Here is a 72,089-nt window from a genome sequence, read left to right as displayed (position 1 = left end):
GCTCTTGTGTCACCCCCTCATCCTCATAGACTGTAAGCTCTTGTGTCACTCCCTCATCCTCATAGACTGTAAGCTCTTGTGTCACCCCCTCATCCTCATAGACTATAAGCTCTTGTGTCACCCCCTCCTCCCCATAGACTGTAAGCTCTTGTGTCACTCCCTTCATCCTCATAGACTGTAAGCTCTTGTGTCACCCCCTCATCCTCATAGACTGTAAGCTCTTGTGTCACTCCCTTCATCCTCATAGACTGTAAGCTCTTGTGTCACTCCCTTCATCCTCATAGACTGTAAGCTCTTGTGTCACCCCCTCATCCTCATAGACTGTAAGCTCTTGTGTCACTCCCTTCATCCTCATGACTATATGATGGCGCTATAGAAATAAAGTTTATTATTATTATTGCGGCAGTTCGCATGCCTCTCCTAAATGGCAGCACCACTAGCATGCCAATGCCAAGTGGCAGGGGGATGAGCTGAACCCGGACTTTCAAATTTCGATACAAACCCAAACCGTTTCAGGTCGCTCAGCACTAGCTCCTATACCTGTCGGTACTAGAAATGTGACCTTGTAGTCTATCTGCAGATTTCTTCCAAAAAAAATGATATATCATGTGGGGACAGGTGGGATCGACAATTCCTCGCTCTCCTCTCCCTTTAGATAAAGGTGATTGCAGCTAAATTTTTTGGCACAGATGGATGTTAAAAAGAATCCATGTTTGTGGCTATTTTTTTGTATATGAATAATAAAGTAACCTCAATGGTTGCATAAAGTAGAGTAAACTCTGGAAATGTTCCTACTACAGTAAACCTCAGATATGTTCAGAAATATGCTGAATTCTGGTTATGTTACTAACACATGTATATAATGGCGTAAACTTCTGCTATTTAGTCATAGAAGAAATGGCAAACCATAGATCCCAACCGTCCTGAATTTGGCGGGATAGTCACATTTTTTTTGGGTGCTGTCCTGCCGTCCTAAGCAGTAGGGAAAATGTCCCGTGCTGTCCTGCAATGTCCCGCAGAGGTGCAGAGCCAAGACCAGGAGGCGGGACCAGCTCCTGCTGCCTCCAGTTCATTTACTCACAATTCCATCGTTCCACAGATTTACACTCACATTCACAGTAATTTATATATGCTACAGGATAATAAAACTAGGGTCCTCATATGAAGCAGTACACAATGTCATGCAACAGTTGCAAAACCAAACTTTATTTATAGTAACAAACAAAAACACATCAAGGCAGGCATGGGGATGCTGGCTGTGCAATGCAGGGTACATGGGGCGCTCACAGGACAGGACCTGGGGATGCAAGAACAAGGGACATGTTTCATATTGATAGCATAGACCAGTGATGGCAAACCTTTTAGAGACCGAGTGCCCAAACTGCAACCCCAAACCCTCATTTATCATGAGGTGCCAACCAAAAATTAAAGCAGTAACTTATTGCTGCCTGTTCTCAATCATCCTCAATCATACTGGCCTCCTGTGGACACCAACAGAGTAGAAAGAAGGAAGGAAATCATTGTAGCTTCTTCCCAGTGTCCCTCTGTACACAGAGAATCATGGGGCCAGCAGGAGGCCCTCCAAAGATAATTCGGCCCATTCTCCCTCTTCCTACATTACCAAGTAGCCAAGTAAGTCACTTTAAAATATGACGGAAGCATCTTTGCTTCCAAGTTGCTTGGAACTGCAGGAAAATTCTTTGAGTCCTGTCTGGTGTGCTAGGGCACTTGCCCAGGTGCCCACAGAAAGGGATCGGAGTGCCACCTCCGGCACCCATGCCATAGATTCGCCACCACTGGCATAGAGAAATGCTGAACTTGAGAAACCTAAGTTTACTGAATGTGTCCTCGCACTTAAGACATAATCTCCAACGACCTTGAGTCCATGGGGAGTAAGTACATCTAAATGTACACACTTAGACAACAGAGGCCTCATTAAAAATTCTCTATAGATTCCCACAGTATATAAAGACTTAAGGGAAGGAGCTGTGACCGAGACCTAGAAGATTAAAGGAAGATCTTCTCTGCTTCATCTCCAGTAGGTTACCCGTCGTAATTAGAAGCAGCTCGTAGATATTGGGGCAGATTTACTTACCCGGTCCGTTCGCGATCCAGCGGCGCGTTCTCTGCGCTGGATTTGGGTCCGGCCGGGATTCACTAAGGTAGTTCCTCCGCCGTCCACCAGGTGGCGCTGCTGCGCTGAAGTTCCCCGGAGGCGCCCTGGAATGCCCTGAAATTCACCGGCCTATACCTGGTGAAGGTAAGTGTAATTTTCGCAACACATTTTTTGTCTTAAATGCGGCGGTTTTTCCGAATCCGTCGGGTTTTCGTTCGGCCACGCCCCCCCCGATTTCCGTCGCGTGCATGCCAGCGTCGATGCGCCACAATCCAATCGCGTGCGCCAAATTCCCGGGGCAATTCAGGTACAATCGGCGCAAATCGGAAATATTCGGGTAACACGTCGGGAAAACGCGAATCGGGCCCTTAGTAAATGACCCCCAATGTATCTGATAGTGAGTATTTAGAAGAATCTTCATTGGCTTCACTGTAGTCTAGTTCTGGCTGAAATATTTTTATAGATTTTTTAAAGGAACACATTTTAATAACTATTCAAAAAGATATTAGATTATTACTTTGATTTTCTGGGGAGTTCTGGAATGGGGATACCCTTTACAAAATAACATCTTTGTGAAAGATTCTCTCTTCCTGAAGCATCCTGTATCTTTCAACAAACTTTGCATAATTTGATCTAGTGTTTGCTCATAGAAGTGACAATGTTTATAGTTGTTATTTGACTGGTAAATTTCACTTTCTAGCAGCTCTCAGGCTAGACCCCCAACAAGGTCTAGCCTTGTCATGGGGCCTGGAGGCAGCCGCCCAGAATCCTGGAGTGGCTGGCTAGTGCGGCCTGGGGTGCGCTGATGTCTCTGTGCTTGGTATGGGGCCCGAAGGGCTGTCCTATAGCCATGCAGGTCTCCAGCAGGTGGTGTGTGCATGAAAGGAGGGAGAGGCTGATGTACTGGTTCTCCCTGGGGCAACCCCTGAGTGTCTGTAAGATAGGTCTCTAGGTAATGGATGGGGAGCCCGTGGTGGTAACAGCTGTATCTAGGGATCAGATGGAGGCAACGTTGTGCAAATCAACTCACAGTTCTTTATTGAACAACAGGTAGCAGGCAACGGGCCTAGACGGTCAGATTCTGGTACTGGAGTGGTCATGGAGAGTGGTCCTCAGGAATAGTGCACCAGCCTGGTAGTAGATGCAGGCTGGGATAATTGAGATGGAGCTGGGTCCCAACTGTGGAAGCAGCAGCTCTGGATTAGTGTCTCCTGACTCTGGTCCTGGGATTGGGGTAAGTGTCAGCACTGAAGATGTACTGAACACTGTCTCTCTGTAGACTCTCAGACTCCTGTAGTCTGGAATGGACCATGTGCTCCCACTGCACATGAGTTTTATACTCCCCCTGGTCAGGTGGTTGCACCTCTCCAATCACACTCCAGCTTACAATACAGCCACATAATTGGATAAAATCTTACACCCACTTAACTATCGTCTGTTCAGCCAGGATCAACAGCTGCTATTAAATAATGACCAGGCTCTAGAACCTTCATAGAGGGTTCGCGACTCTCCCTAACAGCTCCTGACCTGGAGAGGGCACTATTCACAACTACCAGCCTGCCTATGTATTGGCAGGGGTGTTGCATCTGTTTTTTCCTTTTCAACTTTGTAATCCTTTATGTACTGGTGATTATAGACTGAGCTGTTGTGACCTCTTCATAGACGTCTATGTAATCAGTGAACTTCTGTTTTGTCGCTAGCAAGAGGGAATTCAGCAGGTAAGAAAATCTGATTATGAGAGAAGGAGTGAGAATTATGAAAGTCAGTTTAGGTAAAGAATTTATGCAAAGTTCTTCAAAAAGCAGAAATTTTTATTATTACAATACCCGGTTCTGCTTAGTTTTTTTTTTGTGGAACATAACTTTACTATTGTAAAAAGAATCAGATTTCTTAGGAAAATTATTTAGGAAAATTGACTGAAAATTCTTTTTTTTTTTTGGATTCCTTTTTAATTTATAAATTCGCCTGACATGTTCATCACTCTTCTGCTTGGTGATGATGGGCTTCCAACAGAAGAGATTGCTTAGGTTTAATAATCAAAAATGGAAAAATCGCCCTGACAATATTAGTTATCTGCAGAGCTGGTGATGCTCGGTTTTTATCTTTTTAGCATTATTAGTTTATTCAGATTTTACAGTAACCTAAATTCCCTGGTCTAGGTGCCACTGCTGAAGCTTAAAGTTAACCTACCATTTGATTTGATGCATTATGAAGCAAACATACCTTGAGAATGCTGTAGCTACACTGATGCAGGATCATATTTTGGTTAATCCCTGAGTTGAGTGGTTTTGCTGAAAAAACTATTATAAAATTCTGGACCTTGGGAAAGCTGAATTGCACAAGTTACATGGAGCTTGTGTTACAACTTGTATTACATGCTGGCTTAGACCAGACAGGACTAATCAACCTGAGCTGGAACACTCATACACAGCAGCTGGGAATGGTGCAGCAATTGATTATTCTGCCTTCAGGCACATCCCAGGGATTACATCATCCTTTGGTTCAGTGAATAACTATTGTGCTAGGAGAAGCATTGGGGCAGCCACAGAAGTGACAGAGCTTCATTATCATAATTGTAAAATTGTTTTATCAGCAAAACCACTCAGCTCATGGGCGAACCAAGATATGATCCTGCATCAGTGTAGCTACAGCATTCTCAAGGTATATTTGCTTCATAACGCATCAAATCAAATGGTAGGTTTTCTTTAAACCATAGGGATGGTATTTGGGTCTAAAGGACATGTACTATCAGTTGTACTCATGCTAGAAGAGTCCTACTAAGAAGTTCCTGAAGAACCACGTTCCTCCTTTTATTATATTGCTATACTCTAAAATTATGCTAATTAGCCTGGTGTGTTCCGGCCAAATCACCCAAACGCCTCAGGGAACCTAGTATTTTGATTTATTCACTCCCCCCTTTCTAAAACAGGTCCTGCCCGGTCTTCTTGTAGCTTCTTAGAAATAAAGGTTTTAAAAATTATGCCCATTTACATAAGAGGGCACACACCAGTATGTAAGTGTGACTGGTGTTCAATCATTTATCCTGGTGGTAGATGTCCTCAAAGGGGTTTTCCCACTAAACAAGTTACGGCCTAGGGCCTACCTTGCTGATCGTTGTGGGTCTCAGATCACAAAAACGGGGGGTCCGAGGTACCTTCATCGGACCCGTCATTGACCCCCAACATGAGTGGGCAGATGGCTGTGTATGTCCGTTCTGTTCTATTCATCTCTATGGAGCTGACGGAGATTGGCGAGCACCTCTGCATTCACCTAAAGTCAAGGACCGAAAAAGACTTTCTCTTAATGATTTATACTCTACAAAAATTATTTCGCTATTAGTTTTTTCAACCATTGTACCTTTGCTGACTTGTTGGTTTAATCACATTCTGTCCAGAACTCTGACACTTGTGTCTCTTGTGACCATTGCTTCACTGAAGATAACAATAAAGAATAAAGAAGACATTTAGACGGTTCTTCCCAAGGTAGGAATGATCAAGAATGATGACTTGCGCACATTTTGTCCTAGTCACTCGATAAAGTCTTGTTTGTTTTCTATTACCAGCAAAATCACGAGCTTCAGATGGCGAACCAGACTTATTTCCATCCTCCATATCTAACCTTGAACTACGGAGATTTATCTTCAGGAAGATATTTGTATACCTCCATTGCTGTGTTTGGATATCTTATGATCATTACGCTCAATGTTGCTGTGATATCTACCATAGCTTCACACAAGAGCCTCCATGAGCCAATGTACATTTTCATCGCTGCCCTCTGTGTTAATGGCTTGTATGGAAGCACTGCTCTCTTCCCACCGCTGCTCTACCAACTTCATCAGGAGTATCATACTATCTCCTATGCTGCCTGCCTGGTTCAGGTCTTCTGTATTCATACCAACGCAGCATTTGAGATGACTATTTTATTTGTCATGGCCTACGACCGCTATGTAAGTATTTGCAACCCTTTGAGATATAACTCCATAATGACCTTATCTACAGTCTCCAAGTTGATAGCTGGGGCTTGGGTCTATCCAAATATAGTGTTTGGGGTCCACCTCATATTGACAATCAGACTTCCATTATGTCAAATTGAAATCCTGAAGATCTACTGTGACAACTGGTCGGTGGTGAGGCTCTCCTGCATAGACACAACGGTTAACAATATCTTTGGATTTTTTGTGACTTCCTTATTACTTTTTGTGCCTTTAGCCCCTATTATTTACTCTTATATTAACATTATAAGGATCTGCATGAAATCATCCAAGGAGGTCAGAGAGAAAGCCCTTCAGACCTGCTCTCCGCACCTCATCACATTGTTAAACTTTCAAATTGACTGCCTCTATGAGATACTTTTACACCGTTTTGTTCCACCTAAGTTGCCGTATGAGTTCATGGTCATCATGTCACTGCAGTTCCTTGTGATACCCCCAATCCTAAACCCTTTCATCTATGGACTGAAGATGAAGGAAATAAAAGCCATACTCTTGAAGCCTTTTAGGAGAAATAGGGAAATAGTTGGTTAAAAATGTGACTGCGATATGAGAATTTTGGCTTTCACCTAAAGATCCGATCATCTTGTTCAAGTTTTTCACTACAGGGATGAGTGAGACACCTTTCGAAAAGTTTAACAGGGTAATAGGGTCATCCATATTATATTAACCCTTTGTGAAGCTGCTGGGAGGCTTTGGGAGTAGCGTGTCACATAATACCGCCCCGGTAAGAAGAGTAGGGATTTCCTGAGAAGTCTAACGGTCTGTGAACTCATTACTATATGTATGCCCCTCCATTTTGAGGAGAGGCATTTTAGACCTGTTACATACCTTTCATCCAGCATTGAAATCAGAAACATCATGTGACCCCTGGGCCACCAGTAAGACGTAGTCATAAGACATTTGGTCTCAGCATTACCAGGGTGTTGCGCTAAGCCAGAACAATGAATTTTCTTCAGGTCACGGAGGCGAAGATTGAAGGGTACAAACAATCTGTCAGGAAGAGTGTTTATTGCTGCTAGATCTTGAGTATTAGTGCTGAAAGTAGTGAGGTCATGATCAATGGTAGCTTGCACATTACCGGAGGACAAGAATTTTTCAGGGCTTTCCTTAGAGCGTGAACATGTCTGCTGTATCTAAGATGGCGGACAGTAGTCAAGATGGCGTCCGAAACCAGTGCGATCTCCTTAACACCGGAGGACAAGAATTTTTCAGGGCTTTCCTTAGAGGTTTTGGCTTGAGCATTTTCTGTCATAGCCTCAAACATTCGATGAGATAAACTAAAGACTCCGGGGCAATAATATTTCACCGTTGAAAGGCCTACGCTGGGGTCATGACTGTGCTAACACTTTGTCCGAAAAGTTTGTACAATCAGAAATATCCTCATGCAACTAATTTTCCTATATCTGACAGTTAGAACCAAGCAATAATGTACAATGAGAGGAAAAAATTGGCCCCCAGCTCCCAAGAAAGTCAATCAAAGACAAGGTTCTGTAATACTAACCAGGGGAGACCCAATATTATAATTTTTAAATTATAAATTATTCAACACACAAAATTCAATCTGCTCAGTATGAACGGAGTCAATTCGCACTTGAAACAAAATGTACCACCTTAAAGGGGCAGAAATGATTCTGGTGACCCAGGAGGGCAGGTCCAGTTTAACCAAGTTCAGGCATAAAGACAAGACAAATGTCATATGAACAAAAATGGCGACAGACCCAGAATCTACCAGGGCCTGTGCAGACACAGATTTATTTTTAGCATTTAAAGGAAACCTACCACTTGAAGTGGCAGGTTTCAGAAGAAAATACCGAGCACCAGCTCAGGGTGAGCTGGTGCCGGAGCTTATTTTTGTTAGTGTTTTAAACCGCTGTATCGCGGTTTAAAACACTTTTTAAACTTTATAGCCGGCACAGGGAGGTACGCGCTCGTCGCTTACCATGCGCGCGGCTCTCCTTCACTTCCTATGTAGCTGCGCGCAAGGTCGCGCGCATGGTAAGCGCCGAGCACGTACCTCCCTGCACCGGCTATAAAGTTTAAAAAGTGTTTTAAACCGCGATACTGCGGTTTAAAACACTAACAAAAATAAGCTCCGGCACCAGCTCACCCTGAGCTGGTGCTCGGTATTTCCATCTGAAACCTGCCACTTCAAGTGGTAGGTTTCCTTCAAGCAATCTAGCAACTGAGCCTTAAGAACATACACGGTGGGTCCCTTGGTGGTTAAGTGGCCTCCACTATTACAACTCATGCACTGAAGATTTTCTGGCAGTTACCTGGATCTGGTGGGAAATGTCCAGATTTTCAACAATTTTTTGAAGCTATGTTCCCTTCTGGTTTTAGCATCCATATTCCCCAATTGCGTAGGCTCAGGTTGAGAGACAGTAAATGGAGGAATAGGTTATTTATGAGATCATGAGATCAGAGTCTGGTCTATCCATAGACATCTCTAAGGAACTGGGATCAGGGTGACTAACCGAGCCATCTCCAATAGGTTTAGAAAGTCTCATTTAAGAGGAGGGCTCAAAGAGGGCTCACACCAGTTCAAAGTTGCACAGTCCTCGCGGGACTACATACACTACCCCTCAGTAAAGCGTTACCTTGTTCCAAGGAGAGGAGTTGAGATTCCACCAGCACAACATATTCTGGCTCAGCATAAATTGATCCAAAGATGTCCAAAATGTGGGATTTCTCTGCAATAGAGAGCCACCTACTGCTGTAATCTGGGCTTGGCAAGTTAGATGATTAAATCTAAAATGCAGAAGGTTTCAAATTTTTTCACATTTACCTGCAAAACAATCCAGTGTAACAGGTCAGAGTATACCCCTAGCCCAGACCAGAGTATACCCCCAGTCCAGACTATACTCGGGGTATAAAGTGGTCTAGGCCAGAGTATGACCGCCAGGCTAGAGTACAACCCCCCCCCCCCCCCCGAGGCCACAGTATACCCCTAACCTAGACTATATCCGGGGTATAAAATGGCCCAGGCCAAAGTATGATCCCAAGGCTAAAGTACACCTCCCCAGGCCAGAGTATACCCCTAGCCAAGACTATATCTGGGGTATAAAGTAGCCTAGGGCAGAGCATACCCCCAGGCTAGAGTATACCCCCCCAGGCAAGAGTATACCCCCCCAGGCCAGAGTATACCACCAGCCCAGACTATACCCGGGGTATAAAGTGGCCTAGGCCAGAGTATACCCCCCAGGCTAGAGTTTACCACCCATGGCCAGAGTATACCCCTAGCCAAGACTATATCTGGGGTCTAAAGTGGCCTAGTCCAGAGTATTCCCCCAGCCCAGACTATACCCGGGGTATAAAATGGCCTAAGCCAGAGTACACCCAACCTAGGCCAGAGTATACCCCACCAGGAGAGAGTATTCCCCCAGCCCAGACTATACCCGGGGTATAAAATGGCCTAGGCCAGAGTACACCCAACCAAGGATTCAGCTCTGGTACGTTAAGTGAGAAACCAAAGTGTTTCCGCACAAATAACATCACTGTTCAGCTTCATTCCCACATTGAGGTTTTCTGATACAGTTTTGTAGCAGGTACGGATTCTAATGGGTGAGAACATATAATAAAAATGTGGCTCCTACTCTGATTTCTACTCCATTCCTAGTTTGGACATCAAAAACTTCTTTCTATCAAACCCCCCCCCCCCCCCCATTCTTATTTGGGCAGTCACATTGTCATATATAGATATTTCAAAAAAATATCCCTGTGTGGAGATAATTTCTCACAAATGTCGCCATTTTGACATGTGGTGCACTCATTGCTTTTACAGAAACGTGGTTGAGTTCAACGCAATGTTAATGCAATGTAAACGCGATGTGTGAACGCAACCTAACATTGAATTCACATTGCTTTTACTTAAACACAAAAAAAAATATCTGTTCACACGACCAGAGGAAGTTTCTAGCGAGTTGGAGATGGAAAGGGACGAAAGCTGCCACCTCCCTCCTAACATCATAAAGAGACGTGGCATCATGGCTCGGTGTGGTGAGACGTGGCCATGCATAATGCTATTCAGTGGCGGCCGTGAGCAGTTTGTGTGTCCAAGTCACTGCCTCACTACGGTCGTGTGCAGGAGTTGGAAACTGGTGAAGTGATAACATTGGGGCACATTTACTAAGGTTCTTCGGAACGCATTTTCGTTGGGTTTCCGGAATTTTTCCGTTTTGCGCCGCATTTAACAGGGGTTTTTTTCGCACGCGATCGGATTTCGGTGCATCGGCGCCAGCTTTCACGGGACACAAATCGGGGGGCAGGCCTTCGAACAATCCGACGGATTCGGACAATGCGCATGATTTAACATCTCAAATTGTGCCGCAAGCCAAGCACTTACATGCACCGGGAAGAAGAAGGTGAACTCAGGCGGACCTCAGCAGGGAAGCGACACATGCAGGATCTCGGGCGCGTGATGTTGGTGAATCGCGCTGGACCGTCCGGATCGGGGATCGCGACAGGACCGGCTAAATAAATGTGCCCCACTATGTACTGGAGGGATTTAATCTGGTCTGGACCATTTATCATTAGGCGGCTCCTTGGGACAGTTCTGTGTCTATTTTTGGAGCTCCGCTGCCATTTAGATTCCGTAAAGAGAACCCGTCATGCAAAATAACCCCCCCTAAACTAAATATATTTTCATAAACTGACATTAGAGAGCATTGTCTCTATCCCTTCATTGTCCCTCTATATGCCTGTAAACCCAAGCAATGAGGTCCTAAAGATGTACGCAAATGACCTGTGAAATATCCAAGGAGTCATTAGCATATTCAAGCTGTCCAGCTTATTCAAGAGAGGGAGGTACAGACACACCCACAGTGCTTGACTGACAGCCTGTATAATGGTGTGAGGCTGTATAATGATATGCTTCCTGGTGCTGGCGCCCCCTGCAGCCTGTGTGTGTGTATAGGAGAGATACAACAGCTCCAGGCTGCAGCCATATTATAGCAGAACATGTCAGGTACTTGTGTAGCTGATGTCTGTGTCTCTGTGTATTAGGAGGATGCAGCATGTCAGCAGATACCAAGCAAGAGTGACCTAGCACAGCCCAATCAAATATAATAATAGCCGACACACCATAAACAATAATGCAATTTCCAAGAACAAAATCGGTGTGTCATAAGGCCAGGTACAGAATGTAGAAAAAAATCTTTATTGGGTTAACACATAAAGTATACAAGAAACACTCATGATTAAAATCAAATAAAAAGTACAAAGTACATATAAGAAATACAGAGTTGGCTACACATGCAAGTATAGCCAACAACACCCCCTCACACACTGAATATAGTATCTCAAAAGTAACCAGTAATCACCTGACTATGTAAGCTAACTAGTTCCATATCTGGACAAATCGCATAATTGCAGTCACAGTAAAAAACATAGAGAGATAACTAAATCCTGCAAGAAGTCAGAATACGTTACACTACGCTCGGAACCGTGTTGTTCCAGTCGGTGGAAAAAAGGTCAGAAACGTAAGGTTAAGGAATGAGGTTTAATCATGAGTGTTTCTTGTATACTTTATGTGTTAACCCAATAAAGATTTTTTTCTACATTCTGTACCTGGCCTTATGACACACCGATTTTGTTCTTGGAAATTGCATGTCAGCAGATACAGCACACACACTAGCAATGCTTTACTATACATTACACACAGACATGAGCAGGGGGAGGAGAGGGGAGGGGTAACAGGGGTGACATCACTGCCTCTGACCATGTGACCAGCCTCATTTACATAATAAAGATAAGATGATTTTATAATGATTAATGTATGAAATAACTAGATAAAGGCTGGGATGGGATCCTTGTGAGCTGCTCCAACAGGTAGTAGTGACAGGACTAGTGACAGAGACCTGATGACAGGTGTCCTTTAAAGTGGCTTTGGCCTTAGCAAAGAGTGTATCCGGGTATATCCTGGGTTGGGGGGTATACTCCAGCCTAGCCCAGAGTATACCGGGGTATAATCTGTGATGGTGTTATTTTGGCCTGCTACAACGGAGCACAACAGACATAGAAACGAGGTACAAATTCACAAAAGCAGAAGAACAGTCTGAACAGGAGCCAAGGTCGGAATACCATAAATACTGAACTAGAGTTGCTCTCACAAAGAACAGAATACGTAAAGAATATAACCAGCACTGAACTAAATGGGGGTCATTTACTAAGTGCCCGATTCGCGTTTTCCCGACGTGATACCCGAATATTTCCGATTTGCACAGATTTTTCCTGAGATTTTCCTGGGATTTTGGCGCACGCGATCGGATTGTGGCGCATCAGCGCCGGCATGCACGCGACAGAAATTGGGGGGCGTGGCCGAACAAAAACTCAACGGATTCGGAAAAAACGCCGCATTTTTTTTAAAAAAGTGTTGCTGGACACGCACTTACCTTCACCAAGCAATGGATCGTGGACTCCGGCGGACCTCGGCGGACTTCAGCGCAGCAGCGACAGCAGGTGGACGTCGGAGGAACTGCCTTAGTGAATCGCCGGAAGACCCGAATCCACCGCAGAGAACGCGCCGCTGGATCGCAAATGTAAGTAAATCTGCCCCAATGTGAGCAGGATATTTATGAGAGGGTCAAGAGCCTCTGTCCCAGATGACTGGAGCAGAGCTCTGTCAGTCACATCAGGTTAACTATTGCTGAACCAGAGCAAAGCTGCAGAGGGGATGGGTGTGGTGCAATGAAATCACTCCCATCAGCTAAACCGGTGTTCACACACAGTGATACAATAACATGTGAAGATCAGCACCTCCTCATCCGCATTGCACAAACTAAGACTCTGACACAGATGTTACAGTCATATGTGCACCATAATGGTAACAGCTTATCATACATAAAACAAGCCCTCGCCACTCTTTCTTAATAAAAAGTTTTTTTTAGAAATCTTAGAATTTTCATACATTGTTCATTTTTTGGGGGGGGAGGGGTAGATTTTGCACCAAACTTTATAGTTTTCATTACTAGTGATGTAAAATTGGCAAATTCAAGTTTGGCCAAGTCGCGAACAAAATTTTGTTTTGGGTATCTGAAACCGACCACCCGCCAGTAACACCTGCCAGTCCGCTTGTGTGCCACCATTTTTGGTAGCTACTCCTCCTGTGCCAGCCGAAAGTATTGTTGATGCAGCTAGCACATGAACAATTGTACATACGTAGAGCGACATAGAAGCAGACGGCCTGGAGACAGCTTGTGCACACATGATGGTTAGATGAGTAGTTCTACACGAACAAGCAAAGAGACAGCACTGCTAAGACTACTGGGACGTGGAGGAGCCTTAGGCTGCGGTCACACGTTCCGCTAGCCGTCCGTTCATAACGGGACGCTAGCGCACGGGGGGCGGTCCTTGGCCCCAATGCACAAGAGTTTCCAGGGAAACGCATGCCCTCGATAGGCAGATCGCATGAGCTTCTCCCAAGTGGGAGAATAGAATGGCAAGCCCAAAAATTATGAGGTACATCTGCAACTTCCCCCCGAAGCTGACGGTGAATGGAAAAGCTGTATACCAGGAACTTAGTGGCAAGCTTGGTTATGGCCTAGCATGGATGTCACATTAACATAGTCATCATATTTACAGGTACCAGTGATAGCAGCTCCTACAGGGCCTGGAGTGGCGGTGTGTCTATACTTTATGTGTGTGAATTTGCTACCTGTTTTGGGCTGCACTCCTAGACAAGCCGACTCCACGGAGTATGGGTCAGAGACCACTAAGACCACTAATCAGGGCACATATCTTCCACAGTGTCATGTGTGCCCCTGCGATCTCTGTCTTGGATCGCGGGCTCACCCGTGTCTCTGCATGTGCCCCCGGATCCTGGCAGAAGTTACCTGCCCTGGCTCCAGTGGCGGCGTCTCTGGCTCCCATGGCTCGGTGTGCGCGTCCCCGTCTCCTAGGGCGCGCACGCTCACCGGCTCACGGGGATCTAAAGGGCCAGCACGCCGATAATTGGCGCTGGCCTGCCATAAGTTCCTGCCCCTTCCTGTGACCCTTGTCTGGACCCGACCACGAGGTCTTCCGATTAAGGTACCTCGACCTTGGCTGCCACCCCGGGCTAGTCGCACCTGTGGAACAATCTGGTGGTACCCTGCCGCAGCAAGTCCAACCCACTTTGCGGCAGTCTCTGGTGAAGACCAGGTCCCACTTACACTCCGGTCCCAGGTGTCGGTTAATATCACCTCCCGGGGTGGTCCAGTGGATTCACACATCCCAAATCCTGACACACAGGGATACACAAAACCAGCTCCTGGTCCAGAAGTGGTCTCCACAGAGGTGGTACCTTAGTGAAAACCAGTCACCATGCATCTGCAATTTATGGTCAATGAAATATTGGTCAAATATTTCTCAATAAATGAGTTGATTATCTTTTCTTACCCAAGGGAGATTCTGTGCTTCCTAGAGATATTCCTCCGAGGGATGAGACTATTAGTGTAAAATCCTCCTTGAGCTCCAGGAGTTTCCCTCTGGAGATGTGACTGCTCATTTATAGATGCTGAGATACCTAATGTAAGTATTACACTCTACAGCTTCAGATTCTCTGTGGACTATACAAACACTAGACACAAGATTTTTATAATTTTAGCAACAATTAAAATTCCAGTAATTACAGTGATTTAGTTGGTCCAGGATAACAGGGCACCATATATAAACCCTCCCAGATCAGACGCCAAGGAGAGGCGCAGTGTGCATTACGAGAGATGGAGAGGCAACTGAGGAGATCACTGCTGGTTCCTGGATGGTGGTGAACGCTCTGGACTTCATATAACATATAAAAGAGAAGAGAGGAATTGGACTCTGCAAAGAAAGTATTGAGACTTGTTTACCAGTAGATATATAGACATGTATGATGTATAGATGTAGACAGAGATAAGCAGATAATCCATAGGTTGGAGAGTACAAATTAGAGAGTGAACTGTTAGACTTGTCTCCTCTCATAATGCAGACAGACAGAGACAGATCAGATTAATGAGAGGAAATTTGTAGAATTCACATCTGATAGGGAAGTGTCTTTGAGAATCCTGTTGTGCAGTTTTTGACATTGCCATAAAACCTCTAACCACAATGCATCCTTTTTGGGTCTGCCATAGAAAAAGTGTTCCATTACTTGGAAACGGTCCTATGTCTTCTCAAAAGGGTTTTTGACCACTTAAAGAGATTGGCTTTTCAGAAATGAATATAGCAGGTGATTAAACTTTGTGATTATACTTCATTAAGTAAAGCTTCTTGTTTCTGCTGTTTCTCCTGCAGTGAGCAGTGTATTTGAAAACATGCAGACGTCCTGTTTACTTTAGAGAGATTAACAGGCTAATGATTACGTCTTTTCATACTTATTATATGGTATATTTCTCTCAAGAGTATGCTTCTCTCAAGAATTCAGTGGTGCACCATAGTGACTGTTATGGGGCACCAGTTATGATATAGGGTCAATTAGTCATGGGGGCCCAACCTTGCATACATGGTCACCGAACCAACCCAACCATGCATACATGGTGACCGCTGATGTTTCAAACTCAATTCCAGCCTCTAGATGTACAGAAAATACATTGATTGCAGGAAGCGATTTGAAAAATAGAGGGGATTATTATTTCGGTTATTTTATTAATTTTCTCTCCATAGATTTTAGGAAGAGATGCTCCAAGGAACATCAACACTCAATGTGACCCACACCAACCCCTCTGAGATGAGCCTGGGATTCGGGGACCTCTCAGATATAAGTTACCTGTACAGTGTGATAACGATTCTGGGCTTCCTGGTGATTGTTGCGTGTAACTGTACGGTGAACTCCACCATCCTGCTCCACCAGAGCCTACAGGAGCCAATGTACATCTTCATATGTGCCTTGTGTGCCAATGACCTGTATGGCAGCAGCGCCTTCTACCCGGGTCTGTTTATTAGTCTTATACGGAAGACTCGGAGCATCTCCTATGTGGCTTGTATAGTCCAGGACTTTTGCATAAACACCTACGCAGTATGTGAGTGCACCATATTGGCCATAATGGCTTTTGACCGCTATATGTGTATCTGCAACCCCTTGAGATACCTCACTATCATGACCCTAAGCACAGCATATAAGCTGCTGGCTGCTGCATGGTTGTATTGCTTGGCCTTGGTTACGGCCCTTGTTATACTTACTGTTCGGCTTCCTCTTTGTGACAATGCCATCGCCAAAATTTACTGTGACAACTGGACGGTGGTGAGACTCTCCTGCGTGGACACTGCGGTGAACAACATCTTTGGGCTTTTCATTACGGTCAATGTTGTTGTAGGGATGCCGCTGCTCACCCTTATATCTTATATTGAAATTCTGAAGGTCTGTGTCAGATCCAAGATGGCTCAAGCCAAGGCCATGCAGACCTGCGCCCCTCAGATCATATCCCTCCTCATCTTCTTCACCGGCTGCATCTTTGAGGTGATGCTTTACCGCTTCATACCCAACATGGTGCCCTATGCTCTAAGGGTGATCATGTCCATCCAGGTCTTCATAGTGCCACCCATCGTCAATCCCATACTTTATGGGTTAAAAATGAAGGCAATAAAACAGAAAATCCAGCAAGCTTTTCACACAAGTAAACTTTGTGCACTAACCATTGATTAATCAATATTTTGTACATCCTGATTTAAAGGGTACGAATGATTGAAAGAAAGTATATTGTCATGTTCTGTAATAAAACTTGGACATTTCTGAATGATATCCTTGTTACCCTATAGGTTACACTGATGAGCAGCGCATTGTGTAGTTCAATGATGCTAATGAATGGCCTGTATGGAGGCCATAGATAAGGCTATGCCGAGTTCTATGATAGGCCTTAGTAGGGCGGTTTCTACACATTTTGGGCAGGCCCATTGGTCAAATAGTAAATCATATATACAGGATATCTAAGGGTCTGTTCACTTATCTTTTTTTTTTTCTACTGATGTGTAGATAGTGAGAAAGAGTCATAGCATGCACTATTTTTTCTCACATGCAGACCATGGATCTCCATAGAAGTCAATGGATCAGATGGATGATCCATTTTTTTCCCCAATGTTGCAAGGCAAACAACTGGGAAGGGTAAAAAGTAGATTAGAAAATCTTCAGTGTTTCTTTTTGCCGATTAAAAAAAAAAAAACGGATGACATCGGATGGGAAAATACAATAGATACAAAACGGACTAAACAGGGACATCCCACATGTTTTTTTTGGGACTGAATGTCTGAATGAGCCTTAGGACTAGTAATACTTTACCGTGTTAGAAATGGAAAGCAGAAGAGGGAAGAAATCAGGCGATACCTTTTTGGGGCTCATGATTATATGTGATGGGGAGCTTTCCAGAATACTAGTCCTCCTCGTCAGACATGATGTTATATGTGGAACAGAAAATTCACAGCACTAGGCAGTGATCATGAAAGGATATTAAAAAAAAAACTTTAATACAACAGATTGATAAATACAGGGACATCTTATTTACGACAGGATGGCAATAAACACACTAAAAACCTGTGAGGCGAGACAAGAGAGCCCTGACTCTTATCTGCTTGTGGCCTCCAGGTCAGAGGTAGGAGGTCATGAAGCTGGCATGAATGTTAAGAACACTTTGCAAGGTGTTGAATCTCCTCATTAATTTATACTCCCATTCTTTCCTTTCCCTCTGTGTCCTGAAATGTCCCATTAAAATAGTAATCTACAAATCTTCCATAGTGTGGTCCTCACTGGAGAAACTTGCAGCTACTGGAAGATCTTTCCTTTCATTTTTAACCGGGCCCATTTTCTGTTTTTTCATTTTCATTTTTCACTCCCCACCTGTGTGATGGCTTGTTTTCTGCGTAACAAATTGCAATTCATAATGGTGGCATTGAATATTCCATGCCGTGTACTGGAAAGCGGGAAAGCTGTGGTTGGTGTCATTCTTTGCGACTTTTGATGATGTTTTCAATTATATTCTTTTTAGGACTTTACGAACTTTTGATCAATTTTTATAGAATTTTTTATTTATTTTTTAATGGCAAAAAAGTGCGCGATTTTACGTTACGGGGTTAAACACAGTGAAAAAACGTTATTATATTTTGATAGATACCTAATGTGTTTAGGATTTTTACTGTTTATTTAGATTTATATAAGTTCTAGGGAAAGGTGGGTGATTTGAATTTTTAGGTTTTTTTATTATAATTTTTTTTTTTACTTTTTTTTTTAATTTTTACTATTTTTCATACTCCCTGGGTTCCTGTTGGGTCTCCTTATATGTGAGTAAATCATCTCTGTTGATGGCTGCTGCTTTGCTTATTTGGTCCTCAGTCACTTTTTGTTGGTACCCCAACTGGAGGAATTCAGACCTGAGCTCCAGGAGGTTTTTTTCTAGGTCTGTTTTGTCAAGACATATATGGTTGTAGCTTATGGCCTGGCTGTATATATTAGATTGTCTGGTATGTTTGGGGTGGAAGCTGTTATTTCTCAATTAGGCCGTTCTGTCTGTTGGTTTATGGAATATTGTTGTGGTTAATAGGCTGTCTTCAATTTATATTGTGGTATCCAGAAAGTGTATCTGAATAGCTTAGTTTCAGATTGATGGTGGGGTAAAAAATTGTTGTAGCCCTCATGGAATTGATGCAAGGCCTCCTCACCTGCAGTCTAGATGATCAGAATGTCATAAACGGAGGTAGATCAGTGGTATTAACATTCATGCAGCTTCATGACCCCAAAACCTCTGACCCGGAGGCCACAAGCAGATAAGAGCCAGGGCTCTCTTGTCTCGCCTCACAGGTTTTTAGTGTATTTACTGTCGTAAATAAGATGTCCTAGTATTTATCAATCTGTTGTGTTAAAGTTTTTTTTAATATCCTTTGTTTCATGCATAACATCCTGTTTGACGTAGAGAACAAGTATTCTTGAAAGCTCACCATCACATATAGTCATGAGCACCTAAAAGGCATCGCCTGAATTCTTCACTCTTCTTCTGCTCTCCTTGACTAACACTGTGCAAGTCTACACTAACAGAAACTTCACAGCATTTTATACTTACCCCGCAGTGATCACCAAAGGATACTAAAAAACCCACTTTAAAACAACAGATTGATATATATAGAGACTAGAGATGAGCAAACATACTCGTCCGAGCTTGATGCTCGTTCGAGCATTAGCGTACTCGAAACTGCTCGTTGCTCGGACGAATACTTCGCCCGCTCGAGAAAATGGCAGCTCCCGCCGTTTTGCTTTTTGGCGGCCAGAAATAGAGCCAATCACAAGCCAGGAGACTCTGCACTCCACCCAGCATGACGTGGTACCCTTACACGTCGATAGCAGTGGTTGGCTGGCCAGATCAGGTGACCCTGGGATAGACTAGCCGCTGCCCGCGCTGCTCGGATCATTCTGTGTCTGGATGCCGCTAGGGAGAGAGCTGCTGCTGGTCAGGGACAGCGTTAGGGTGTTCTATTAGCTTACTGTTAGGCAGGAGTGATTCTCAAAGAACCCAACAGCCCTTCTTAGGGCTACAATAACGTTCTACTTTTTTTTTTTTATTTGCAGCTAGTACCATATTGTGAGGAATTTGCAGGGGGACTTGCGACCGCTGTGTTTTGCGCTTAGTGACACACATATCCACCTCAAACACCAAAGTGGGAAAATTTATTAGGGGTTTGATTTCAATTAGGCACAGTCTGCCATTTACTTTTTATTTTACGTTTATTTTTTTAATAACTCAGTGTCATCTCATCTGGCATAGTAGTGTGCTTTCATACTTGGCTAGAAAATAGCCATAGGAGAATCCAAACAGCTTACTTACGCCTACAGTAGCGTTATATATATTTGATTTCTGGTTGATCTGCTGGTGGCTGTACTTGCTGCAGTGCATCTACTAGCAAATTGTGAGCAATTTGTAGTGAGACTTGCGACCGGTGTGTTTTGCGCTTAGTGACGCACATATCCATTGCAAAGACCGAAGTGGGAAAATTTAGTAGGGGTTGGATTTCAATTAGGCACAGTCTGCCATTTTGCCTTTTTTATTTTACGTTTATTTTGTTTCATAACTCTGCGTCATCTCATCTGGCATAGTAGTGTGCTTTCATACTTGGCTAGAAAATAGCCATAGGAGAATCTAAACGGCTTACTTACGCCTACAGTAGCGTTATATATATTTGATTTCTGGTTGATCTGCTGGTGGCTGTACTTGCTGCAGTGCATCTACTAGCCAATTGTGAGCAATTTGTAGTGAGACTTGCGACCAGTGTGTTTTGCGCTTAGTGACGCACATATCCATTGCAAAGACCGAAGTGGGAAAATTTAGTAGGGGTTGGATTTCAATTAGGCACAGTCTGCCATTTTTCCTTTTTTATTTTACGTTTATTTTGTTTCATAACTCTGCGTCATCTCATCTGGCATAGTAGTGTGCTTTCATACTTGGCTAGAAAATAGCCATAGCAATAGGATAGCATCGTTTGGTTTTAAAAACTCAAAAACACAAAAAAAAACAAAAAACACAAAAAAAAGTTAAAAAAAAATTAAAGTTATAACTCTCATTTTAAAAATGTTTAACCCGAGGGCTAGGGGTAGAGGACGAGGGCGGGGACGTGGGCGTCCAACTACTGCAGGGGTCAGAGGCCGTGGTCCTGGCCGGGGTGAGACACCACCTGCTTATTAGGGAGCAGGGGAACGCAGCAGAGCTACACTCCCTAGGTTCATGTCTGAAGTTACTGGGACTCGTGGTAGAGCACTGTTGAGGCCAGAACAGTGCGAACAGGTGATGTCGTGGATTGCCGACAATGCTTTGAGCAATTTGTCCACCAGTCAGTCTTCCACGCAGTCCACCCATGTCACCGAAATCGCCACTCCTCCAGCTCCTGCACCTCAGCCTCCTCCCCCCCAGTCTGCCCCCTCCCAGGAAAATTTGGCATTTGAACCGGCATACTCTGAGGAACTGTTTTCTGGACCCTTCCCACAGTCACAAACCACTTGTCCGGTTGCTGCTGAGCAATTTTCCGATGCCCAGGTTTTCCACCAGTCACAGTCTGTGGGTGATGATGACCTTCTTGACGTAGTGGAAGTGTGTAAAGAGGTGTCCGACGATGAGGAGACACGGTTGTCAGACAGTGGGGAAGTTGTTGTCAGGGCAGGAAGTCCGAGGGGGGAGCAGACTGAGGGATCGGAGGATGATGAGGTGACAGACCCAAGCTGGGTTGAGAGGCCGGGTGAACACAGTGCTTCTGAGACGGAGGAGAGTCCTCGACCAGAACAGGTTGGAAGAGGCAGTGGTGGGGCCAGACGGAGAGGCAGGGCCAGAGCTGGTGCATCAGCGCCAAATGTGTCAACTAGTGAAGCTCCCGTGGCGAGGGCTCTTGCGGCGAGGGCTAGATTTTCAGAAGTCTGGAGGTTCTTTAAGGAAACACCGGATGACCGACAGACTGTGGTGTGCAACATTTGCCAAACCAGGATCAGCAGGGGTTCCACCACTACTAGCTTAACTACCACCAGTATGCGCTGGCATATGAATGCTAAACACCCCACTCAGTGGCAACAAGCCCGTTCACCTCCGGCCGTGCACACCACTGCTCCTTCCCCTGTGTCAGCTGATAGTCAGCCCCCTGCCCAGGACCCTGCCACAAAAACCCCATCGTCGCCTCCACGATCCTCCACAGCATCCACCAGCGTTCAGCTCTCCATACCCCAGACGCTGGAGCGGAAACGCAAATATAGTGCAACCCACCCGCACGCCCAAGCCCTTAATGTCCACATCTCCAGATTGCTTAGCCTGGAGATGCTGCCTTACAGGCTAGTAGAGACCGAGGCCTTTCGCAACCTCATGGCGGCGGCTGCCCCTCGGTATTCGGTCCCCAGCCGCCACTACTTTTCCCGGTGTGCCGTCCCAGCCCTGCACCAGCACGTGTCAGACAACATCACCCGTGCCCTGACCAACGCCGTTTCTGACAACATCACCCGTACCTGACCACGGACACGTGGACGAGTGCTGCCGGGCAGGGCCACTATATATCGCTGACGGCACATTGGGTTAACTTGGTGGAGGCTGGGACCGAGTCTGACCCTGGGGCTGGTCATATACTGCCGACGCCGAGGATTGCGGGGCCTACCTCGGTCCAGGTGTTTCAGGCCTACTATGCCTCCTCCTCCTCCCACCCCTCCTCCTCCTCCGAACTACCATCCGTGGGCACGGCGCCATCAGTCGGTAGCTCTAGGCACAGCAGCAGTGCCGTCGCTAAGCGACAGCAGGCGGTGCTCAAACTGCTGAGCCTAGGCGATAAAAGGCACACCGCCCAAGAGCTATTACAGGGCATCACGGCGCAGACTGATCTGTGGCTGGCACCGCTGAACCTGAAGCCAGGCATGGTTGTGTGTGACAACGGCCGTAACCTGGTGGCGGCTCTGCAACTCGGCAGACTGACACATGTGCCATGCCTGGCCCATGTGTTAAATCTGATAGTTCAGCGTTTCCTCAAGACATACCCCAATCTGTCAGATTTGCTCATGAAGGTGCGCCGCATCTGTGCGCATTTCAGGAAGTCCAGCACAGATGCTGCCACTCTCAGGGCAGCGCAGCGCCGCCTCCAACTGCCCGCTCACCGACTGTTGTGCGACGTGCCCACGAGGTGGAATTCAACACTGACCATGTTATCCAGAGTTTACCAGCAGCGCCGAGCGATTGTAGACTGCCAGATGTCAACTTCCACCAGAACTGGTAGTCAGGTCAGTCAGCTTCCTCAAGTCTACAATGAGGAGTGGACGTGGATGTCTGATATCTGTCAGGTGCTGAGTAACTTTGAGGAGTCAACACAGATGGTCAGTGGCGATGCCGCCATCATCAGCCTCACCATCCCGCTGCTTGGCCTGTTGAAAAACTCTCTGATCAGCATGAAGTCGGAAGCTTTGCGCTCGTCACAAGAGACGGGGGAAGAAGATTCCCTTGTTGATAGCCAAAGCACCCTCAGGTCTGTTTCTCAGCGCATATCGGAGGAGGTGGAGGAGGATGAGGAGGAAGAGGAGGAGAATGTTGGCGAGACACAAGAGGGGACCATTGTTGAGTCCTTCACTGTTCAGCGTGTATGGGCAGAAGAAGAGGAGTTGGAGGAGGAGGAAATGGACAGTCAGGCCAGTGAGGGGAGTGAATTCTTGCGCGTTGGGACTCTGGCGCATATGGCAGATTTCATGCTAGGCTGCCTATCCCGTGAACCTCGCGTTCAAAGAATTTATTCCAGCACCGATTACTGGGTATTCACTCTCCTGGACCCACGGTACAAGCAAAATCTTTCCACTCTCATCCCTGGAGAGGAAAGGAGTGTGAGAATGCATGAATACCAGCAGGCCCTGGTGCACAAGCTGAAACAGTATTTCCCTTCTGACAGCGCTAGCGGCAGAGTGCGTAGTTCTGCGGGACAAGTAGCGAGGGAGAGTAGGCGAGCAGCAACTTGTCCAGCACTGGCAACATTAGCTAATGTTTGGAAAATTTTAATCAGCAGTGTGGTAGAATCTTAGGCAGGCAGTGGCAATAATTATAATACCATCAGTTGCAATAGGGATAGATAGTGTCAGACCTAGATCACACCTAGACCGTTCAGTCCACTATATCTCTAACGATAGGACTAGGATCTCCATACAGTATTTATAACAATACAGCCTGCTACTACAGCGGCCCCTGCTGGGGCAGTACAGGCAACACTGTTATTCATGGTCTAGGTCAGTGATGGCGAACCTTTTAGAGACCGGGTGCCAAAACTACAGCCAAAACTACAACCAAAACACACTTATTTATTGCAAAGTGCTAGCACGGCAATTTAAGTAGTTATTTATTGCTACCTGTTCTACCACAACTTTCAATCATATTGGCTTCTTGAGGACAACAAAACTGTTGAAAGAAGAAAGGCAAATTTTGACTAATGTTTGACTAATGTTAGTCGCTATGGTCCGAAGAAATGTGAGGCATAGAGGAGCTCTAAAGATAATCCTCCATTTTCCACATGTTCTACCTCTGCCTGTAGTCCCAAGCAATCAAGAATGTGTTGCTTTAAAATAGCACTAAGAGCAGCATTTCTCAAGTCTCCTGGGACTGCAGGATGATTCTTTGAGTTCTATGTCGAGTGCTATATTGATGGCTTGGGTGCCCAAAAAGAGGGCTCCGAGTGCCACCTCTGGCACCCGTGCCATAGGTTCGCCACCACTGGTCTAGGTGGTCATTTTAGGGTTCTAATCCATACAATAAGATACATTACTGTAGCAGACAATACTGCTTAGGACAGTCCTCTTTATCTGGCCAATAGTGGACTTATAGCAAGTATTATAGGTGGATATGGACCCCGTATTGTGCCCACTATCTCACGTTTCATACCACTGACCACCTGCAAACTGCCTATGACTCAGTTCACACTGTGCTTTTAATCCATTGTTTGTCCTGTGCATCTAGTGGTTTGTGCCACAATAGCTTGTAATATAGTGCAATCTTTTTTAAGAATCCCTAATAAAAGTGATGTTTTACTTTATTATTTTTTCAATTGTCCGGATATGGGTTAATCTTGACTGCCCAAAGGCAGTTTTGTAAAATATTGCCACATACAGGCACTCAATCTATTCAATTTTTCTGGAGGGCCACCTACCTGCTCCTCTGGTTTGAAAACTTTTTTGGACTGCCACATACAGGCACTCAATCTATTCCATTTTTCTGGAGGGCCACCTACCTGCTCCTGTGGTTTGAAAACTTTTTTGGACTGCCACATACAGGCACTCAATCTATTCCATTTTTCTGGAGGGCCACCTACCTGCTCCTCTGGTTTGAAAACTTTTTTGGACTACCACATACAGGCACTATCCAAATTAAATTGTCTCCATAGCAGCCTCCACACGTTGTCTCCATTGCTACCTCCAAAAGTCGTCCATATAGCTGCCTCCATACATCGTCCCCTTATCAAACGAGGTGTGTCAGGCACAAATTTGGGTTGTTTTCATGGATTCCACATCAAAGTTGTTAACTTTGTCGCCACCCTGCTGTGTTATCCACAAAATATACTGGCAAACTTTTACCATTTAGGGATATTATTTCAGCGCTTCTTGCGCATCTGTTAACATTCCCCTCACCCGCCATATCCCAAACTTATAAGAACGCTACTACACTTGATCTTATACAAAAGGTTCTTAGAAGTGCTGTTTGGGGAGTAGCCTAGAGACAGGGGCTTGGATTGGCGAAAGCTCGCCTGGCAGCGGAGCGCTAGCTCCATGCCAAGATCCAACTAACATAGTTTTAACTGCAGCACCTTTAATCTACTACTAGTTCACTGCCTCCATACATGGTCCCCTTATCAAACGAGCTGTGTCAGGCAGAATTTTGGGTTGTTTTCATGGCTTCCACATCAAACTTGTTAACTTTGTCGCCACCCTGCTGTGTAATCCACAAAATATACTGGCAAACTTTTATCATTTACCGATATTATTTCAGCGCTTCTTGCGCATCTGTTTACATTCCCCTCACCCGCCATATCCCAAACTTATAAGAACGCTACTACACTTGATCTTATACAAAAGGTTCTTAGAAGTGCTGTTTGGGGAGTAGCCTAGAGACAGGGGCTTGGATTGGCGAAAGCTCGCCTGGCTGCGGAGCGCCAGCTCCATCCCAAGATCCAACTAACATAGTTTTAACTGCAGCACCTCCTAGTTACGCCCCTGCTACTACACTTGATCTTATACAAAAGGTTCTTAGAAGTGCTGTTTGGGGAGGAGCCGAGAGACAGGGGCTTGGATTGGCGAAAGCTCGCCTGGCAGCGGAGCGCCAGCTTCATGCCAAGATCCAACTAACATAGTTTTAACTGCAGCACCTTTAATCTACTACTAGTTCACTGCCTCCATACATGGTCCCCTTATCAAACGAGCTGTGTCAGGCAGAATTTTGGGTTGTTTTCATGGCTTCCATGTTAACTTTGTCGCCACCCTGCTGTGTAATCCACAAAATATACTGGCAAACTTTTATCATGTACCGATATTATTTGAGCGCTTCTTGCTCACCTCCTTTGGTTCCTCTCTCCCACCCATTGGTTTGAAGCCTGAGTCCATTTAGGGTATGTCGCCATGACACTCTCTAGCCTGCTGCCGCTGCCTCTGCATGCCGTCCCCTATAGTGTCAGGGTCAATTATTGAATGTTTTAGATGTTATCTAGCTACATTCTGTCACTCTGTCATGGCCATGCTGTTGCCCATAATTTTGGCATAATGGTGCGATTATGCAGCCTCAGAGGCATCCATGCATGCTGCCCCTGCTGTTTCCTGTCCATTTCCGTGGTGTTTCCATCCTTTTCTGAGGTTCCCAGGTGTTTGGCCAAGCTTCCCTGTGCAGAGCCTTGGTCCCCTTGAAAAATGCTCGAGTCTCCCATTGACTTCAATGGGGCTCGTTATTCGAGACGAGCACTCGAGCATCGGGAAAAGTTTGTCTCGAATAACGAGTACCCGAGCATTTTAGTGCTCGCTCATCTCTAGTACACGCCTATCGACTGACAGCGCTGACATTCTCCTCCTTCTCCTCCTCTTTGGACACTTAAGCAGAGGCAACTGGCTATTTTTTGCCAGGGACAACTGGCTCTAGCTATAGTACTCTATGTATTTAATTTTTCTGGAAGGCCACCTACCCGGTCCTCTGTTTTAAAAATTTTTTGGGAGTGCCACATACAGGTACTCTATGTATTTAATTTTTCTGGAGGGCCACCTACCTGGTCCTCTGTTTTAAAAAAAATTTGGGAGTGCCACATACAGGTACTCTATCTATTTAATTTTTCTGGAGGGCCACCTACCCGGTCCTCTGTTTTGAAAACTTTTGGACTGCCACATACAGGCACTATCCAAATTTAATTGTCTCCATAGCAGCCTCTACATGTCGTCTCCATAGCTGCCTCCAAAAGTCGTCTCCATAGCTGCCTCCACATATCGCCCCCTTAGCTAACGAGCTGTGTCAGGCTAATTTTTCGGGTGCTTCACCAGATACGTTATGTAACTTGGTCCCTATGTCGCCACCATGCTGTGTTATCGATTAAATATACCGCCAACCTTTTGTTCACATAGGAATTCATTTGAGCACTTCTTGCTCACCTCCTTTGGTTCCTCTCTGCCGCCATAAGCAGGCCAAATACTGATACATACAGTGCTACACGTTATCCTCGCCAAAAGGAATTTTTAAAATTGGTTTGATGCCTGAGTCCATTTGGGGTATGTCGCCATGCCACTCTCTAGCCTGCCGCTGCCTCCGCATGCCGTCCCCTATAGAGTCAGGGTCAATTATTGGATGTTTTAGATGCCATCTAGCTTCATTCGGTCACTCTGTCATGGCCATGCTGTTGCCCATAATTTTGGCATAATGGTGCGATTAAGCAGCCTCAGAGGCATCCATGCATGCTGCCCCTGCTGTTTCCTGTCCATTTCCGTGGTGTTTCCATCCTTTTCTGAGGTTCCCAGGTGTTTGGCCAAGCTTCCCTGTGCAGAGCCTTGGTCCCCTTGAAAAATGCTCGAGTCTCCCATTGACTTCAATGGGGCTCGTTATTCGAGACGAATAACGAAAAGTTCGACTCGAATAACGAGCACTGGCCTGTAACAGGAGTCATACTATTCTCCCCTGATAGCAGCCCTGCCTTCAGCTGCTAAGGCCACACCATACTCAAACCATTGGTCATATGGCTTCAAAAATTCAGGAGACAACTGTACACATTGAATTTATATCTATTTGGTTGCAGACCCTCAGTGCAGCTAGACTGGTTTTGGCTTTGGGCTAATCTGAATGGCATTATCCATGTGGGCTTGTTAGTTTTTACCCTTTAATCTATGTATGATGAGTTGAACTTTGAGGCAACAGGATCACAAGCTGCCTACCTCTTCAAGTAGTCCTGGTTCCTCTGCTGGTACCAGGTAAGTTAGGAGACCTTGATGGACTGATAAGCATTTAACAAGCCATGCGCACCTAAAAGTTTTGTTTAGGGGACCATCTAAGTTGTTACCCATACTCCCTATACAGGTCAATGTCAGGATAGGCAGATCAAGGTACAAGCTATTGTTTCATGATCAGGCCAAATTCTTCACCAATGAATTCTAATAACACAATCACTCCATAAATTCATAGACTTATTTGACCAATATGTCGGCCATAGTAAAAAAACTCATTGTTTTTAAAAAAAACTATTCCAAAACAGCTGCTGTATGATCTGAATGGTTCTGTTCTGGTGGTATGACAACTAATATACATAGTGATACCCCTGTCTAATCCTCTATGTTACTATTCCACCTTTACATTAAGATGTTAGAAGATGTATAAGACGCATCCCCCGGGGAGTCACAGTCCCTCCGGTGATAAACTGTTATTTTACAAGAAACTGTCGACATCGGCCATAATTAGTCCCATAGACGAAAAATCTGGCTATAAAAAGCCCTTAGACATGAGGAGGACGAGGCATAGTGTGTGCCTGCACCAACCACAGTGAGTATCAGTCCTGCATGTCACCAGCATTAGATGGCTATTTGATTTAAAATTTTAGTATTTTTTTTAAATTTATTAATCATTTCTTATGATTATTTATTGTTATTTTTTGACTATTCACATTTTTTCAGTTTTTCTTTTTAAAACAAGTTCATTTTCCATTTAATTAACATGATACTATTTTTAACTGTTTCCTTATTTTTTTATTCTTGACCCTAAAGATGTTGTCTAGTATTTCTTATTGATGGTCCATCTTTAGGTGAGCGATCAAAATCGTTTGACATCTAGACCCTCTACTGATCACTTGTTAGGGTCTGGCAGAATACAATGCTCTATATAGTGGCTGTGTACCAAGGATTTGGTATTGCTGGGGCCTCAAGCAAAGCAATAGTTCCACTGTAAATGGCACCGTTTGGAGTCTTCTTCTCTCCCCTTATCTCAGTGGCCCAAATTTTAACAGCTTTTTTGAGTGCTACTTAAAGAGGATATTTCACCACCTCACACATGTGGAGATGCACAAACTATGATATAGGGGCTATTACACAGACTCTGGGGGATTTAGAATTTTCTTTTATAACCCACCGGAGTTACTGAGATATCAGTTCCAGTATCTGATCATTATAATTCTCTCCACTGTCAGAGAGGTGTTACTGGAGCATAGGAGGGGGCATGTGTTGTTATAATCTTCTCTTACATATAATAACACATACCCCCTCCTCTGCTTAAGCTCATACTGACAGTGGAGAGGATTATAATGGTCAGATACCAGGACTGATATCTTAGTAATCATGGGGGCTAAAAAGAAAATTCAATGTTTCCCTCAATCCATGTAGCAGTCCCTACATTTGAACATCTACACATGTGTGAGGTGGTGAAAGGTTCTCTGTTCCCATTTACCTCAATGAGGGCCAAGCCTTCAGGTACGTAAAATTGGTTTATATCGCAATGTAACTTTTTATAGAACTCAACATAGCCAGCTATTTTGTGAAACTTATTGAGGGGGTTGGCCTTGCATCTGCACCATATGGAGAACAGGGTCCTGAGTCCAGTAGCAGGTGAGAATAGCGTTGTGGTCAAGGGACATGAACATCAGCTGCTACACACTATCTACACAGTGGACTCTTTATATATAAGGGGACCCACTTTTTAAGTATTTGCAAATACTGGTTAATGCAAGCTTACCCCTGTGATAGAAATCAAACATCAAAAGGTCCTTCACTGCTGAATCTATTTAAAATCTCAGTGAGCTGAGAAAAGTCATAGTATCATAGTATATAAAGCTGGTGAAAGATTTAAGTCAAGCCAAACCTTTAAGAATAAATGTTTTTTCCCCATAAGCTGTGATATTTCGCTCTCCAGAAAGGCATCCAGGCCTCTCTTGAACATGTACAGAGTCCTCCATAACAACCTCCTGTGGCAGAGAGGTCCATAGTCTCACTGCTCGTACAGTAAAGAATCCCCATCTATGGTGATGGTAGATGGTAGAACCACCTTCCCTCTAGGCACAGAGGATGCCCCCTGTCTATGATGATGGTAGAACCTCCTCTCCTCTAGGTGTAGAGGATGCCCCATGTCTGTGGTGATGGTAGAACTGCCTCTCCTCTAGGCACAGAGGATGCCCCCTGTCTATGATGATGGTAGAACCTCCTCTCCTCTAGGCGCAGAAGATGCCCCCTGTCTATGGTGATGGTAGAACCTCCTCTCCTCTGGGTGTAGAGGATGCCCCCTGTCTATGGTGATGGTAGAACCTCCTCTCCTCTAGGTGTAGAGGATGCCCCCTGTCTATGGTGATGGTAGAACCTCCTCTCCTCTAGGTAAAGAGGATGCCCCCTGTCTATGGTGATGGTAGAATCTCCTCTCCTCTAGGTGTAGAGGATGCCCCCTGTCTATGGTGATGGAAGAACCTCCTCTCCTCTAGGTAAAGAGGATTCCCCCTGTCTATGGTGATGGTAGAATCTCCTCTCCTCTAGGTGTAGAGGATGCCCCATGTCTATGGTGATGATAGAACCTCCTCTCCTCTAGGTGTAGAGGATGCCCCCTGTCTATGTTGATGGTAGAACTGCCTCTCCTCTAGGTGTAGAGGATGCCCCTGTCTATGGTGATGGTAGAACCTCCTCTCCTCTAGGTGTAGAGGATGCTCCATGTCTATGATGATGGTAGAACCTCCTCTCCTCTAGGCGCAGAGGATTCCCCCTGTCTATGATGATGGTAGAACCTCCTCTCCTCTAGGCGCAGAAGATGCCCCCTGTCTATGGTGATGGTAGAACCTCCTCTCCTCTGGGTGTAGAGGATGCCCCCTGTCTATGGTGATGGTAGAACCTCCTCTCCTCTAGGTGTAGAGGATGCCCCCTGTCTATGGTGATGGTAGAACCTCCTCTCCTCTAGGTAAAGAGGATGCCCCCTGTCTATGGTGATGGTAGAATCTCCTCTCCTCTAGGTGTAGAGGATGCCCCCTGTCTATGGTGATGGTAGAACCTCCTCTCCGCTAGGTAAAGAGGATTCCCCCTGTCTATGGTGATGGTAGAATCTCCTCTCCTCTAGGTGTAGAGGATGCCCCATGTCTATGGTGATGATAGAACCTCCTCTCCTCTAGGTGTAGAGGATGCCCCCTGTCTATGTTGATGGTAGAACTGCCTCTCCTCTAGGTGTAGAGGATGCCCCTGTCTATGGTGATGGTAGAACCTCCTCTCCTCTAGGTGTAGAGGATGCTCCATGTCTATGATGATGGTAGAACCTCCTCTCCTCTAGGCGCAGAGGATTCCCCCTGTCTATGATGATGGTAGAACCTCCTCTCCTCTAGGCGCAGAAGATGCCCCCTGTCTATGGTGATGGTAGAACCTCCTCTCCTCTGGGTGTAGAGGATGCCCCCTGTCTATGATGATGGTAGAACCTCCTCTCCTCTCGGCGCAGAGGATGCCCCCTGTCTTTGGTGATGGTAGAACCTCCCCTCTAGGTAAAGAGGATGCCCCCTGTCTATGGTGATGGTAGAGCTGCCTCTCCTCTAGGTGTAGAGGATGCCCCCTGTCTATGTTGATGGTAGAACCACCTCTGTTCTAGGTGTAGAGGATGCCCCCTGTCTATGGTGATGATAGAACCTCCTCTCCTCTAGGTGTAGAGGATACCCCATGTCTATGGTGATGGTAGAACAGTCTCTCCTCTAGGTGTAGAGGATGCCACATGTCTATGGTGATGGTAGAGCTGCCTCTCCTCTAGGTGTAGAGGATGCCCCCTATCTATGGTGATGGTAGAACCACCTCTCTTCTAGGTGTAGAGGATGCCCCCTGTCTATGGTGATGGTAGAATCTCCTCTCCTCTAGGTGTAGAGGATGCCACATGTCTATGGTGATGGTAGAATCTCCTCTCCTCTAGGTGTAGAGGATGCCCCATGTCTATGGTGATGGTAGAATCTCCTCTCCTCTAGGTGTAGAGGATGCCCCATGTCTATGGTGATGGTAGAACCTCCTCTCCTCTAGGTGTAGAGGATGCTCCATGTCTATCTATGATGATGGTAGAACCTCATCTCCTCTAGGCATAGAGGATGCCCCCTTGTCCCGGTCCTTGTAACGTCCATTCTGCATGACATGAGTCATGCACCACACCTTTTGGTTCTTTGATAGTTAACCTGCTGTGATGAACATCTTCTCACCCATTGTTTTAATCTTCACTGCTGTCTGAATTTGACTCCGGTCCGAGTTCTGCCCCAACAATTGCTTGGGGCGGTGCCTGTGAATAATATAAATATTCTGTTCACTCTTTTTCTAAAGTGCTGGCTATAGGTTCTTCTTAGTTAGTTTTATACCATTCCTGTGATTCTGATATTTTTCCTGGTATCCTGACTTTTGGAAGGAAGAAACAGCTGTGAAGGGTGCTAGTCTCATAGCCCGTTGTCTTTTCCCGATCCCTCTGTCCGTCACACATGGTGTCAAATTAAAGATAATAGTCTCATCTTTTAGATCACATCAGGCTTATAGATGTGTGATCTACGGAAACAGAGATGCAGGCAGTTAAAGATTGGAACTTTATCTACAGCTCACGTTACCATCTATAGGGCACATTTACTTAACCGGTCCTGTCGCGATCCAGCGGCGCGTTGTCCATGGAGGATTAGGCCCTTAGTAAATGACACCCTATGTCTTTAAATGCCTGTGTCTCCAGTTGTGATCTGGAAGATGAGATACTTACCTTTGATGCATTGTTTAGGTTTATAGAACCAATGATATGGCTATGTGAAGTAACACCTCCCCTCCCGCCTGATTAAACTCAAATAAAATTGGACTTATCATTGTCACATGACTTGGAAGGAGAATTTTTTTTATAGGTAAACGAGTAAGATTTCATCTAAAAGAGCGAATTCTAGAAAGGACGTTTCTTCTCCTACCTAAGGGAACTGGTAGTTTAATGGGGTAGATCTGGAAAAGTTTAAGCTTTTTTTTAACATTTGTGGAATGCTCTTCTTTGGTCTAGTTGCTGCTCTGGTCTCCTCCTGACTCCAGTAAGGGGGCTGCTCTTAGTTGGGAGCCTGCAATCCAGGACAACCCACCTAATGGAGGAGAGCTTGCTAATTTTTCCCGTCTCTGCTGGTAGGCCACTACTTGTTGAGGATTTGTTTTTAAGTTTTTCCTGTGTCTTGAGGCCTCACAAAGAAAGTGGGGAATGAGCAGCTTCAACATGGGATGGTGAGAGCGAGTAACCCAGTTATTATTTTCTTATGCTCCACTGATCAGTATTTGCCCATTTAATCCTTCATTAATTGTCAAATATCCCACTTTTTAAGCCTGCACATCTGTTCCACCTGTAAAATTTTGGATTTCTTGATGTAATTTATTTTACTTATACTTGGCAGATCTTAAGAAACTTCAATATACACAGTTCTAACAATGCAGAACTTCAGCTACTCTCACCCCTACACTCTACACCTCAGCTTTGGAGAAATGACCTATACTAGATACATCTACAGTGTTATTGTCCTCTCCGTCTATATGATGATCATTCTCTTCAACTGTTCGGTCATCGCCTCCGTAGTGTTAAACAAAAGTCTACAAGAGCCAATGTACATCTTCATATCCGTATTGTGCATCAATGGGCTGTACGGGAGCAGCTCCTTCTTTCCTAGTCTTTTTGTGGACTTATTTTTCAAGATCGATGACATTTCCTACATTGGTTGCGTTACACAAGTGTTCTGTATCCATACCTACTTGGGCTGTGAGATGACCATCCTGACCGTCATGGCCTATGACCGCTATGTGTGTATCTGCAACCCTCTGAGATACAACAACATAATGTCCTTCACCTCCGTTGCCAAACTCGTGGTCTTGGCTTGGATGTACACCATTGTCCTGGTTTCCATACATATCGTATTGACCATCAGGCTTACATTATGTGATCGGATCATCCTAAAGATTTACTGTGATAACTGGTCCATCGTAAGACTCTCCTGCGATGACACCACAATCAACAATGGATTTGGTCTGTTCATTGCCTCAACCTTTATCGTATTAATGCCAATTCTCATCATCTGCTCCTACATTAGGATTCTCAAGGTCTGCATAAGGTCCTCCAAAGACTTTCGAGCTAAAGCCCTCCAAACCTGCACTCCTCACCTCATTACTATCACCAATTATGCTTCCAACTTACTTTTTGAACTGCTGATGTACAGGTTTATTCCCACCGAATTTCCTTTTGAGCTTAGGATGGTTATGTCCGTCCAGCTCCTTGCGGGACCGCCAATCATTAACCCCTTAATTTATGGACTGAAAATGAAGGAGATAAGGATAAGGATTGTCCAGCTCTATCATATACAAAGCATTAAAGTCAATAATAATATGTAGTAGTATGTAACACTGTGCTACTAGTAGACTGTATATTTTGAGTAGAACTTTGTACGTTATTATTGCAGTATTTGGTACAATAAATATACATTTATGAAAAGCTGTCCTCTGTGTTGAGCAATTTCTTTTTCTGGGTAGACTTCCCCAAAAATGGTTAAATCATTGGTTGCCTAATCTATCAGAAAATTAGCTACTGTATTAATTGTAATTAGAAGTAAACAAATCAATTCCTATTCATAACAGCCAGACCTCTAGACGGGTGTCACGGGTGCCCTTGTGAGCTACATTGTGGATTGCAGGCGCACCCATGTATCTCTGTGTGCCCCAGTGAGAAACTCACCTTTCCCGGCTCCAGCGGCGGTCTCCGAGATGCCCAAGCTCCAGCGTATGTGTTCCCGCATCCTAGGGTGTGCGCACGCTGGCTCTGTAAAATTTAAGGGGCCAGCACACCAATAATTGGCGCTGGCCAGCCGTCTAGTCTGATATATTCCAGCCCTTTCCTGTGTCCCCTGTCGGATCTTCGTGCCGTGTGCCCTAGAGAAAGCTGTGTTCCATGCTCTGTGCTGTTATTGTGATTTCCCGTTGTGACCTGGGTTCCGTTTCTGACTACACTCCTACGTTGCCTGCCTTGATCTATTGCTACATCCATGACTCTTATCCTGTGCTGCCTGTGCTGACCTCTTGCCTGTCCCCGACCATGAATTTGCCTGACGATTTTGTACTACGCCTTGGCTGCCACCGCAGACACTTGTGAAACCATACCGCAAAAAGTCCAACCTGCTTTGCGGTGGGCTCTGGTGAAAACTGGGTACCACTTAGACTCCGGTCCCAGGTGTGGGCATACGTCATCGTCCACAGTGGTACAGAGCATCCACTACCACTGATCCTGACAATGGGGACAACATTCTAGGACACTAAAAAGGGGATACAAAACCCTCCTTCTACCAAAACACAAAACTCTTTTGCCTCGTCACAGCTCCCGATAGACAGACAAGATACCTGAGAGTGCGGCAGTGTCTCAGCACCCTGGTGGGGACGATGTCATCTTTCATGTATCATTCAACATATCTCTCCAAAGATTTTGAAAAGCTGAAGCCCTTGGTTGGGACTAAGTTCCAGAAACTTCAATATACACAGTTCTAACAATGCAGAACTTCAGCTACTCTCACCCCTCCACCTTCCACCTCAGCTTTGGAGAAATGACCTATACTAGATATATCTACAGTGTTATTGTCCTCTCCGTCTATATGATGATCATTCTCTTCAACTGTTCGGTCATCGCCTCCGTAGTATTAAACAAAAATCTACAAGAGCCAATGTACATCTTCATATCCGTACTGTGCATCAATGGGCTCTACGGGAGCAGCTCCTTCTTTCCTAGTCTGTTTGTGGACTTATTCTTCAAGATCGATGACATTTCCTACATTTGTTGCATTACACAAGTGTTTTGTATCCATACCTTCCTGACCTGTCAGATGACCATCCTGACCGTCATGGCCTATGACCGCTATGTGTGTATTTGCAAACCCTCTGAGATACAACACCTTCATTGCCAAACTTGTGGTCTCGGCTTGGTCGTACGCCATCATCCTGGTTTCCATTAATATCGCATTGACCATCAGGCTTACATTATGTGATCGTCTAATTCTGAAGATTTACTGTGACAACTGGTCCATCGTAAGACTCTCCTGTGTTGATACTTCAGTCAACAATGGATATGGTCTGTTCATTGCCACAACCAATTTTCATCATTTGCTCTTACATCAGGATCCTTAAGGTCTGTATGAGGTCCTCCAAGGAATTCCAAGCCAAAGCCCTCCAAACCTGTACGCCTCATCTCACTGCCATCACCAATTACTCCATCAATTTACTTTTTGAACTGCTGATATATAGGTTTTTTCCGAGCGAGTTTAACTTTGAGCTTAGGATGGTCATGTCTGTCCACCCCCTTGTGGTACCACCAATGATAAACCCTCTAATGTATGGGCTGAAAATTAGGGAGATCAGGAAAATGATTGCACAGCTCCATCCAGGGCCAATTCTAGCATATTTGCTGCCTGAGGCGAATATTAAAATGCTGCCCCCCCCCCCCCCCCACTCCCTGTTAAGTAAATCCTTAAACTTTACTAACAAGTAACAACCCTACAGACAGCTCCCTGACACTGTGTGACTGACTACAGGATCTGAGAGACATTAGTGGCATCTAGTACCTTATAGATGACAATCTCTTCCATCAGTAGAACTTTATTCCGGGTTCTCCAATCCATGACGTATCACTGCTGAGTACACGGCCGGATAGCTTCAGCTCCGTGCAGCATCTCCACCCGGCGTCCCTAAAAATACCACAGTCACTTACAGTATGAAGTCTCCTGGATAACAACACTGTGCTCCTAAATAATATATACCCCTCACAACACAACTGACCGCACTCTCCCCACATATAACACATCCCTTCATTATATAGGGATAAAATCTTGCCCCACATATACAGTCCCCTCCCAGCTTAGTAATATACTGTATCCCATATACAGCCCCTGCAGCTAAGTAATATACTGTACCCGATATACAGCCCCCCAGCTTAGTAATATACTGTACCCCATATACATCCCCCAGCTTAGTAATATACTGTATCCCATATACAGCCCCCCAGCTTAGTAATATACTGTATCCCATATACATCCCCCCAGCTTAGTAATATACTGTATCCCATATACATCCCCCCAGCTTAGTAATATACTGTACCCCATATACATCCCCCCAGCTTAGTAATATACTGTACCCCATATACATCCCCCCCAGCTTAGTAATATACTGTATCCCATATACAGCCCCTGCAGCTAAGTAATATACTGTACCCGATATACAGCCCCCCAGCTTAGTAATATACTGTATCCCATATACATCCCCCCCAGCTTAGTAATATACTGTATCCCATATACAGCCCCTGCAGCTAAGTAATATACTGTACCCGATATACAGCCCCCCAGCTTAGTAATATACTGTATCCCATATACATCCCCCAGCTTAGTAATATACTGTATCCCATATACAGCCCCCCAGCTTAGTAATATACTGTATCCCATATACATCCCCCCAGCTTAGTAATATACTGTATCCCATATACATCCCCCAGCTTAGTAATATACTGTACCCCATATACAGCCCCCTCCCAGCTTAGTAATATACTGTACCCCATATACAGCCCCCTCCCAGCTTAGTAATATACTGTATCCCATATACAGCCCCCCAGCTTAGTAATATACTGTACCCGATATACAGCCCCCCAGCTTAGTAATATACTGTACCCCATATACAGCCCCAGCTTAGTAATATACTGTACCCCATATACAGCCCCCCAGCTTAGTAATATACTGTACCCGATATACAGCTCCCCCCCCAGCTTAGTAATATACTGTATATATAATATATACAGCACCCCCCAGTATAAAATGATTCTGGCCCCATATAATATATACCGAATCCCCCCCAGTATAAAATAATTATAGCCCCAAATAATATCTATAGCATCCCCCCCCAGTATAAAATAATTATAGCCCCAAATAATATCTATAGCATCCCCCCCCCCAGTATAAAATAATTATAGCCCCAAATAATATCTATAGCATCCCCCCCCCAGTATAAAATAATTATAGCCCCAAATAATATCTATAGCACCCCCCCCCCCCAGTATAAAATAATTATAGCCCCAAATAATATCTATAGCATCCCCCCCCCAGTATAAAATAAGTATAGCCCCAAATAATATATATAGCATCCCCCCCCAGTATAAAATAATTATAGCCCCAAATAATATATATATAGCATCCCCCCCCAGTATAAAATAATTATAGCCCCAAATAATATATATAGCATCCCCCCCAGTATAAAATAATTATAGCCCCAAATAATATCTATAGCATCCCCCCCAGTATAAAATAATTATAGCCCCAAATAATATCTATAGCATCCCCCCCCAGTATAAAATAATTATAGCCCCAAATAATATATATAGCATCCCCCCCAGTATAAAATAATTATAGCCCCAAATAATATATATAGCATCCCCCCCAGTATAAAATAATTATAGCCCCAAATAATATCTATAGCATCCCCCCCAGTATAAAATAATTATAGCCCCAAATAATATCTATAGCATCCCCCCCCAGTATAAAATAATTATAGCCCCAAATAATATATATATATAGCATCCCCCCCCAGTATAAAATAATTATAGCCCCAAATAATATCTATAGCATCCCCCCCAGTATAAAATAATTATAGCTCCAAATAATATCTATATATAGCATCCCCCCCCAGTATAAAATAATTATAGCCCCAAATAATATCTATAGCATCCCCCCCAGTATAAAATAATTATAGCCCCAAATAATATATATATATAGCATCCCCCCCCAGTATAAAATAAGTATAGCCCCAAATAATATCTATAGCATCCCCCCCCCCAGTATAAAATAATTATAGCCCCAAATAATATATATATAGCATCCCCCCCAGTATAAAATAATTATAGCCCCAAATAATATCTATAGCATCCCCCCCAGTATAAAATAATTATAGCCCCAAATAATATATATAGCATCCCCCCCCAGTATAAAATAATTATAGCCCCAAATAATATCTATAGCATCCCCCCCAGTATAAAATAAGTATAGCCCCAAATAATATATATAGCATCCCCCCCCCCAGTATAAAATAATTATAGCCCCAAATAATATATATAGCATCCCCCCCAGTATAAAATAATTATAGCCCCAAATAATATCTATAGCATCCCCCCCCAGTATAAAATAATTATAGCCCCAAATAATATATATAGCATCCCCCCCAGTATAAAATAATTATAGCCCCAAATAATATCTATAGCATCCCCCCCAGTATAAAATAATTATAGCCCCAAATAATATCTATAGCATCCCCCCCCCAGTATAAAATAATTATAGCCCCAAATAATATCTATAGCATCCCCCCCCCAGTATAAAATAATTATAGCCCCAAATAATATCTATAGCATCCCCCCCAGTATAAAATAAGTATAGCCCCAAATAATATATATAGCGTCCCCCCCCCCAGTATAAAATAATTATAGCCCCAAATAATATATATAGCATCCCCCCCAGTATAAAATAAGTATAGCCCCAAATAATATCTATAGCGTCCCCCCCCCCAGTATAAAATAATTATAGCCCCAAATCCCCAAATAAAATATACAGAACCCCCCCCCCCTCTAGTATAAAATAATTCTGGCCCCATATAATATCTATAGCATCCCCCCAGTATAAAACAATCATAGCCCCAAATAATATATATATAGCATTCCCCCCAGTATAAAATAATTACGGTATAGCCCCAAATAATATAAATATATATAGCATCCCCCCCCAGTATAAAATAATTATAGCCCCAAATAAAATACATAGCATTCCATCATCCCCCCCCCCAGTGTAATATAATTCTGGCCCCATATGATATATATAGCGCCCACCCCCCCAGTATAAAATAATTATAGCCCCAAATAAAATACATAGCATTCCATGATCGTTCCCCCCCCCCACCCCCCAGTTTAAAATAATTCTGGCCCCATATGATATATATAGCGCCCCCCCCCCCCCCGCAGTATTAATTATTAGCCACAATTAATTAAATACATGAAAAATAATAAAAATCATAATCACCTGCAGGCAGCTGCTCCCTCGGCGCGGCTCCGGTGTTCACGCGGCTCTCCTGTGAGCCCCGGCTCCGCACAGTGACACAGGCGCGTGACGTCATGACGCCTGTGTCACTGCTTAGAACGGAGCGACGCAGCTGCCGGAAAGGCGCTGCGTCGCTCCGCATATAAATCGCGCCTGTGTCTTAAAGAGACAGGCGCGATTTATTTAGCTGGTGGGCGATTCGGGCGTTAATGGACGCCCGAATCGCCCACTTTAGAGCGGCGAATTTCGCCGCCCTTTACAGGGACCCGCATTCTGCCGCCTGAAGCGAGATTTTCATCTCGCCTCATGGCAGATGCGGCCCTGGCTCTATCATATACAAACCAACACAAACAATCAGAATAAGCAGTAGTGTGTAACACTGTGCTGCTAGTAGACTGCATATCACGGGTAGAGCTTTAAGGTTTAGTACTTACATTTTCGATTAACTCTTTGCCGCCAATTCTGACACCTTCTGACACGGCCAATTTTTTAAAATCTGACATGTGTCACAATAAGTGGTTAGAATTTTGGAACAGGTGATTTTGAGAAGGTTTTCTCATGCCACATTTTACTTTGTGGTAGTTGAAAAATTTGGGTGATATGTTTGGCAGTTTATTTATGAAAAAACAATATATGGGGAAAATTTTGAAAAATTCAAGATTTTCATAATTTAAAATTTTCTAATTTTTCAACACAGAGCCATAACAGCAAAATAACTTGATAACTAACATTTATCTAAAGTCTGCTTTATGTTGACGTGGTTTCTTATGCGTCCTCTCATTTTCCTAGGATGTTATGAGGCTTAGTACTTTAGGTATTATTTTTTGCATTTTCATAAAAATTCAGACTTTTCAGGGACCTGCTCCGATTTCAAGTCACTTTAAGAGGCCCCAAGGTCTGTGACAGGTGGCTGCACCATTGGTGTTAGTAAGGAGTGAAGAGTATTGAAGAGCCTTTTGGGGTTGTTAGACAGAGATTAGATTAGTAAAATAGGTTAACATTAGAGATGAGCGAACATGCTCGTCCGAGCTTGATGCTCGGTCGAGCATTAGGGTACTTGAAACTGCTCGTTGCTCGGACGAATACTTCGCCCGCTCGAGAAAATGGCAGCTCCCGCCGTTTTGCTTTTTGGCGGCCAGAAACAGAGCCAATCACAAGCCAGGAGACTCTGCACTCCACCCAGCATGACGTGGTACCCTTACACGTCGATAGCAGTGGTTGGCTGGCCAGATCAGGTGACCCTGGGATAGACTAGCCGCTGCCCGCGCTGCTCGGATCATTCTGTGTCTGGATGCCGCTAGGGAGAGAGCTGCTGCTGGTCAGGGAAAGCGTTAGGGTGTTCTATTAGCTTACTGTTAGGCAGGAGTGATTCTACAAGAACCCAACAGCCCTTCTTAGGGCTACAATAACGTTATACTTTTTTTATTTTAATTTGCATCTAGTACCATTTTGTGAGGAATTAGCAGGGGGACTTGCTACCGTTGTGTTTAGCTCTTAGTGGCACACATATCCATAGCAAAGACCGAAGTGGGAAAATTTAGTAGGGGTTGGATTTCAATTAGGCACTAACTCAGTGTCATCTCATCTGGCATAGTAGTGTGCTTTGATACTTGGCTAGAAAATAGCCATAGGAGAATACAAAGAGCTTACTTACGCCTACAGTAGCGTTCTATATATTTGATTTCTGGTTGATCTGCTGGTGGCTGTACTTTCTGCAGTGCATGTACTAGCAAATTCTGAGCAATTTGTAGTGAGACTTGCGACCGCTGTGTTCTGCGCTTAGTGACGCACATATCCATAGCAAGGACCGAAGTGGGAAAATTTAGTAGGGGTTGGATTTCAATTAGGCAATAACTCAGTGTCATCTCATCTGGCATAGTAGTGTGCTTTGATACTTGGCTAGAAAATAGCCATAGCAATAGGATAGCATTGTTTGGTTTTAAAAACTCAAAAAAAAACAAAAAACACAAAAAAAAACAAAAAACACAAAAAAAAACAAAAAAAAGTTAAAAAAAAAATAAAGTTATAACTCTCATTTTAAAAATGTTTAACCCGAAGGCTAGGGGTAGAGGACGAGGGCGGGGACGTGGGCGTCCAACTACTGCAGGGGTCAGAGGCCGTGGTCCTGGGCGGGGTGAGACACCACCTGCTGATGAGGGAGCAGGGGAACGCCGCAGAGCTACACTCCCTAGGTTCATGTCTGAAGTTACTGGGACTCGTGGTAGAGCACTGTTGAGGCCAGAACAGTGCGAACAGGTGATGTCGTGGATTGCTGACAATGCTTCGAGCAATTTGTCCACCAGTCAGTCTTCCACGCAGTCCACCCATGTCACCGAAATCGCCACTCCTCCAGCTCCTGCACCTCAGCCTCCTCCCCCCCAGTCTGCCCCCTCCCAGGAAAATTTGGCATTTGAACCGGCATACTCTGAGGAACTGTTTTCTGGACCCTTCCCACAGTCACAAACCACTTGTCCGGTTGCTGCTGAGCAATTTTCCGATGCCCAGGTTTTCCACCAGTCACAGTCTGTGGGTGATGATGACCTTCTTGACGTAGTGGAAGTGTGTAAAGAGGTGTCCGACGATGAGGAGACACGGTTGTCAGACAGTGGGGAAGTTGTTGTCAGGGCAGGAAGTCCGAGGGGGGAGCAGACTGAGGGATCGGAGGATGATGAGGTGACAGACCCAAGCTGGGTTGAGAGGCCGGGTGAACACAGTGCTTCTGAGACGGAGGAGAGTCCTCGACCAGAACAGGTTGGAAGAGGCAGTGGTGGGGCCAGACGGAGAGGCAGGGCCAGAGCTGGTGCATCAGCGCCAAATGTGTCAACTAGTGAAGCTCCCGTGGCGAGGGCTCTTGCGGCGAGGGCTAGATCTTCAGAAGTCTGGAGGTTCTTTAAGGAAACACCGGATGACCGACGGACTGTGGTGTGCAACATTTGCCAAACCAGGCTCAGCAGGGGTTCCACCACTACTAGCTTAACTACCACCAGTATGCGCAGGCATATGAATGCTAAACACCCCACTCAGTGGCAACAAGCCCGTTCACCTCCGGCCGTGCACACCACTGCTCCTTCCCCTGTGTCAGCTGCTAGTCAGCCCCCTGCCCAGGACCCTGCCACAAAAACCCCATCGTCGCCTCCACGATCCTCCACAGCATCCACCAGCGTTCAGCTCTCCATACCCCAGACGCTGGAGCGGAAACGCAAATATAGTGCAACCCACCCGCACGCCCAAGCCCTTAATGTGCACATCTCCAGATTGCTTAGCCTGGAGATGCTGCCCTATAGGCTAGTAGAGACCGAGGCCTTTCGCAACCTCATGGCAGCGGCCGCCCCTCGGTATTCGGTCCCCAGCCGCCACTACTTTTCCCGATGTGCCGTCCCAGCCCTGCACCAGCACGTGTCAGACAACATCATCCGTGCCCTGACCAACGCCGTTTCTGACAAGGTCCACCTGACCACGGACACGTGGACGAGTGCTGCCGGGCAGGGCCACTATATATCGCTGACGGCACATTGGGTTAACTTGGTGGAGGCTGGGACCGAGTCTGACCCTGGGGCTGCTCATATACTGCCGACGCCGAGGATTGCGGGGCCTACCTCGGTCCAGGTGTTTCAGGCCTACTATGCCTCCTCCTCCTCCCACCCCTCCTCCACCTCCTCCTCCGAACTACCATCCGTGGGCACGGCGCCATCAGTCGGTAGCTCTAGGCACAGCAGCAGTGCCGTCGCTAAGCGACCGCAGGCGGTGCTCAAACTGCTGAGCCTAGGCGACAAAAGGCACACCGCCCAAGAGCTATTACAGGGCATCACGGCGCAGACTGATCTGTGGCTGGCACCGCTGAACCTCAAGCCGGGAATGGTTGTGTGTGACAACGGCCGTAACCTGGTGGCGGCTCTGCAACTCGGCAGACTGACACATGAGCCATGCCTGGCCCATGTGTTAAATCTGATAGTGCAGCGTTTCCTCAAGACATACCCCAATCTGTCTGATTTGCTCACGAAGGTGCGCCGCATCTGTGCGCATTTCAGGAAGTCCAGCCCAGATGCTGCCACTCTCAGGGCAGCGCAGCGCCGCCTCCAACTGCCCGCTCACCGACTGTTGTGCGACGTGCCCACGAGGTGGAATTCAACACTGACCATGTTATCCAGAGTTTACCAGCAGCGCAGAGCGATTGTAGACTGCCAGATGTCAACTTCCACCAGAACTGGTAGTCAGGTCAGTCAGCTTCCTCAAGTCTACAATGAGGAGTGGACGTGGATGTCTGATATCTGTCAGGTGCTGAGTAACTTTGAGGAGTCAACACAGATGGTCAGTGGCGATGCCGCCATCATCAGCCTCACCATCCCGCTGCTTGGCCTGTTGAAAAACTCTCTGGTCAGCATGAAGTCGGAAGCTTTGCGCTCGTCACAAGAGACAGGGGAAGAATATTCCCTTGTTGATAGCCAAAGCACCCTCAGGTCTGTTTCTCAGCGCATATCGGAGGAGGTGGAGGTGGAGGAGGATGAGGAGGAAGAGGAGGAGAATGTTGGCGAGACACAAGAGGGGACCATTGTTGAGTCCTTCACTGTTCAGCGTGTATGGGCAGAAGAAGAGGAGTTGGAGGAGTTGGAGGAGGAGGAAATGGACAGTCAGGCCAGTGAGGGGAGTGAATTCTTACGCGTTGGTACTCTGGCGCATATGGCAGATTTCATGCTAGGCTGCCTATCCCGTGACCCTCGCGTTCAAAAAATTTATTCCAGCACCGATTACTGGGTGTTCACTCTCCTGGACCCACGGTACAAGCAAAATCTTTCCACTCTCATCCCTGCAGAGGAAAGGAGTGTGAGAATGCATGAATACCAGCAGGCCCTGGTGCACAAGCTGAAACAGTATTTCCCTTCTGACAGCGCTAGCGGCAGAGTGCGTAGTTCTGCGGGACAAGTAGCGAGGGAGAGTAGGCGAGCAGGCAGCTTGTCCAGCACTGGCAAGGGTACGCTTTACAAGGCTTTTGCCAGCTTTATGTCACCCCAGCAAGACACTGTCACCTGTCCCCAGTCTCGGCAGAGTAGGGCTGATCTTTACAGAAAGATGGTGAGGGAGTACGTAGCTGACCATACCATCGTCCTAAATGATCACACAGCTCCCTACAACTACTGGGTTTCAAAGCTGGACATGTGGCACGAACTGGCGCTGTACGCCTTGGAGGTTCTTGCCTGCCCTGCCGCTAGCGTCTTGTCTGAGCGGGTTTTCAGTGCAGCTGGTGGCATCATCACCGATAAGCGTACACGCCTGTCGACTGACAGCGCTGACAGGCTGACGCTTATTAAAATGAATAAAGGCTGGATTTCTCATAATTTCCAATCTCCACCAGGTGAAGGAAGCTCAAACTGAATAATTGATCCACTCCTCCTCCTCCTCATTTTCCTCCTTCTCCTCCTCTTTGTACAGTAAAGCAGAGGAAAATGGCTATTTTTTGACAGGGCCCACTGGCTCTAGCTATAGTACTTCATGCATTTAATTTTTCTGGAGGGCCACCTACCCGGTCCTCTGTTTGAAACAATTTTTGTGAGTGCCACATACAGGCACTCAATCTATTCCATTTTTCTGGAGGGCCACCTACCCGGTCCTCTGTTTTAAAAAAATTTTGTGACTGCCACATACAGGCACTCAATCTATTCCATTTTACTGGAGGGCCACCTACCTGCTCCTCTGGTTTGAAAAATGTTTGGGACTGCCACATACAGGCACTCAATCTATTCCATTTTACTGGAGGGCCACCTACCTGCTCCTCTGGTTTGAAAAATGTTTGGGACTGCCACATACAGGCACTCAATCTATTCCATTTTACTGGAGGGCCACCTACCTGCTCCTCTGGTTTGAAAAATGTTTGGGACTGCCACATACAGGCACTCAATCTATTCCATTTTACTGGAGGGCCACCTACCTGCTCCTCTGGTTTGAAAAATGTTTGGGACTGCCACATACAGGCACTCAATCTATTCCATTTTACTGCAGGGCCACCTACCTGCTCCTCTGGTTTGAAACATTTTTGGGACTGCCACATACAGGCACTCAATCTATTCCATTTTACTGGAGGGCCACCTACCTGCTCCTCTGGTTTGAAACATTTTTGGGACTGCCACATACAGGCACTCAATCTATTCCATTTTACTGGAGGGCCACCTACCTGCTCCTCTGGTTTGAAAAATGTTTGGGACTGCCACATACAGGCACTCAATCTATTCCATTTTACTGCAGGGCCACCTACCTGCTCCTCTGGTTTGAAACATTTTTGGGACTGCCACATACAGGCACTCAATCTATTCCATTTTACTGGAGGGCCACCTACCTGCTCCTCTGGTTTGAAAAATGTTTGGGACTGCCACATACAGGCACTCAATCTATTCCATTTTAGTGGAGGGCCACCTACCTGCTTCTCTGGTTTGAAAAATTTTTGGGACTGCCACATACAGGCACTCAATCTATTCCAGTTTACTGCAGGGCCACCTACCTGCTCCTCTGGTTTGAAACATTTTTGGGACTGCCACATACAGGCACTCAATCTATTCCATTTTACTGGAGGGCCACCTACCTGCTCCTCTGGTTTGAAAAATGTTTGGGACTGCCACATACAGGCACTATCCAAATTAAATTGTCTCCATAGCAGCCTCCACACGTTGTCTCCATTGCTACCTCCAAAAGTCGTCCATATAGCTGCCTCCATACATCGTCCCTTTATCAAACGAGGTGTGTCAGGCAGAAATTTGGGTTGTTTTCATGGATTCCACATCAAAGTTGTTAACTTTGTCGCCACCCTGCTGTGTTATCCACAAAATATACTGGCAAACTTTTACCATTTAGGGATATTATTTCAGCGCTTCTTGCGCATCTGTTTACATTCCCCTCACCCGGCATATCCCAAACTTATAAGAACGCTACTACACTTGATCTTATACAAAAGGTTCTTAGAAGTGCTGTTTGGGGAGTAGCCTAGAGACAGGGGCTTGGATTGGCGAAAGCTCGCCTGGCTGCAGAGCGCCAGCTCCATCCCAAGATCCAACTAACATAGTTGCAGCACCTTTAATCTACTACTAGTTCACTGCCTCCATAATAATAATAATAATAATCTTTATTTATATAGCGTCATCATATTCTGTAGCGCTTTACAAATCATAGGAAACAAATACAAATGTAATGTAACAGAGCACAACATTTGTATGGAACAACAGGAGTGAGGTCCCTGCTCGCCAGAGCTTACGGTTTATGAAGATGATGGGGTAACACGAGGTAAAAGAATATTTAATGGTCAAGCCATTCTTCTTAGGGAATAGAAAAAAATATAATAAATGGAATTGCTGTCGCTTGAACCACTCAGCCGTCATCTTATATACCAGGTCCAGCGTGAATGGGACTGCAGAGAAGTCTGGTGCCTGTTGGTTGCTGGATAACAGATGGGAGGACGACACAGGACGGGTTAGTAGAAGAGTTAAAACTTCATGCAGTTAATGAGTGTTATAGGCTTGCCTAAAGAAATGGGTTTTAAGAGCACGTTTGAAACTTTGGAGGTTAGGTATTAGTCTGATAGTCCGGGGCAGAGCATTCCATAGAATTGGTGCAGCTCTAGAGAAGTCTTGGAGACGCGAGTGGGAGGTCCGCACTAGGGTAGAGGTTAATCTAAGATCACTGGCGGATCTAAGAGCACGGGTTGGGCGATAGACTGAGATAAGAGAGGAGAGGTAGGGGGGTGCAGCATTATACAGAGCTTTATGGATGAGGGTTATTATTATTTTAAACTGTATTCGAAAGGAGACTGGCAGCCAGTGCAGCGACTGGCATGAACTGTAAGCATACATGGTCCCCTTATCAAACGAGCTGTGTCAGGCAGAATTTTGGGTTGTTTTCATGGCTTCCATGTTAACTTTGTCGCCACCCTGCTGTGTAATCCACAAAATATACTGGCAAACTTTTATCATGTAGCGATATTATTTGAGCGCTTCTTGCTCACCTCCTTTGGTTCCTCTCTGCCACCCATTGGTTTGAAGCCTGAGTCCATTTAGGGTATGTCGCCATGCCACTCTCTAGCCTGCTGCCGCTGCCTCTGCATGCCGTCCCCTATAGTGTCAGGGTCAATTATTGGATGTTTTAGATGCTATCTAGCTTCATTCTGTCACTCTGTCATGGCCATGCTGTTGCCCATAATTTTGGCATAATGGTGCGATTAGGCAGCCTCAGAGGCATCCATGCATGCTGCCCCTGCTGTTTCCTGTCCATTTCCGTGGTGTTTCCATCCTTTTCTGAGGTTCCCAGGTGTTTGGCCAAGCTTCCCTGTGCAGAGCCTTGGTCCCCTTGAAAAATGCTCGAGTCTCCCATTGACTTCAATGGGGTTCGTTATTCGAGACGAGCACTCGAGCATCGGGAAAAGTTCGTCTCGAATAACGAGTACCCGAGCATTTTAGTGTTCGCTCATCTCTAGTTAACATCAGAAAAAGCAGCTCTCCAGGAGACAAAAAGTTAAGTAAAAAACGTTGTGGTCCTATATTCAATAAGACCAGTGATGAGTGAGCCCAAACTGCAATGTTTGTGTCTGTTTGGAACACTGCAGGTTCGGGCCCACCCCGGCCATTGACGCCCATGATTGATTCTGGCACCAATCATGGGTGTTAACTCTTTAAATACTGCTGGTACAGCCACCAGCAACATTCAATTTTCGGTGGCCTGTGTGTGCCACCTTTTAAAACCTTGTGGTGCATGTGCACTCCCAGAAAATTATCGTTACCCACAACGTCATTGGGGCTTTGCTAGTGGGATTTAAAGGGTAACACCTGCGATCAATGCTAGCCCTGACTGCAGGTGTTACCAGTGGTTATGAACTTCCCATACTCCAAATTATCCACAGGGATCCACTGTAAAAATTCTCATGATAGTAGAAGTGTCGAAAGGATTCTGTCTTTGCATTGTTTCATCCCCCTGTGATGTTGTACTAAGATAATAAAGGATCCTGGTGGATAATTTTGAGTGCCGGAAGTTTTTTTGCTATGTTGGGTACATTTCGCTGAGTATCAGGCTACATGCACCATTATACCGGAGGATTTTCCTGCGGAGTCAAGGCGTGATTGGGTGAGCAGACTTTGTTTCTTTTGCTTCTCCAAACAATCATATCTCAAAATCTAATTATATTAAATCATTTTCATTTTATATTTAACACATACAAAGTGACAGAATCTCAGCGTGAACCAGTTGATATATGATGTATGACATATCTAACCACAATTATCCATTATCATCGGTACAGGTTCCCTGAGGACACCACACATCTGCTGTGCTCCGACGTATAGGCAACTGCACTAACAAACTGTTCCACTAGAGAGGGCGCAGAAACAAAGAGTAACAAGGATGTAATCAAAATCACATGAACACCGATACAACATCTTAAGAACATCAATGTGATGTATTGGTGGTTTACAATATCCAATTACACACATGAAATAATGTTATAAACATTTTCCTCCTGGGAAACACCTTTGTAGCTGGGGTGAGGAAGAACTGGGAGGTATTCACATTGGTGGTCCAGGAGATAAATGCGCTGGTTCTTTCCCCCCTCATACTTCCCCTCAACCCCTGTCAATGACTCTTGTCCTTACAAGGGTGGTCTCAAGATACTGGCCTTCACAAGATTGGGCCCTGTCATCCTGACATGTTTCTTCCTGCTTAGGATTATTCAGAGGGTTCTAGTTGTCACAGGCTGGTTATTTTGGTTTGTCTGACGCATTATGAGTGCTGATATCTTCACTTAATTAAGCATTAATGAGTTTCTAATTGTTACGGTAGACTCCCTCTCCTAACTTCTCTTTTCTGTGTTGCCGGTAGCACTGTTCTCTGCCATCCTGGTGTGATTTAAAGGCTGACAGTCCTGCCCCCCTGATCACCTCATTCCTGTGTTGCCCTCACTTGTGTAGAGTCACACTGTGTGCACCCCTTGTACCCTCCCAATTCAAAAGTGAAAGTGTGGAAGGTGGATTCCTGTAAATGATTGACTGCATCCCCCCTGTCTACTCCTTCCAATGATCACACCAAGAAATGGAAGGGAATCAGATTTTATTTTGGAAAAGAAGCATAGTCCGACATCATTTATGTTTAGGGCTTCCATAAATTGATTGAAAGGCTAATTATTTCCTCTTTCCTCTCCTCAAACATGTTGCCTATACATCTAAGCCATAGTTTGGCATTCTCGGTATCGGGAAATGGTGTTTCTCCAAACATCACTGTCTGGACAAGATCTGAAAGAATTTCTAAACTTCTGGAAATTAACTGGGTTGCTGCCCATCCATACAGAGAGGCAAAGCCAAGTAACTAGCAAAAGATATGTGTCACGGGCACCCCCCACCATCCATACCAAGGATCCATACCCTGTCCCGCTCCCGTGCACTCACCTCCCCTGGCTCCCGCTCCCGTCTGGACTGGGTCCCGTGCACGGCCCCGCTCCCTAGGGCGCGCGCACAGCAGTGCCTCCAGATTTAAAGGGCCAGCGCACAGGTGATTTGCGCTGGCCATTTCTGGTTCTATATTTAACCCAATGGCTCCCATCATTCCCTGCCAGATCTTTGTATGTACTCCATGGTGAAAGCTCCCCTGCGATATTCCTGCATTCCTGTCTGTTCCTGCGTTCCTGTCTGTTCCTGTGTTTCCTGCGTTACCAGAGTCCTTCTGTGTTGCCGTGTTACCTGAGTCCCTCCGTGTTGCTGTGTTCCTGTGTCCCGTGTGCCTGTCCTCCCGTTCCCACCTGCCTGGACCTCCCGTTGCTGACCCCGAATTTGGACTTGGCCTTGCATCTCTGCTGCCTGCCCTAACCTTCTGCTTGGACCTGACCACGAGACTGTCTTCCACTAAGGTACCTTGATCTTGGCTGCCACCGCAGGCTAGTCGCACCTGTGGAACGACCTTGTGGTATCCTGCTGCAGCAAGTCCATCCCGCTTTGCAGCGGGCTCTGGTGAAAACCAGGTGCCACTTAGACTCCGGTCCCAGGTGTAGGCTAGTACCACCTCCCGCGTTGGTCCAGAGGATCCTCTGATCCTGACAATATGCGGTCCATATAATCATGCAATATGCAGATATGGAGTGGAGTATGTGGTGAAGACGAGGAGGGAGATGCAGAGGAGGATAGCAGACCATCTTGGTGATCAATGTTCTAGGGATAGAACAGATTTATCAACCAACAAAAGGATCCCTCATGGCTTGTCTGAGGTAAAGTCTTTTAGGAGACTCCAAAAAAATAAAATTTTTAATGACCTGTCAAAAAAGTAATCTGGATGTTAAAACCCTTCAGAAAATGTCACCAGTCCTAATATGACCACTTGTGGCCCAAAAGCTCTCAATTACCAATATCATAGTTTCTCTCATCAGGACCAAACTTGTGAGCGAATTAGGCACAGGGACAGCGTTTCATCAGGGAGGATGACCCTTGTGATAGAACTATGATAAACTCAACAAAGGATGTAAGGGTCTATCTGAACCAAAAACTGGAGCCTCAAAGCTTCAAAACTTGAAACAGCTCGAGGTCTCCAGTGAAGACGAGTTAAAGTTTGAGCTACAGTAGAAAAATTATGTATTCGGTTTTAGTTAGCAAAATTAAAAAAAAAAACCTTGTAAAGCCTTTAATGAGATTAGTTGTACCCAATCACGGACCTTTGCAAGATCCATACGAAAGGCTTGAGGAGGCAAAATATATCCTGGAAAATGGACTTCATGGACCCAAAACACTTAATCACTGAATTCATACAAGGGCTACAGAAATCTACATTTTTGTTTCATTGAAGCCAATTGGTAAGATTAAAAAAGTTCTTCTTCTGCTCATTAATGAACACTCTGTCCCCATTTTGACAGAAAAATTAAATGTAGATATTTTTGATAATTAATTAAACAAGAAAAATCACATGCTGTTCATTTCCTTCTGATCCTCCTTGAGATGGTTCTTCACCTTTATTGGAGTCCAGTTGTATTTAATGAAACTGATTGGACTTGATAAGGAAAGGCACACACCTGCCTATATAAGACCTCACAGTTCACAGTGCATGACAGAGCACATGAGAATCATGAGGTCTAATGAACTGCCCAAGGAGCTCAGAGACAGAATTGTGGCAAGATACAGATCTGGGCTGGTTATAGAATTTCTGGCAGCACTCAGGGTTCTTAAGAGCACAGCGGCCTCCATAATCCTTAAATGGAAGAAGTTTGTGACGATCACAACTCTTCCTGGACCTGGCCGTCCAGCCAAACAAAGCAAAAGTGGAAGAAGAGCTGTTTCAAAAAAGATAAAGAAGAACCCACTAGGTCACTGTGGCTGAGCTCCAGAGAAACAGTAGGGAGATTGGAGAAGGTTCCAAAAACTCACCTTTCACTACAGCCTCCACCAGTACTTAGTGCACGAAGATTGAAATTTTTGGTGTTAATAATAATAATAATAATAATAATAATAATAATAATTCTTTATTTATATAGCGCACACAGATTACGCAGCGCTGCACAAGCATGTCAAATTGGTCCCTGTCCCCATGGGGCTCACAATCTAAACAGCCTAACAGTATGTTTTGAAGTGTGGGAGGAAACCGGAGTACCCGGAGGAAACCCACGCAAACACGGAGAGAACATACAAACTCTTTGCAGATGTTGACCTGAGTGGGATTCGAACCCAGGACTCCAGTGCTGCAAGGCAGAAGTGCTACTCACTCCGCCACCGTGCCGCCCATGGTGTTAATTGTAAGCGGTGGAGAAAACCAGGTGCTGCTCATCACCTGCCAAATCCAATCCCCGCAGTGACACATGGTGGGGGCAGTATCAGGCTATGGGGGCAGCATCATGCTATGGGGCAAGGACAGGACCACTGGGGGTAATGGAAGGAAAGATAAATGTGGCCAAGTACAGAGATATCCTGGATGAGAACCTCTTCCAGATGCTCTGGACCTCACACTGGACCGAACCTTAAAACAAGACAATGACCCTAAGCACACATTTACAGTCCTCATTTTGCGATTGGCCAACCAGTAATTGGAGCTGATGATTACCCGGGCAACTCAGGTGTCATTGCGTAGGCACGTGGCTCCAGCTGTCTCCTCCTCCAAAAAATGCACCCTTTCTGGACAGTGCAGTACCTGACCACTGATCCAGCAACCCACCCTGCCAGCTCTAAGGGGTGTGCAGAGTGCACCACATTCATGAATCTGGGGCCCCCTGTACTGCTCTGGCAGAAAGCACCAACTTTCTTTTTGGTGCACCTTTAAAATAGGGCGTGCAACACAATTCAAGCCGGACTCTGCATGATAAATGTGGCGCACGGTTCGACTGTGCCACGGAACGCCCCTTTCAGTGCAGAATTTTGTGTCTTGTCGGGGATAGTGCAGATATTTGTGTGGCAGACACTTTTTATATACAAGTCCAAGCATTTTGCACAGAAAAAAAATCGGGGTCACAGTTCTTTAACATTTTGCTAAATGATGCTGGAACTGCAAACTATAATGAGACTACCCTTCAGCTGGGTGCTGATTTCAGTTCATACCGAATTTGGTGGCTCGGACCTGCTCATCACTACTTAGCAGTCATCTTTGAGAAAATCCTAATGGACTTCAGATGTGTTTTCTCACATGCTGTAGTGCAGTAAGGGAATAGATATGAAGGACAATCAAAAAAGTGAGCCCTGTCTTAAATCCCCTTCCAAGCTCCTCCTACCTAATTGCCCAACCTACCCTAAGTGCTAGGTAACACCTAGTCAATGGTTCATTCTTGTACCAAATTGCAAACATAGAAACAAGACTGGACAATACAAATGTAAAGTAGTCAAGAGTAGTCAAAAGTCAGAACCAAGAGGACAATGTACTACAGAATTGGCCAAACGGATGGTCAGAAAACAGACAAAGGGTCAGCTTAAAGGGTTTGGCCTGGAATTATTTTTGCTTGCCTCTTCTCAGCATAGGTCTACAATAGTTTATATATTAGATCGACCTAGAACTCTTCAGAATGGGAATCCCGGCCACAGTAACAGCATCTACCTACCTCATGGCAAACCCTTTTAAGTGTCAAATAATTAATAAATACATAAAGAAGGTGATGTATGCACTAATGGTATAATTTCCTTAAAGGAAACCTACCATAAGGAATCTATGACCAGACATAGATCTGATGGTAGATTCGTTCTAACTACATCTGTCCTATTCTTTATTTTGCTAAACTTAAAACATAGTTAACTTTTTAAAAACTTTGTAAAAGTAACATGTAAATTACCTGTAGAGGTTACTTGGGTGTGGAGTAGCCTGGCTGGGCGCAGAGGCTATGCCACAACGCAATAGCCTCTGCATGGACTTCCTCTTGTGCTCTCCTCTTCTTTTTCAGACTACTGTCCCACTTTATAGTGCGGACTTGTGCATGCGCAAGCCTGACGCAATCCTCTTCTTCTTCTTCAGACTCCTGTCCTGTACTATAGTGATGACTTGTGCATGCGCAAGCCTGACGCAATCCTCTTCTTCTTCAGACTACTGTCCCACTTTATAGTGATGACTTGTGCATGCGCAAGCCCGATGTGGTCCTCTTCAGACTCCTGTCCTGTGTTATAGTGATGACTTGTGCATGCGCAAGCCTGATGCAATCCTCTTCTTCTTCAGACTACTGTCCCACTTTATAGTGAGGACTTGTGCATGCGCAAGCCTGATGCGGTCCTCTTCTTCTTCAGACTCCTGTCCTGTGTTATAGTGATGACTTGTGCATGCGCAAGCCCGATGTGGTCCTCTTCAGACTCCTGTCCTGTGTTATAGTGATGACTTGTGCATGCGCAAGCCTGATGCAATCCTCTTCTTCTTCAGACTACTGTCCCATTTTATAGTGAGGACTTGTGCATGCGCAAGCCTGATGCGGTCCTCTTCTTCTTCAGACTCCTGTCCTGTGTTATAGTGATGACTTGTGCATGCGCAAGCCTGCCGCAATCCTTTTTCTTCTTCAGACTACTGTCCCACTTTATAGTGATGACTTGTGCATGCGCAAGCCCGATGTGGTCCTCTTCAGACTCCTGTCCTGTGTTATAGTGATGACTTGTGCATGCGCAAGCCTGATGCAATCCTCTTCTTCTTCAGACTACTGTCCCACTTTATAGTGAGGACTTGTGCATGCGCAAGCCTGATGCAGTCCTCTTCTTCTTCAGACTGCTGTCCCATGTTATAGTGATGACATGTGCCTGAGCGAGCCCGGCGCAATCCTCTTTTCTTCAGATTCCTGTCCTGCGTTATAGTGATGTCATGCATCTACACGATGCTTCTCAAACATCGCTGGCTTCTACTGAGCGACTGCGCATGTGCAGTAGGTCCAATCTGTCCCATAAAAGATGTTTAAGAGAAAAGGAGAATAGCACTGGGCTCGCGCAAGCGCAAGTCATCACTGTAAAACACAGGACAGGAAACTGAAGAAGAAGAGGAGCGCACAAGTGGGCATCCCTGCAGAGGCTAGTGGGGCGTGGCATAGCCTCTGCATGCAGCACCCGGTCAGGCTGCGCCACTCCCCAGTAGCCTCTGCAGGTATTTTACATATTACTATTACAAAGTTTTTTTTTAAAGTTAGACTAGGTTTTTAGATTAGCGAAATAAAGATTAGGTCAGATGTAGTTAGGAGGAATCTACCATCAGATCTACGTCTAATGTCACATTCCTCATGGTTTCCTTTAAGAGATCATGTCTGGGGACCATTTTAGTTATTTCTGTTTACTGTAAGTTAATTTTAGGATTGAGCCATGATTAACCCCCAGGCGGAGGGAACACATGGAACATATGATTTTTCTAAACACAAACAAAAACAAAGTGAGAGCCGAGAGAGGAGGCTCAGATGCTACACAATATCAACACACTGACTAATAATTCTCCGGAGGCTAATAACCACAATTACTGCCCCTCCGGCTTATTACCAGGGGGTATAAATAGACATGGAAGAGACTGGAGGGGGCTTCTCCATGGAACAGCAAAGTCCTAATTCTGTACAAGAAGAATCCAAGTGTCACTCATAATCATCATCATCATTGCTTAATATTTCAAACCTAAAACATTTTTCCTGCTATGGGAATTAATGTAAACAAGGTAAGTGTCACTATATTGTACTTATCATGAAGGCTTGTATTATACTCCAGAGCTGCACTCACTATTCTACTGCTGGTGCAGTCACTGTGTACATACATGACATTACTTATCCTGTACTGATCCTGAGTTACATCCTGTATTATACCCCAGAGCTGCACTCACTATTCTGCTGCTGGTGCAGTCACTGTGTACATACATGACATTACTTATCCTGTACTGATCCTGAGTTACATACTGTATTATACCCCAGAGCTGCACTCACTATTCTGCTGCTGGTGCAGTCACTGTGTACATACATGACATTACTTATCCTGTACTGATCCTGAGTTACATCCTGTATTATACTCCAGAACTGCACTCACTATTCTGCTGCTGGTGCAGTCACTGTGTACATACATGACATTACTTATCCTGTACTGATCCTGAGTTACATCTTGTATTATACTCCAGAGCTGCGCTCACTATTCTGCTGCTGGTGCAGTCACTGTGTACATACATGGCATTACTTATCCTGTACTGATCCTGAGTTACATCTTGTATTATACCCCAGAGCTGTACTCACTATTCTGCTGCTGGTGCAGTCACTGTGTACATACATGACATTACTTATCCTGTACTGATCCTGAGTTACATCCTGTATTATACCCCAGAGCTGCACTCACTATTCTGCTGCTGATGCAGTCACTGTGTACATACATGACATTACTTATCCTGTACTGATCCTGAGTTATATCCTGTATTATACCCCAGCGCTGCACTCACTATTCTGCTACTGGTGCAGTCACTGTGTACATACATGACATGTACTTATCCTGTACTGATCCCGAGTTACATCCTGTATTATACCCCAGAGCTGCACTCACTATTCTGCTGCTGGTGCAGTCACTGTGTATATACATGACATTACTTATCCTGTACTGATCCTGAGTTACATCCTGTATTATACCCCAGAGCTGTACTCACTATTCTGCTGCTGGTGCAGTCACTGTGTACATACATGACATTACTTATCCTGTACTGATCCTGAGAATAGTGAGTGCAGCTCTGGGGTATAATACAGGATGTAACTCAGGATCAGTACAGGATAAGTAATGTCATGTATGTACACAGTGACTGCACCAGCAGCAGAATAGTGAGTGCAGCTCTGGAGTATAATACAGGATGTAACTCAGGATCAGTACAGGATAAGTAATGTCATGTATGTACACAGTGACTGCACTAGCAGCAGAATAGTGAGTGCAGCTCTGGGGTATAATACAGGATGTAACTCAGGATCAGTACAGGATAAGTAATGTCATGTATGTACACAGTGACTGCACCAGCAGCAGAATAGTGAGTGCAGCTCTGGAGTATAATACAGGATGTAACTCAGGATCAGTACAGGATAAGTAATGTCATGTATGTACACAGTGACTGCACCAGCAGCAGAATAGTAGGTTGATGTAGGTTTGTTTTTAAGTTCAATTTGTATGTAAGTCGGAACTGTATATTTTATAATTGTAACTCCAGCCAGAATTTTTTTGGTCTCTTTGACAATCGGATTTTAAAAATGTTGGATAGTCATAAGAACCAGGATTAACACTACAGCTTCACTACAGATACCTTTGATATCCGTTAAGTTGATCATTGTAGCCTAGGACTAAAGTATAGTAAATTACCAATATCCAGAGGTCCCTTTGTAACTAGGGGTCGTCTGTAAGTCGGGTGCTCTTAAGTAGGGGACCGTCTGTACTCCAGAACTGCACTCACTATTCTACTGGTGGAGTCTATGTGATATCACAATACATTAATTATTACAGTAAGTTATTTGGTACAGACTAACTTAACTGCAATATGGCAGTTATAGCCAATCCTCAATTATCTGGACCATAAGGGTGGAAATATATCCTTTGGCCGTGGAGACGTGACAATTAATTTTTGTGACTGTATTATGTTTACAGTCACTAATTTTATAATAATTTGGGGGCGATATCTCCTAATTTGATGTGGCATACTGCATCATACCAAGGTGGCTGCTCCATGGCTGCATCATGTACTGGCCCTCTAAGTGTCACCAGGACAGATCTTGCAGGTCAAGAGAGTTTTTTCAGATTTCTATGGTCTTGCAAAGTCTACTCTACTATTATTTATTTATTTGAGTGACTCTCATGTCTAGTGCCAAACTGAGGGGGTAAAACTGTCTTATTCTGCCCCTAAATTTAACCATAAATGTTCCTGTTTTGCTAAATTTACATGTTCAATATTAACTAAAAATGGTGTAGACATCTACCTAGGATATTCATCATGACAGGAGCATAAGGAGCCCCGGTGAAAATGAGGCCCAAACCCAGATGTAGACAACCACAATCTCCACCCACTAAAATTACCAATCCAGAACTTTCTATAACATTTCCCCATGTGCTTATCTGACCAGGTTGAAGAGGATTACCTTCAGTCAGCAGTATCTCCTAATCTGACCCTACATCTTGTCACTGAGTTCATCATTTTCGGCTTCCCGAGTCTCCAAAAGTATCACATTCCGCTCTTCTGTGCTTTTCTCTTCATCTATCTTTTCACTGTTACCGGAAATGGAAGCATCTTCTTCTTGGTCATCCTTGATCGACATCTCCACACTCCCATGTATTTCTTTGTCGGTAATCTATCCTTCCTTGACTTGAGCTACACAACGGTAACCATCCCAAAGATGTTGTCCAAGTTTTCGATGCACCTGGACACCATTTCTTATGCAGCTTGCTTCACTCAAATGTATATTTTCCTGTCCTTAGCTGCTACAGAATGCTTACTCCTGACTGTCATGGCTTATGACCGATATGTCGCCATATGTTCTCCTCTTCATTACCCAACCATCATGACCAGGAGATTGTATCTACTACTGACAGCTATGGCATGGTCATGTGGTTGCGCCACTCCAGTCCCAATCTTAATCTTAGCCTTGAAATTACCTTTTTGTGGTCCTAATATCATCCATCATTACTACTGTGACCACCCACCACTTCTACAGTTGGCTTGTACGAATACCTCCTTTAATGTAGCAGTTGGCTCCTCCATTGGGGCTTTTATTCTTTTGGTAACATTTTCTCTAGTGGTCGTCTCTTACATTAAAATAATTATAACAATCCTTAATATTAATACTAAAGAGGGACGTATGAAGACGTTCTCCACCTGTGCCTCACACTTTGCGGTGGTCAACCTCTTCTACTTGCCACTTATCTTCATGTACGTCCGGCCAACAGCTTCGTACTCGTCCGACGTGGACTCTCTTGTGGCCATGCTATACACCGTTTTAACACCTATGATGAACCCAGTTATCTACAGCTTCCGGAACAAGGAAATTAAAGAGGCTTTTAAGAAGAAGGTCCACTTAAAATAATGAAATAATTTAGATATATCGAACATTTGATGCTTCATTTTTCTTAATTTTTGCATTACAGGTTCATAGATGTTCATGCAAAATACTTTCCACTCCTTTCTCCAGGAAATATCCAAATTTCTGGAATGCACTACTGTGGACAATATCAAAATTTAGCAACTTTTTCACATGCACTCATTGGGGGTCATTTACTAAGGGCCCGATTCGCGTTTTCCCGACGTGTTACCCAAATACTTCCAATTTGCGCCGATTTTCCTTGAATTTCCCCCCGGTTTTTGGCGCATCGGCGCTGGCATGCACGCGACGGAAATGGGGGGGGGGGTTGGCCGAACGAAAACCCGACGGATTTAAAAAAAAAAATTGGTTGCACGCACCATACATACATGCACCAGGAAGAGATGAGTGAACTCCGACGCAACTCGGCGGACCTCGGCACAGCAGCGACACCTGATGGACATCGGGCGCAGGACCTTCATGAATCGCCGGAAGACCCGAACGCTCGTCCGAGAAGCCGCCGCTGGAACGCGAATGGACCGGGTAAGTAAATCTGCCCCATTGGGTCTGATGCCTCTGGGACTTGCCCAAGACTTCTTAGTAGATCCCTAGTACATTTACCATCATTGTGGTCGGTTGGCCTACACTGGATAACTCCAATGGAGCTGGGGTGTTCTTCTCTCATCTTTATATTAATTAGCGTTCCAGTGATAGAAGCAGTGGTGGTTCCTTGGTGGATGGGTTGTGATAGAGAACCATACATGAGCCAAAATTCAATCACAGGATTGGATGAAGATATGTCTGCTTCTATTTGGATTATCGGTGAAATGTGAGGTTCCATCAAATGCTACAGATGTAAATTCGTCCATTATAGACTTACTTTGTACAGAATTTTCTAGAACATCATAAAAGAACCCTGAGGAACTCATAAAGTCAATCAGTCACTTTTCAATAGATTTATGTACACTGCCTAAGATGAAGGTTGGTGGAACCTGTTGACTATGGCTGAACTAAGCCATATCAAGTGTGATGAAGAAAAAAGTGCCCCCACGCTCTACAGCAAAGGTCTGTTAAACTAGACCGTCCGACCATGACAGCTATTAAAGCAAAGAAGGATCAGACAAGCTACATTTTAATATGTTCCTTTGCTTCTTCATGTGTCTGACTACAGTTGACCCCCTTTCCCATTTTTTTGAACAAACATTAATAAAAGTTGTATGACCACCACAAATGTCACCCACCCTGGACATTCATTCGGTTGATTATCGTAGTTAATAACCATAAAAATAACATTAAATTGTTTTTTAATTATTCTAGAGAACCCATGGTCAGCAGTCATGGGGGTGGGGGGGGGGGGGGGGGCAGAAAAACAGAACAGGAGCCAGAAAAAAGTAAAAACCTAAGTAAGTGAGTTTAATCCAACTCCACCATTATTGTTGGCCAGGGGTTTTCCAGGAGAACTTCAAAGTATGGTTCCCTTTTATGCTACTGTAGTTGTGATAGATAATATGAATGGTTTCTGAGTGACTTTGGTGATCTTTTGTGTTATCTTTTTTTCTATATTTGAATATTATTTTTTATATTTTTATGTTTTGTATGTGAATGATTTGGGGGACATTTCCACTTTGTATGTTTATACTTAAAATATATAATATATGAATTTTTTTATATTTTTCAAGTGTGTATTTATGTTAATGTTGATGATTAAGGCTTACAGCCAAGGGAAAGGTCATCTGATCCCTCCGTGCCATAACAGCTCCGTGCCATAACACCTCTGTGGCACCATTAAGTTATCGCTCCGTGCCATAACACCTCTGCGGCGCCATCAGCTGATCCCTCCATGTCATAACACCTCTGTGGCACAATAAGCTGATCCCTCCATGCCATAACACCTCTGCGGCGCCATCAGCTGATCCTGCCATGCCATAACACCTCTGAGGCACCATTAAGTTATCGCTCCATGCCATAACATCTCTGTAGTGCCATCAGCTGATCCCTCCATGCCATAACATCTCTGTAGTGCCATCAGCTGATCCCTCCATGCCATAACATCTCTGTAGTGCCATCAGCTGATCCCTCCATGCCATAACATCTCTGTAGTGCCATCAGCTGATCATTCCATGCCATAACACCTCTGAGGCACCATCAGCTGAACCCTTCATGCCATACCTCTGCAGGGCCATCAGCTGTTCCCTCCATGCCATAACACCTCTGTGGCACAATAAGCTGATCCCTCCATGCCACAACACCTCTGTGGCGCCATCAGCTGATCCATTCATGCCATAACACCTCTACGACGCTATCAGCTGATCCCTCCATGCCATAACACATCTGTGGTGCCATCAGCTGATCCCTCCATGCCATAAAACCTCTGTGGCTGCATCAGCTGGTCCCTCCATGCCATAACACCTCTGTGGCACCACTAGCTGATCCCTCCATGCCATAACATCTCTGCAGGGCCATCAGCTGGTCCCTCCATGCCATACCACCTCTGTGGCACCCCTAGCTGATCCCACCAAGCCATAACACCTCTGCAGTGCCATCAGCTGATCCCTCCATGCCATAACACCTCTGCAGTGCCACCAGCTGATCCCTCCATGCTGCACCGCATTACTGTACAGACATCTTATATGAGACCATGTATAAATGATGTTTTTATGGATGTTGACCCGTGGAAATTTGATGGGATTTCAGACAACCACAATCTGTTATCGCGACTTATTGCATCTGGTGCTGCATCTTTTCTTCTATTATTAACAGGAGCCTTAAAACAGATGTGAAAAAGCAACCTATACAGGACAGATATGTCAGACTACACTGGGCTTCTCATTTCTAGAAAAAGTTAAACTTAAAAGTAAATAATGTCTTTATCTAAAAATCTAAAACATAAAACTTTTCACATTTTAAAGCAATTGTTGTTTGTTGTCTTGATGCTATTTCTATATGTCTTTCTTTTTATTCTTTGCATTTATTATTCATTTAGTTTATAGTAGATTTCAGTCTTGGCCAAGGTGCCTTGAGTTATCTTATCTGATGGATTCACCCTTATTTTTCATAAATCTCATTTTAACACTATAATTTTGCTTTATCTAGGCTTCTGTCTGTACCAGAGGGATAACTCCTCTGACCTCTAAAGATATTGGGGCAGATTTACTTACCTGGTCCATTCGCGATCCAGAGGCGTGTTCTCTGCGGTGGATTCGGGTCCGGCCGGGATTCATTAAGGCAGTTCCTAAAACGTCCACCAGGTGGCACTGCTGCGCTGAAGAGCATCGGAACGCATTCAAGTTCACCGACCTATTCCTAGTGAAGGTAAGTGCAAGCTTCGCGACACATTTTTTTTCCGAATCCGTCGGGTTTTCGTTCGGCCACGCCTCCGATTTCCGCCGCGTGCATGCCAGCGCCGATGCGCCACAATCCGATCGTGTGCGCCAAAATCCCAGGGCAATTCAGGGGAAATCGGAAATATTCAGGTAACACGTCGGGAAAACGTGAATCGGCCCCTTAGTAAATGACCCCCATTGAGATGACTCGGTCCATGGTATCCATGATGACTCGGGCAACCTGTTATGTACTCTAGTGGCCACAGTGATGACTGGTCAATGAGAGCTAGACAAAGTAATTCACTGACTGTGTCAATGACTCTACAGACGTTCAGTTTGTGTCTTTTTACTATTTGCTATTTTACTTCTTTTATCCTTAACATATTATGACTTGGGTATTTCCTGCTTGTAAATCTGCAGCTTCAGAGTTCAGAGGGTGTTTTCTACTTGTTAAGTTCTCAGCTCAGAATTCAGTGAATATTCCCTACCTGTTGAGCTGTAGGCTCAGGGTGTTCTATTCTTGTGGATCCGCAGGGTCAGTGGATCTGCAAGTGGTTTTCCTACTTGTTGAGCTGCAGATCTACAATTCAGTGGGTGTTTCTTGCTTATGCAACTGCAAATTCAGAGCTCATTGGGTATTTCTTGTTTGTGGAGCTGATGGTTCAGAATTCAGAGGATGTTTCCTACTTGTGCTAGTGCAGGTTCAGAGCTCAGTAAATGCTTCCCTGCTTGTGAAACTAAAGGTTTGGAGCTCAGTGGGCGTTTTCTACTTATAAAGCTGCTGGTTCAGAGTTCTATGATTGCTCCATGCTTGTGGAGCTACAGGCTAAGAGTTTATTGGGTGTTTGAAACTTTAGGAGCTGCATGTTGAGCGTCTAATATGTGTTTCCTACTTGTCGTGCTGTGGTGCTGCAGGCTCAAAGTTCAGTGGGTTTTTCCTGCTTGTGAAGATGCAGGTTCAGAGCTCAGTGGTTTCTCCTTTCTTTCATAGTGTCAGGTGTAGAGTTTAGTAAGTGTTTCCTGCTTGTGCTATTGCAAGTTCAGAGCATAGTAGGTGACCTTTGTTTGTGGTGCTTGAGACTCAGAGTTCAGTGGGTGTCACCAACTGGTGGAGCTGCAAGTTGAGAGCTCACTAGGTGTTTTCTACTATTAGAACCTGTAGGTTCAGAGGTCAGAGAGTGTTTACTCTTGTAAAGTAGAATGGTCAGAGAAAATTAGATTTACTACCTGTTGAGCTGAAAATCAACATTTCAGTGGGTGTTTTCTATCTTGTGAAGCTAAAAGCTCTGAGTTTAGTGGGTATTTCATGCTTGTGAATCTGCAGGTTCAGAGCTCAGTGGGTGTTCCCTGGTTTTATAACTGCTGGTTTATAGCTCAATGACCGCTACCTGCTTGGGTCACTGCAGATTTATAGCTCAATGGTTGCTCTCTGCTTGTAGAGCTGCAGATTTAGAGATCAGTTGTTGCTACTTGTTTGTAGGGCAGCAAAGAAAGCGCTCATTTGGTACTTGGTGTGAACCTTTTCTTACCTCTTTTTCTTCCTTTGTCTTAGCTTTTCCCCATTCCGTCCTAGTATCCCAATAAAAATTGTAACAATAACAACAAGAAGTCTAATAGACCAATTGTGTATTCATTTTTTGGAGTCTTTAATTGTTTTTCTATACAACTGTAAGAGATATTAATAGTTTTTTTGAAGAAATTGTTTTAATGCCTCATAATTCATTAATTCTAGGTATGATCTCATTGTAATTACTTCCTTTGTTTTGAACACATTACACAGTAAGTCCCATGTGACTTTTCATTAGAAGTGATCCTAATAATGAATCCCATAGGAGCGCTGCAAACTCTGGACTGTCCCTATATAAGATCCACCATGAAGAGGCCATGTAGTGAGCGGTGGAGGAGGAGGCAGATCCTACTGCTGCCTCATTACTTACTGTCTATACCCTGTACTGGTGTAACACGGCATGCTATGGGAAGTTCTTTACAAAATGTAAGTACCAGTGCTAGTGCCGAGGTTTCATGTACCTCATACCCCTTTCCTTTATACCAGGGCACATCTCATGAAACGGTGCCCATATATACAGGATAGGAGTAGTAGTAGTGTGCTGTGCCCATATATACAGGATAGGAGTAGTAGTACTGTGCTGTGTCCATATATACAGGATAGGAGTAGTAGTACTGTGCTGTGCCCATATATACAGGATAGGAGTAGTAGTACTGTGCTGTGCCCATATATACAGGATAGGAGTAGTAGTACTGTGCTGTGCCCATATATACAGGATAGGAGTAGTAGTACTGTGCTGTGCCCATATATACAGGATAGGAGTAGTAGTACTGTGCTGTGTCCATATATACAGGATAGGAGTAGTAGTAGTGTGCTGTGACCATATATACAGGATAGGAGTAGTAGTAGTGTGTTGTGCCCATATATACAGGATAGGAGTAGTAGTACTGTGCTGTGCCCATAAATAAAGGATAGGAGTAGTAGTACTACACTGTGCCCATATATACAGGATAGGAGTAGTAGTACTGTGCTATGCCCATATATACAGGATAGGAGCAGTAGTACTGTGCTGTGCCCATATATACAGGATAGGAGCAGTAGTACTGTGCTGTGCCCATATATACAGGATAGGAGTAGTAGTACTGTGCTGTGCCCATAAATAAAGGATAGGAGTAGTAGTACTGTGCTGTGCCCATATATACAGGATAGGAGTAGTAGTACTGTGCTTTGCCCATAAATAAAGGATAGGAGTAGTAGTACTGTGCTGTGCCCATATATACAGGATAGGGGTAGTAGTACTGTGCTGTGCCCATATATACAGGATAGGAGTTTTAGTGCTTTGCTCTGCCCCTATATGTAGGATAGGAGGATAGGAGTAGCAGTACTGTGCTTATATATATATAGGACAGGAGTGGTAGTTCTGTGCTGTATCCATATATACAGGATAGGAGCAGTAGTACTGTGCTGTGCCCATATATACAGGATAGGAGTAGTATTGATGTACTGTGTTTATATATACATGATAGGAGTAGTAGTACTGTGCTTTGCCCATATATACAGGATAGGAGTAGTAGTACTACACTGTGCCCATATATACAGGACAGGAGTAGTAGTACTGTACTGTGCCATATATACAGGATAGGAGTAGTAGTACTGTGCTGTGCCCATATATATACGGGATAGGAGTAGTAGTACTGTGCTGTGCCCATATATACGGGATAGGAGTAGTAGTACTGTGCTGTGTCCATATATACAGGATAGGAGTAGTAGTACTGTGCTGTGCACATATATACAGGATAGGAGTAGTAGTACTGTGCCCATATATACAGGATAGGAGTAGTAGTACTGTGCTGTGCACATATATACAGGATAGGAGTAGTAGTACTGTGCCCATATATACAGGATAGGAGTAGTATTGATGTACTGTGTTTATATATACATGATAGGAGTAGTAGTACTGTGCTGTGCCCATATATACAGGATAGGAGTAGTAGTACTGTGCTGTGCCCATATATACGGGATAGGAGTAGTAGTACTGTGCTGTATCCATATATACAGGATAGGAGTAGTAGTACTGTGCTGTGCCCATATATACGGGATAGGAGTAGTAGTACTGTGCTGTGCCCATATATACGGGATAGGAGTAGTAGTACTGTGCTGTGTCCATATATACAGAATAGGAGTAGTAGTACTGTGCTGTGCACATATATACAGGATAGGAGTAGTAGTACTGTGCCCATATATACGGGATAGGAGTAGTAGTACTGTGCTGTATCCATATATACAGGATAGGAGTAGTAGTACTGTGCTGTGCCCATATATACGGGATAGGAGTAGTAGTACTGTGCTGTGCACATATATACAGGATAGGAGTAGTAGTACTGTGTCCATATATACATGATAGGAGTAGTAGTACTGTGCTGTGCCCATATATACAGGATAGGAGTAGTAGTACTGTACTGTGCCCATATATACAGGATAGGAGTAGTAGTACTGTGCTGAGCCCATATACACAGGATAGGAGTAGTAGTACTGTATTGTGCCCATATATACAGGATAGGAGTAGTAGTACTGTGCTGAGCCCATATAGACAGGATAGGAGTAGTAGTACTGTGCTTATATATAAAGGATAGGAGTAGTAGTACTACACTGTGCCCATATATACAGGACAGGAGTAGTAGTACTGTACTGTGCCCATATATACAGAATAGGAGTAGTAGTACTGTGCTTATATATAAAGGATAGGAGTAGTAGTACTACACTGTGCCCATATATACAGGACAAGAGTAGTAGTACTGTACTGTGCCATATATACAGGATAGGAGAAGTAGTACTGTGCTTATATATAAAGGATAGGAGTAGTAGTACTACACTGTGCCCATATATACAGCATAGGAGTAGTAGTACTGTACTTTGCCCATATATACAGGATAGGAGTAGTAGTACTGTGCTGAGCCCATATATACAGGATAGGAGTAGTAGTACTGTGCTGTGCATATATATATATACAGGATAGGAGTAGTAGTACTGTACTTTGCCCATATATACAGCATAGGAGTAGTAGTACTGTACTTTGCCCATATATACAGCATAGGAGTAGTAGTACTGTACTTTGCCCATATATACAGGATAGGAGTAGTAGTACTGTGCTATGCAGACAGAGTTGAAGTTATGACAGACAGGGGCACATACTGCAATTGGCTTTGGTCCACAATTCCCCCCATGATTAAAATATTCCTAGGGAGAAAAGAGGCCTGAATGACAAGTACCGGGACCCCTATAACTATTGTCTGACTCATGTGTGATAAACGGCAACCCTTATGCAAATAAAAAGAGACGGAAGCTGCTGGGAGTAATAGTAAGTATTATTCACTTACCTTATTACCATTGGTTAAGGTACATTTCTACAATGTAGCGCTGATGCCTTTGATCATTAGACACGGGGGGCTGTCAGAGGCTGCAGGAAATAATAGGAAGTTTCTCTTTCCTGCTGATGCTCCTGGATGTGAGAGGAAAGACCCTGGGACAGACTCAGGCTTCTGGAGATAGGAAGTGGTTTTTTTAGCGGAACATAATACATTTTCTATCACACCCCAAGTGCTTTACTCACATCACAAAGGCCAATGTTTCTCTAGAAAATCAAAGGTTTCTGAAGATAATAGTAAGTTTTGTATCTCACCCCAAGTGCTATAGTCACATCATACAGGTCAGTGCTTTTCTAGAACGTCAATCGTTACTGAATATGATAGTAAGTTTTGTATCTTACCTCAAGTCCTTTATTCACATCATATAGGTCAGTTCCTATCTAGAAACTTAAAGGTTGCTGAAGATAATAGTAAGTTTTCTATCATACCCAAAGTGCATTATTCTCATTTAAAAGGTCTTGAGTTCTCTATGAATGGCAGAGGTTGCTGAGGATCATGGTAGGCTTTCTATCTTACCCCAAGGGCTTTATTCACATTAAACAGGTCAATACTTTTCTAGAATGCCTTTTTGCTTCCTCTGAGTACTGTAGCAGTGGAAAGTCTGCTGGAAATAATTATGTTTAATATTTCACCACAACTTCTTAATTCACATTGGTCCAGGTAGGTACTTTTCTGTATTGTTCAATAGAATCCTGCTAATATGTCTGAGAAGAGACACACAATTACAGCAGATGCTGCTGCAGCTAATATGAAGTTACTATCTTACCCCAAATGCTTTAGTCACATCAGTATGGGTCAATAACCTCTCAATATTGCCCTACATGAGAACAGAGGTTTTGGTGCAGACAGAGACTGCTGGAGCTATCACAAAGTTATTATCTCCCCTAGATGCAATACTAAAATCGGTACACACCAGTAATTATCTATATGCACTATAGAGCCCTGCATATGCTACAGACAGAGCATGCTGGTGCTAAAAGTAAGTTTCTATTGTTTCACATGTACAGGTTAGTACTTCTCTGTAATGTCCCATATAACCCTTGCTTTATTTACATCCTAATTTCCTTCTTTTCTATATACAGTGTATGGGAGACATCATACTAGCAGGTCTCCAGCCACAGAAAATTAGAAGCAGAAGGGAAAAATGCTGAATAATAAGAGACATGTCAAGTATTGGCCACAGATAGAAACCAGGGGCGTAGCTAGCTCAAAAGATCTGAGGATCATGACTCGGATCTTTTAGCTTGAACCCCAGATCTCCCCAGGTCAGCAGGACATCTGTCCCGCTGGTGGGCATTCCTCAGGATACTGATCATGATGAGAATGTGTGCATTACTTTCCCCTGCAGGTCCTAGCCTCGGGGAGAATAATTATTCTCCCGGAGGTTGCAGGACCTGTGATGATGTCATGATCACATGACCAGCAAGGGAAAGTAATGCACAGAGCTGCACAAGTGATGTGAGGAGGATACATAATAGCAGCTAAGGGAAGGGGGAGAACATGGGGGGCTGTGTGAGGACATTACTTACTGGGGTTCTGTGTGGGCACATTACTTACTGGAGTCCTGTGTGGGGACATTACTGGGGGGCTGTGTGGGCACATTACTCATACCTCCCAACCGTCCCATTTTGGGCGGGACAGTCCCGTTTTTTAACCCTTGTCCCGCCTGCACGGGCCATTAAGTGAAAGTCCCGGTTATTTCTGCGCTGTCATGGATTTTTCCGTCTTGTCCCGCCCCCGAGTCCCGCCTCCATCCTGCTCAGGATACAGAGAAGCCAGGGGGCGGGGTGCAGTGTCCTCCTCCTCTCCAGCTTCCGGGCTGTCTGCTGCAGAGCCGGCACCTCCCCCATCCCCTCCCCTGGGAGGCAGAGCCCTCCCTGTCCTCAGGCTGCCACTGGCACAGGATGCAGGCACATGGATGGATGGATGGAGCAGTGCAGAGTGTCATATTCTCTGCACTGCCCCTGCACAGGAGCCCCAGGGGATCAGCCTCCGTGCAGGCAGGAGCTCTCCAGCTCTGCTACATCATCCCCTCCGTGCAGGCAGGAGCTCTCCAGCCCTGCTACATCAATAGCTCCCTGCCCCCACCTCCTCCTGCTCTTCACTGAAGTTCGTCTGATGAAGCAGAGCCGAGTGTGTGCAGCTGCTGCAGTGTGATAACAGGTACTCTACAGGGACTGCAGGCAGCAGCTAAAGGGTTAAACACTTCACTTTCCTCCATAGACCCCCTGCCCCCATCCCTAATCCCCCCAGTGCCCTTCTATTCTGCTTTTATTGTACCATATACTTAATCCCTTAACCCCTTAAGGACGCAGGGTTTTTCCTCTCATTTCTCGCTCTCCAACTTCAAAAATCCATAACTTTTTAATTTTTCCGTGTACAGACCTGTGTGAGGGCTTATTTTGTGCGTAACAAATTTTACTTTCCCGTAATTGCAAAAAATTCCAAATGTGGAAAAATTGAAAAAAAAAACGCACGTGCATCACGTTCTTGTGGGCTCAGTTTTTTCGACTTTGACTCTGCACTCAAAATAACACCTCAGCTTTATTCTTTGGTTCGGTGCGATCGCGGTGATACCAGATTTATATAGGTTTTATTGTGTTTTAATACATTTTCAAAAATTAAACGAATGTGTACAAAAAAGAAAAAAAAAATTTTGCCATCTTCTGACGCTAATAACTTTTTCATACTTTGGTGCACGGAGCTGGGGGAGGGGTCATATTTTTTGCGAAATAAGGCAACGTTTTCATTGCTACCATTTTGAGGTCTGTGCGACATTTTGATCATTTTTTATTTCATTTTTTATGTTATGTAAAAAGGTGTAAAAGTCGCATTTCGGACATTTGGACGCCATTTCCCGCCTCGGAGGTCACCGCCGCCTGTAACCGTTTTTATATTTTGATAGATCGGGCATTTGGGGACGCGGCGATACCTAATATGTTTGTGATTTTTACTGTTTATTATGTTTTATATCAGTTCTAGGGAAAGGGGGGTGATTTGAATTTTTAATATTTCATTACTTTTTTTTATTTTTTAAACTTTTTTTTTTCTTTTTTTTTCACTATTTCTTAGACCATCTAGGGTACATTAACCCTAGATGGTCAGATCGCTCCTACCATATACTGCAATACTTCTGGCTCAATGTAACTAATCTGCAGAAGCCATGTAGCCTCGTGTCAAAAGAAGACCCGAGGCTACCACGGCAACCGATCGCCTCCCCCCGATGACGTTTGGGGGCACGGCGATCGTAAAAAAGATGGCTGCGCCCGCGCACCGCCGTCTTTTAAACGCCACCGGCGACTTTGCCGGCGACAATGACCGACCACGGTTATTAGCGGTGGGGGTTTTCTGCAACATGCAAAACCCCCCACCTTGTATGAAGAGGACTCAGCCCGTGAGCCCTCTTCATACACTCCTTATACCTCTGCGCCGTAGAGCTACGGGGTTAAAGGGGTTTTCCCACAAATACAAGTTAGGCCCTATCCATAGGACAGGGCTTAACCTGCTGATGTGTGGGGGTTTCAGTGATGTGACCCCCACAGATCATGACAACGAGGGGTCTGTTGGGGTCCACATAAGGTACATGTCATCGCTCTATGACAGTAATGGAGCAGAATGGTCATACACGGCCGTCTGCTCCATTACTCTGACGGAGCGACGAGGGGTCCGATGGAGGTATGTAGGATCCCTCGTTTTCATGATCTGTGGGGATCTCATCACTGATCAGCAAGTTAGGCCCTATCCTGTGGATAGGAACTAATTTGTATTTGCAGGAAAACCCCTATAAGGACTTGGCCCTTTTTAATTTTTGCGTTTCCATATTTCACTCCCCACTTTCAAAAATCAATAACTTTTTTATTTCTCCACGTACAGAGCTGTGTGCGGCCTGTTTCTGCGTAACAAATTATACTTCCTAGTGACAGTATTAAATATTCCAGGCCCTGTACTGGGAAGTGGGAAGGAAAATATCAAATGTGGTTTTTAAGGCTTTCACTGCGCGCTCCATAGGACCCCTCCCCTTTACTGCGCTCCATAGGACCCCTCCCCTTTACTGCGAGCATGTCCCCCCCTAAACAACAAGCATGTCCCCCCCTGACCCCTAGACAACGAGCATGTCCCCCCCCCTAGACAACGAGCATTCCCCCCCCCCTAGACAACGAGCATGTCTCCCCCCGACCCCTAGACAACGAGCATGTCCCCCCCCCTAGACAACGAGCATCCCCCCCCCCCCTAGACAACGAGCATGTCTACCCCCGACTACCTAGACAACGAGCATGTCTACCCCTGACCCCTAGACAATGAGCATGTCCTCCCCTGTGGCTGCGT

General features: G+C 44.8%; 4 protein-coding genes and 1 pseudogene across 4 annotated transcripts; all 5 read left to right on the top strand.

Annotated features, from left to right (window-relative positions):
* The first annotated feature begins 5,696 nt into the window (after positions 1 to 5,696).
* Positions 5,697 to 6,638, top strand: LOC140116981 (olfactory receptor 52E4-like). Its single transcript, XM_072133409.1, has one exon. The coding sequence runs from the start codon at positions 5,697 to 5,699 to the stop codon at positions 6,636 to 6,638; it is 942 nt and encodes a 313-aa protein (XP_071989510.1).
* Positions 6,639 to 15,735: 9,097 nt separating this feature from the next.
* LOC140116980 (olfactory receptor 52K2-like) lies at positions 15,736 to 16,701 on the top strand. The gene has a single exon (XM_072133407.1). It carries the CDS (start codon positions 15,736 to 15,738, stop codon positions 16,699 to 16,701), a length of 966 nt encoding a protein of 321 aa, XP_071989508.1.
* A 16,681-nt stretch (positions 16,702 to 33,382) lies between these two features.
* LOC140116421 (olfactory receptor 52D1-like) lies at positions 33,383 to 34,350 on the top strand. Its single transcript, XM_072132951.1, has one exon. It carries the CDS (start codon positions 33,400 to 33,402, stop codon positions 34,348 to 34,350), a length of 951 nt encoding a protein of 316 aa, XP_071989052.1. The 5' UTR covers positions 33,383 to 33,399.
* Positions 34,351 to 35,495: 1,145 nt separating this feature from the next.
* Positions 35,496 to 51,634, top strand: LOC140116979 (olfactory receptor 52K1-like; annotated as a pseudogene).
* Positions 51,635 to 58,539: 6,905 nt separating this feature from the next.
* Positions 58,540 to 59,514, top strand: LOC140116978 (olfactory receptor 6N1-like). Its single transcript, XM_072133406.1, has one exon. It carries the CDS (start codon positions 58,540 to 58,542, stop codon positions 59,512 to 59,514), a length of 975 nt encoding a protein of 324 aa, XP_071989507.1.
* Positions 59,515 to 72,089: the final 12,575 nt, after the last annotated feature.

This window comes from Engystomops pustulosus, chromosome 2 (genome assembly GCF_040894005.1).
Source record: "Engystomops pustulosus chromosome 2, aEngPut4.maternal, whole genome shotgun sequence".
Taxonomy (NCBI): Eukaryota; Metazoa; Chordata; class Amphibia; order Anura; family Leptodactylidae; genus Engystomops; species Engystomops pustulosus.
The sequence above is the reverse complement of the archived record's forward strand: the minus strand, read 5'-3'. Positions and strand labels throughout refer to the sequence as shown.

What these genes read in the sequence shown, in the direction of transcription:
- LOC140116421 (XM_072132951.1), top strand. Translation starts at nt 33,400, where the DNA reads ATGCAGAACTTCAGCTACTCTCACCCCTACACTCTACACCTCAGCTTT.
- LOC140116978 (XM_072133406.1), top strand. Translation starts at nt 58,540, where the DNA reads ATGTGCTTATCTGACCAGGTTGAAGAGGATTACCTTCAGTCAGCAGTA.
- LOC140116981 (XM_072133409.1), top strand. Translation starts at nt 5,697, where the DNA reads ATGGCGAACCAGACTTATTTCCATCCTCCATATCTAACCTTGAACTAC.
- LOC140116980 (XM_072133407.1), top strand. Translation starts at nt 15,736, where the DNA reads ATGCTCCAAGGAACATCAACACTCAATGTGACCCACACCAACCCCTCT.